Source organism: Scleropages formosus, chromosome 4, assembly GCF_900964775.1.
Source record: "Scleropages formosus chromosome 4, fSclFor1.1, whole genome shotgun sequence".
Taxonomy (NCBI): domain Eukaryota; kingdom Metazoa; phylum Chordata; class Actinopteri; order Osteoglossiformes; family Osteoglossidae; genus Scleropages; species Scleropages formosus.
The window spans coordinates 29,792,580-29,843,718 of NC_041809.1; the positions used below are offsets into that span (position 1 = coordinate 29,792,580).

Sequence of the window (51,139 nt, forward strand, 5' to 3'; positions counted from 1 at the left end):
GTATAAAACACTGAAGAACTGTCTCATATGCTGAGTCAGTGAAAAAAAAGTGCTGCGATTGTGTGACTGAATGCTTGGCCTTGGACGCCTTGAGATGCGTCTGCGTGCAGCGCGGGGTCGTAGCGCAGGAATGGAGACGCGTGAAACAGACACGGAAGCTGCGGAGCAACGGTAACTGGCTTGGTGATGAGGGCTCTGTTCCTGAAAGTGTGCACAAACTGGGAAGCTTTCCGAATTAACTGGCTTTGACTGCCAAAACAGAATAGGAAGTGCACCTAAAACAAAGTACTGCTGAAAAAAGTAAACGTGAGCAGCCTGGTAGCTAAACGGGTTGCCCTGGTGCCTGCATTGATACATGGGTTTGAATACGTGTGGAGTTCATCCTGTGTTTAAGTAAGTTTCCTCCGGATTCTCCAATTTCCTCCCAAAATCCAAAAACATGAGTTTCAGATAAATTAGTGTGTCCAGCATTGCGAGTTGCCTTTGTTCAAGGTATCTCTCTTTGCATTATGTAGCCTGGTAGCACAAAGCCGCTTTTGCTCATGTGATCAAGGTAAGGGTGTCAACTCCATTTCCATTCTTAAAGCCGCCACCCTCTGTTCATTGCTCCATCATGAGTCCTCCACTGATGATGGAATTAGTGTCAGGTATCTGCTTTTTTGCAGGTTCCTGGTATGGTCTAAGGCCGGTGATGGTCCAGACCCTGAAGGCCCACTCAGGGTTCCCTCAACATTACAACTGAATTGCAGTAATTCATGACATCCATTCAGCTTCTGATCTGGACAGTAGATAGACTGCAAAACCGTGCTCTTTTCTTTAGACTCGTGTTTCCAAGACTAGGGTTCCTTTTACGTCAAAACTTTTGCAGGTTTATACACACACACACTGTCCGAACCGCTTGTCTCATATGGGGTCACGGGGAGCCGGAGCCCAACCCAGCAACACAGGGACACACACACACACACACACACCCAGGACGGGATGCCAGTCCATCGCAACGCACCCCAAGCGGGACTCGAACCCCAGACCCACCAGAGAGCAGGACCTGGTCCCATCCACTGCACCACCACACCCCCTACAGGTTTCCAAATTTTTTCATTTCTTATGAGGGTGGCACAACGGGACAGTAAGTAATACTGATGTCTCACAGCTCTTTGACTGTGCCTTGGGTTTGCATCTAGCTCTGCTAACATGGAATTTGCATGTTCTCCTGGTATTTGCATAGATCTTTCCTCCCTACTAAACCGTACACCTGAACTGTCTAAAATTCTCGGGTCATATCAGACACATACGCTAAAAACTATAACCCATAACCTCGAAGGTATGGGTTTTTCAGTTAATTTCAACGGTTTGTGCGTAAAAGGATTTCAAGTTAGCAGAATTTTTTTTGTTGACTATATCTAAAGATCTGTTTTTGAGTTCTGAGCCCTTCATGATACATTTAAATACTAATAGTTGAGTTTGCTGCAATTATCACAGTCTCACAGGAGACACTTGCTGAGATCCCCGTTCCAACCAATTTCTGAAAGTTGATGGGAGGGTAAGAGGACAAGCAGGCTCACCATGTGAATGCCTTTATGAGAGCAATTTCGCCACAGGCTCCTATAGACACTGTAAGATCACCTCCATTGTACTTGTTATCCTGCAGAGCAGATTCAGTTTTGATCAAGCCCCGTATAGCTAATGAGTTAATAAATGCACTTCCTCTGAAGCAAAAGCAACAGACTTTTCGTTACAAATTGCATTGACTGTAAATAACCGTGGAGAAAATAATATCACATCAGACAAAATTCTTAGATTTTAACCAAGATGTCGGTTGAAAAATGTTTGTTTTCAATGTAGTTCACTGAAAAGCTGCAAGAGTGTAATGCAGAAAGTTGTTAGGGATATATATTATAATCGGACTCTGAATTTCTCAGTAGATTTTTTTGTAGATGTGTTATTCATAACTTTGCAGCTGAAATTTTGACTTAAACAGAACCTAGCTGCCTTGTATCTTGTGGAGCAGTGTCATTATCAAAACTGTTATGAGCTATCATCGCTGCTGTTTATAACTTTTAATAATGTTATACTATAAATGTGTGTTCATTGATTATGCACCCTTAGGCATTTTAAACATCCGGAAGCCAAGTGAGAGGTTGCAGACATTTAAAATGTAGAGCCACAGATCGCATTAATATACCGATGACAGAATCATAGTGTTCTGGAATGCCTGGGGGCAAAGTGCTATAGTGCACTTTGTAGTTTTTTCTTTTTTTTTTTAAATTGAGGACAGCTGGTAATGTAGTAGTTAGAGCTACTGCCTTTCTACCCAACGGTTGCAGGTTCAAAGCACACCTCCAGCTGTAGTAGCCTTGGGTGAGGTACTTACTCTAAATTGCTCCAGTAGAATTACCCAGGTGTACAAATGGGTATATACTTGTGTTAACTGAATGAACATCATTCAAAGTTGTGCTCTTTATATTTATTTAGGAGACACTTCTCTCCAAAGCAACTGCCAATGGATACTATGCAGTGTTATCAGCCCACACACCTTATTTACTGCGGTGACTTACACTGCTAGATACACCACTTACAATGGGTCACTCATCCATGCATCAGTGGAACACACTCTCTCTGTCACTCATACACTATGGGTGAACCTGAAGAGAAGGTCTTTAGACTGTGGGAGGAAACCAGTGCACCCAAAGGAAACCCACACAGACACAGGGAGAACATGAAAACTCCAAACAGACTGAGCAGGGATTGAACCCATATCCTCTCACACCACCCAAATCCTATGAGGTAGCAGCCCTACTTACTGTGCCACCATACCACCATACTGCCATATCACATTCAGTTGCAGGTTGTGCTGTTCTGTTGTATTCACACTGTTGTCTCTCAGGATTGTTCTCTTACTGGGCCTTCAAAATTTTAATGAACAGCAAATATAGATTCTTGTTTGGTATATAGCAGTCCTTTTGGATTATCAGATAAAAATAAATTTCAGGCTATGATACTGGGTATGTTTTAGTGTCCCACCTATGTTTTTTAGAGTGGCATAAAAAGAAGGAGAAAGGGCAGGTACAGCTGAAATGAATCTTTAAAGCCCCATAAATTTTATTATGGTTAATAACTCTCCCTGGATCTCTGTGATTTCAGGAGAAGACAAGAGTATATGTGTCATTAAATAGATGGGTCAGGGACCTGCGAGCGCTTCATACAAAGAGCAGTGGAGGAACAGGCTATCCAGAGACAGGATGTTTTTTTTAAGCATTTTTGCTGGTTCTCCGGGTGAACCTGTCTGATGAAGAGCTACAGCAGCTGGTACAATTCCAAACCATTCTTTTGAGGTTCTGGCCATGAATTTAGTGTTGCTGGTTGAAGGGTTTTGCTTGTTTGTTTTCCCCACATGTTGGCACAGTTCGGGCAAAAATATTAAGAATGAATTCCAATCAAAATATTTAATTTCTGTAATAAATTTCAACGGTTTATTAAGCTTTGACACCACCTGATACGTATCAAGTGAAATAGAAAAGTAGGGCATCGGATTTTGAGTTTGGTGACCAGGGAAAATGTTACTTTGTATTGGGCTGAAGTCTTTGTTTTGTCAGTTTAAATCCATGTTTGGTTTCCACACTGAATTTTCAGCAGTGCAAATGTCATTGCAACCTTCTGAGAGGACTGTTCCATGGGAAGCCCCCTCATGTTTAACAGATTCCGCTCAGTCGTAGCCAGAGGTAGATGGGAGACTTGAGAGCACGCCTCTGAGGAATGTCATCACACACCTGAAGTGCAGACCAAGGTGTACATAATGACAAATAATAGTAAATAATGATGCACTTTTACAAAACAGGACTAATCCTCACTCAAGGAGGATGAAGGAAACATCATATCTACTTGGAGAGAGAAAAATGATTTATTAAAGGGTATTGACATGCACGAAAGTTTCAGCCCTCAACTCTTAATCATCATTTAAGCCATGACAGAATCTCGATGGAAACAGAACAAGGTGACAAATCTTGGGCAGGTTCTTTTAAGAGGATATTTGGTTTTCACTGTGCTTCCAGTCAAGAGGGTCAGGAAGTCGTCTTTAAATCACATTCCTCCTGGACTCAACCTGTCACGTATGTCCCATTTGATACGTCTCATGGAGACATTACAAAACTTCAATGTGGAAGTAGTATATCCTTTTTATTATAAATCATCTTTCCAACCACACAAAGATGATTGCCCTGCTGGAAAGCAGTGAAAAATAGAATTAATATTTTGTGAGGTGCTGAGTTATGAGGATGTATGATTCATGTTTTTCTGTATGAAGCTGAGTGATAGTATCTGTATGCAATGACATAAAAAGGCTTTTGACTGATGTTTCTGGTAGGCTGGTTATTGCTGCTGTAACATCCAGTTGCATTCTTGGGTTCAAAAATTCAGTCTTACTCTGGAAGAGTCATGTTGAATGTAAATGATCTCATATATAGCTAGGATATAGATATTTATAGGCATACACACACACACATTGTCTGAACTGCTTCTCCCATACAGGGTCACGGCAAGCTGGAGCCTAACCCAGCAACAAAGGACATAAGGCTGGAGGGGGAGGGGACACACCCAGGATAGGACACCAGTCCATCACAAGGCACCCCAAGTGGGACTTGAACCCCAGACCCACCAGAGAACAGGACCTGGTCCAAAGAATTGCACCACCATACCACTGCATCCCCCTGTAGGCATACATTTTGCTGCAATGAGTAATGAAACCTGTATATTATTGGTTTTACAAAACATTTTCTCCAGGCTCTAATTTTAATGAAAAATACATTTGCAGACAACAATTAAACTGAGATATCTAAGCCTGATGAAGCTTAACAAAATTTTTTCTTGAGGGGGCCTGATAAGCAGTTGTATTATTCTTGCATCATATCAAAATTAAAGTGCATTGAAAACGTTTCTATAGCAATTTCATTCAATTACGAAAAATCCACCCGAGTGAATCTGAGCATACATCTTAAAAGCTAGGAGTTATAAGTTTTTACATGAACTGTATGAAATATTCCATAATATTCTAACCACACTTCCATTTTAATAGCACATTTAATTTGGTGCCTCTCTTTGAAACAGCAGGATAACATCTTGAGCAGCTTTAATTTCCACAGTTCCCCTCCCTACAAGTCTCACTTTGGAAGTATTTTTATGCATTCATAAACACACTTGAATTACTAAAGGCATTGTATGAATTTGTATGTTTCTGTCACTACTATATATGCTGTAATCAGAAGAGTTACAGACAGGGATTCTGAAAAGTCCTTCAGGAATTTAGCCCAATTATTAAAACACATTTTTCTTCGCTTTTTTCTAATGAAAAATTGGGAGACAGTAGAATTCAGGTTTCTTCTCATCTGTCTCTTCTGCAGAATGTGACTGCAAATCATTGCTTCCAAATCATTGTGCTTCATTAGCTTGTTTCCGCTGGTCCTATAATGAATGATGCAGTATGTGAGGACATCTGTGTCTTTCTGTACTCTCACTGGAAGCAACGTAATATTGACAGCGGGACCCTGACATTCATTCAAATATTTTAACAAAAGCTTTGCACATGTGATTGACAATCCGATATGTTCACAGACACTTTTATACAAAATTCAAATATTTCCGTTGAATGTTGACCAGAACGAGTGCTTCTTTGCTGATGTTACCGTAGCCTGAGAACAGAGGCTGCAAGGTTTTGAAGCTGAATAATAACATGCTTTCCTGGATATCATAAATCACGTCTGTTCTCATATTGCGAGAAGATTTTCCGGAATTCTTGTTCTGGGCCTTAGAGAAGAAAACGTCGATTTTGTTTTTGTTTTTTTTTTTTGGCTTCAGTCATAGTGAGCATAGAGTTAACGTTTTTGAAGTAACAAAAGTGTCAGAACAGATAAGGAGATAATAATACACACTGAAGATTCTGTAAGTGCTTCTCAATGCAAATTTTATACCATCCCAGCAAGCTGGAGAGCAGCGGATTGATGTTGCGTGAGTTAACATATAGTTGTGGATTTAGTGGGATCACAACATATCCTTGTTGTGTAGGCAACAGCTCCCCTCCCCACCCCACACCTCATAAGAGTTTAATGAGGATTACAATTTACTTGGATATTTTCCTGCGCGCGCACCGTTTTCCGCAATGGCATTTATCACCGGGAAGAGTTTATTCTGCGGCTGTACGGAAGGCCCGATGCCGTTTTTTTCATGCCAATAAAAACATTAACAAAACCTTATTGAAATTCCACTGGGTGCAGAGCTTTCCCATGGCGTCTAGCAAAAGGCAAAACTATTAGATTGCGGTTTCTATTTCAGTTGTTTTCCTGTCCACACCCAAGATAGAACTGAATTGCTGCAGCAATAGAGCCTTTTTTTGCCGGAGTTTTGCAGACACGGAGTATACAATTTATAACACTTACCGGACAGTTAATATAACTGCATACAGTATTCAGAAAGACCGGTATGTCATCTTGGCAAAGACCTTTTGTTTTGAAGGGCTGATGACATGGAATGAGTATTGCACATTCCGTTCAGATTTGTTGTTAAAGTTGCATTTGCTCATTTAGCTGATGCTCTTCCCCAAAGCACCTTAGTTATGTTTTGAATGAATGAGCTTTATTGCCAACTATGTTTACACATACAAGGAATTTGTCTTGGTGACAGACACTTCCACAGCACAGACAGAGTGACAGTGACAAGACACAGATAATAAAAGTCACACACACACACACACACACACACACACACACACACACACACACACACACACACACACACACACACACACACACACACACACACACACACACACACACACACACACACACACACACACACACACACACACACACACACACACACACACACACACACACACCGCTTGTCCCTTACGGGGTCACGGGGAACCGGAGCCTACCCGGCAACACAGGGCGTAAGGCCAGAGGGGGAAGGGGACACACCCAGGACGGGACGCCAGTCCGTCGCAAGGCACCCCAAGCGGGACTCGAACCCCAGACCCACCGGAGAGTAGGACTGCGGTCCAACCCACTGCGCCACCGCACCCCCTAATAAAAGTTAAAGTGAGCTAATAAAAGATAAACATAAATATATAGAGTATAAAGTACACAATATACAAAACAGACGCTAGACATTATATCTTTGTACAGGTATGTTATATGTTCAGGTATTTACAATTATTTACCCATTTATATAGCTGGCTAACTTTACTGGAGCAATTCAGGTTAAATACCTTGCTCAAGGAGGCGCGGTGGCGCAGTGGGTTGGACCGGGTCCTGCTCTTCTGTGGGTCTGCGGTTCGAGTCCCGCTTGGGGTGCCTTGCGACGGACTGGCGTCCCGTCCTGGGTGTGTCCCCTCTCCCTCTGGCCTTACGCCCTGTGTTACCGGGTTAGGCTCCGGTTCCCCGTGACCCCGTATGGGACAAGCGGTTCTGAAAATGTGTGTGTGTGTGTGTACCTTGCTCAAGGGTACTACAGCTGGAAGTGGGAATCAAACCTGTGACCTTTGGGTCTAAAGACAGCAACTTGAAACTCTGTGTTACCGGCTTCCCCAAGTTGCACTGCTTCACACTGTCCATTTTAATCTATTATTGTGCTTTACATAAACACCATTGCAGCTCCGTCACCCTAATGCACCACTGTAATCCCACATTCAATGTCCATTATTTCCTCTAAAAAACATCTACCCTTCAGGAGCCTTCAAGGGGTTCCGCTCCTGCAGTCATTTATCTTTGTTTGCAGACGTTTCGGTTCCAGCATCCGTCTGTCCTAATAAAAACTTTGTCCAAATTTTATCTTGTGTTTCTCAATATTCTGTTTAGAAAATTCATCTGAACTGAATGATTAAATGCAGATATTCTGTATAATAACTGTGTGCCTTCCTGCGTTTGGATCTTTCTTGTAGCTGTGCTCAGGAATAATTCAAACTCAGTAGGGGGCTTGTCAGGAACATCTCTCCTTGTACTACTGACATGAATTTCTTCTTTTCACTAAAATTTAATTCTGACACTCACTTGATACAGTATATAGACCTGTAACAGAGAATCAGGCTTATAAGTATGGAAATTGTACAATATCGCTGAAGCTCTTCGTGGCAACCATCTGTGTTCCATCAGCTACGTCAGTCAAAGGAAGTAATTCGCTCATACATTGTCTGAAACGGCTTGTCCCAAGCTGGGGTCGCGACAAGCTGAAGCCTAACCCGGCAACACAGGGCGTAAGGCTGGAGGGGAAGGGGACACACGGGACACCAGTTCATCACAAGGCACCTCAAGCGGGACTCGAACCCCAGACCCATTAGAGAGCAGGCCCTGGCCAAACCCACTGTGCCCCCTTGAATTAGTTCTTTTGGAAATATTCTATTTTTCACTAGTGGATCTTCTACCTTCCAGCTCACACAATGAGAGTATGTTCCCCCAAAAAAATTCTTTTGTTGGAATCTATTGCAGTACGTAGATCTGTGCTATAATGTACATGCTCCTTTAACATGAACGGTTTTGGGACGATAAGGCCAGGGGGCTGTGAGATATAGCCATTCGGCTCTAAAAGTGTCCGATAGAAAGGCCATCTAAAGCCTTAGGAAAGGCGCCATGTTTCACTGGCTGGATCTTGAAACAATGCGTTAAACCCAAGTCTCCTCTCTCCTTTAGCTGAGTGATACCAATCCTCCCTAATAAAGTGGTTTAGGGGCCTTAACACAGGTTTAGCATACTAATGCGTGTGGAAACTGATCTGAGCGTATGGAGGGAATAGTTTATGAGGTGATAATTAGGCCAGAAATATTGAACTAATTCCACGGCTTCCCTCACTGGCTCCAGTAGCGAGGAATTGGACTGAAAAGATGCACGTCTTATCTGTAGCATTCAGCAGGGAGCTCAGAGGCATGTTAAAAGATTAATAACTCTATATCTGTGCCCCTTCCTGTAACGATTGTCCTCGCGGTGAAGACCTTCAGGTTCTGTGATCTTCTCTCGAAAACTTTCCACTGCTTTTTGATGTAAAATGAGAGAAAGCGCTGCGAACTTTCATAAACCGCCCGGTCAGCATTTATTCGCACGCAGGGCGTTATCTTTATCCAACCATCACACGGCATGTTCAAGGACTCTCTGACTCGTCAATTTATTGAAGGCAGCCGAAGGAGAAGGACCGGAATGAATAGCTTGTACGTTTTTATACGGGTCTACCGGAATGTTAATGCACCAGAGAGGCTGGAGAAACAGCGAGAGCGACTCTGAAAAGCACTTTTCTATATTCTGCACCTCCTGGGGGAACCAGTGATGTGAAGCACCTTGCTACATGGGAGAGGAGCAGCCCATTCTCAACATGCTGCCATTAAAATAATAATAAGTGCCATGTGAAACAACCCTCCTCAGCCACTGGTCTGAGCTTGAAAAACTGGATGAAGCTCTAAGGGGAGGAGAAGAAACGTGGTACAATTTTCCAGACACAAGTGTCCCTGCAGTAGATTGTGCTTGCAGTGTAATGTGTGTGTTTTTGGGACAGGTTTTTTGAAAGAAATACTACGCAGTGCCGACTTCGGGAGTGTTCAGTGTTGGAAATGTATGGCTGAGACAATAGACAAGGATGTACATATTGCAACGTTTGCTCCATGTGTTGTGTTTGAATAAAGAACTGTAATCATGTACTTAATTTTATTCATTTAAATGACACTTTTTCACAATCGACGTTCAACTAAATCAGAGAAAACAAAAGTACATTTCACCCACGGACGGAAGGACACACGTGCAATAATAACGGCTATTACTATTAATCAGAGTCATTAGGTATTTGTTCACGGTATTTACAGTCACTTTTGTGTACTTCTACAGAGGGAATAAATAGAGGGTTCGTGGTGAATTCTGAACCTCTGTAGGTCATTCAGAAAGAGTTTCTCCTGTGGCTTGTAATTATAGGGAGTTTGGGAGCCTTCAGTCTCTCTGTATTGTATTTAGTTTTAATACTCAGTCTGTCTACTGGAACATGGCTATGAAAAGCACAGCAAAGTGCAATTTAGCTTCTCCGCACTGTCCCTGCCACACAATGAGTCACCCTCTCGTTCTCGGAGCCTTCAGCTCCTGGGTGCCCAGCGAAAAGGAGAAATAGCCTGAAACACTGGGCCAAAGAGGCAAACGCAGCAGCCTTTGTAAATACACAAACACGGGACACAGACTTGGATATCGGTGGGTTCCAGTGATGAAGATTTGCCCAGCACACTCAGTGTCAAAACATACAGCACAGGCCTTTATTGAAATGTAATTAGCAGCTGAGAGGAATTTGCTGCTATATTTAATTTCCTCTCTCCATTACACAAATATGGAGACCGATAGAAAGGGCCTTGTGTCTGTCTCAGTTTTGCTGTTATTTGTTGTTGATGCATCTCCAGAAAAAAAAAAAAAAAGATTTTTTTTTTTTTTTATTTTTTTAAAATAATTCCTTGCTTTTACTTTTTTCTAATCCTCCGAAGTTCAGTCTTTATCGGACACTTCCTTCAACATCATGTTGCCTGAGGAGCGCTTTCATTTACACCGTTTAATCTCATATGCTTAATCTCTTATTTGCTACTGATCATTTTTGCTAAAGATGCCCTTCGGGAAAAGGAATTGCAGCTAATAATTCAAACAACATTCTCACCCTAATACATAGCAAAATTAATGTTGCAGTTTTCCTGATATCAGTAATCACCTCTTGTTATCCGGAAATGTACATTTACCAATCGGCTTTAACAGCAAACTTTAATATTACCATCTTTTGTCAGGAATGCTATGCACTAATGGTTTCAACATCTTAAAAATCACAGGGGTAAAATAAATTTAATTGATATTAGAAGCCTTGCTCATTCCCTGCATCAGGTCATCAGTTGTAATTAAGCAAATCATTCTGATTTGTACTGGTAGATTCATGGTTTGGGCTTCACAATAGAAAAACCAAAAAAGGATTTTTTTTCCCCTTTGCAGCTATCTTTTGCCCTGTCAGATACCTCTGTTACAGTAACAATCAAGATTATCTGAAAAAAGTCCAAAACCACCAAGTAATCATTCAAGTTCTGCTAGCTGACTAATACAGCTTTTGGGGATGCAGCTCACCAGGTAAACAGGCTAATGTGGTGGTCCTGATTGATCTCCATTGAGTTAATACGACCAGAAAATTGTCCATTTCTTTGAACAGAATTACAAAAGGAGAGGATTAATATACAATAATACACAATATTTCAGAGGGAAAAAGCGAGCAGTTTTTGTATTTCCTTAAATTTCAGTCTGAATGTTAATTACAAAGGTAATACATCTACGATTTTTATGTATCATGAATTACTAAATTTTTTTAGTAATAATAAATTAATAAAATATTAAGTGTACTGATACATTAAGGAAAATGGTGGCATGAAAAAGGGTGAGGAGCAAGATTTCTACACACACACATTTTCAGAACCGCTTGTCCCATACGGAGCCTACCCGGTAACACAGGGCATAAGGCTGGAGGGGAAGGGGACACACCCAGGATGGGACGCCAGTCCGTCGCAAGGCACCCCAAGCGGGACTCGAACCCCAGACCCACTGGAGAGCAGGACTGTGGTCCAACCCACTGCACCACCACACCCCTGCAAAATTTCATGCTGGGCCATTTTTTCAGGATTCAGAATTTTTCTGTTGGTCACTTGTGGTTTGCATTCTTGCATCTGAGCAAGGCTCTGCAATCAAAAATTAAGAAGAAAGTCAGAAGGAACAAGCCTTCGCAGCAGAATGACAGAGTACTTGCAGGACATTAAACCTTGTTAACACAAATCAGTGCAGATGTAATTGTTACCTTGGAGGCCTCTTTAGAGAAGACACTAGAACAGATTGCAGCCTTGGATAACACAGACTGTGAACAGATAAAAATAGTGCAGAACAAGATTAAACTTGCAGAACAATGAACACCAAAAGCAAATGATGTAACTATAGAGCTGCATGTATATTCTGAGCCCCAGAAACACTGAAGGTCTAAAAAATTGCACTGAGGGGCTACGGTCTTAAAATATATAGTCTTTAAAGGGTTTGGAATGTGTAAAACCTCAGCTGTCAGCTGTGTCTAGGCCTCTCAGTACCAGTTTTGTTTGCTTTGTTGCTGGATTTAAATTGCATTTTGCAAGTTTTGATGTTAAGCTGTTAAGCTATTAAGCGTACCTGTAGATACTTGTCAGCCAAGAAGAAGGGAACATAAAGTGGATTTAAGAAAAAAAAAATGTTCCGTATCCGTTTTAAAAACCAGCGGAGACATAATCTTTTTAGGGGATGTTGCCTAGCATCCCTGAAGCACTTATAACCATATTGAGCAAAAAAAAACTTGTCAGAAAGTGTTTAACCAATGTTTCTATGTTGATAATATAATCCCTTTGCTCATTTTTCTTCCTGCCACTTAATTAAGTCCTTTAAGTATTTACAGTGATGTGTGCAACCATGCAGTTATGTTTACGGGAGCTATCTGCTGAGCCTATGGTACTTAAATACATAAATTAATGTGCGCGGTCAATAACCTTAATAAAAGTTTGCTTTTGTGACGTTCTCCATGCTGTTGGGGTGGCACATCAATTAGTGCTGCTGTCTCACAGCAATTAGGTGGTGCGAGAGGGCATGGGTTCAATCCCTGCTCAGTCTGTGTGGGGTTTGTATGTTCTCCCCATGTCTGCGTTGGTTTCCTCTGGGTGCTCTGGTTTCCTCCCACATTCCACAGACATGATGTTCAGGTTCCCCATAGTGTGTGAGTGACTGAGAGAGTGTGTTCCACTGATGAATGGATGAGTGACCCATTGTAAGTAGTGTATCTACCAGTGTAAGTCACTGTGGTGAATAAGGTGTGTGGACTGATAACACTACATAGAGTTCATTGGAAGTTGCTTTGGAGAAAAAGCATCTACTAAATAAGTAAATGTAATTATACATTTTTACATTATAATTATTTTATCCTAAAATCTCAATAATGAAAGAAGACATTCAACTCATTGCCATTCTACAAACAGCCACGATTCTAAAACAGAGGTCTTTGTAGAAGAAACAGATCAAGTTGGAGTGCTGGGAGCTGCTGTCCATGGTACTGGTTTTGCTTGGTGGTGTTGAGCAATAACTCCCCGTCTCGCCTTGTTCAGCTCCCCTCACACTGCCACAAATAACTCCAAATTTCAAGCAGATACAGTGTTTCAGAAACCAGCAGCACAACTCATAAAATATTGATCTCCACTTGTATGTGAAGTAATATTTTGGCTTAGATGTATCTAGAAATGTCTTTGCTGAGTGAAGAACGTAAATGGCTATATAAGGAAATAGTTTATAAATTCCAGTTTATACGTTGATCTTATTGCAGATCTCTAGGGATTTTGAAATTCTCTAACATCTAAATCAAGAAGCATTATCGTATTGATCTGTAAATGTCTAGTTCCTTGCTACTGAGAAGGACGGCTGCACTCCGTAACTCATGCACGGTGACAGACTTGTGAGATTAACACCAAGGAGACACCAGCTAGTGTGCGGTGAGAGCGACTGCCTGCTCTGCTACCCTTGAGCATAGTACTTACCAGAAATTGCTCCAGCAAAGAACAGCTGTGTAAATGGATTAATCAATGCAAGCAGCATAATATGAGGAAAAATGTAAAATATTAGAAATTACCTACTTGAACGGGATCGGGATTTGTCTATCCTGTGTCTTATGCACCTACTCGAACGATGAACCTCGGTGCAGCAAGCGGTAGGGAACAAACTAGGTTTGCTTGAGACTTTCATGTCTGCAGCTATGTCTCCTTCTCTTAATGTAATGCATAAATTGTACTTTTGCTGAGATGTACATCGCTATGAATAAATGTAAATGTAAATGTAGAAAGGTATGTTATTTGAATAAACGTAAATGAAACCTTGGCAGATGTCAGTAAGAATGTGAGGTATGTTTGGTAGAAGCAGATTTTCAGCAACATAGTTATTTAAGTGATGTATAAATATTTAATACAGTGGACAGCATGGCGGCACAATGGACATCACCACTACCTCTGGCACCTGGGAACTGTGGGTGAAGGCTTGAATCTGGCTCGGTCTGTGTGAAGCTTGTGTGTTCTTCTTTGGTTTCTTCTTGCGCTCCAATGACATGCAGTTCATGTCAACTGGCAACAGTTTTCCCTATAGTGTGGAAATGAGTAGGTATCTGTAGGTTGGTAGGTAACCCCCTCAGCCTTGCATCCAGTGACTCCGAGATCAGTTCTGGATCATTGCTACCCCGACCAGGGCAAGCACACACACACATTTTTGGAACCGCTCGTCCCATACGGGGTCGCGGGGAACCGGAGCCTACCCGGCAACACAGGGCGTAAGGCCGGAGGGGGAGGGGACACACCCAGGACGGGACGCCAGTCCGTCGCAAGGCACCCCAAGCGGGACTCGAACCCCAGACCCACGGGAGAACAGGACCAGGTCCAACCCACTACGCCACCACACCCCCTATTACCCTAGGACAAGCAGTTAGCCAAAATGTGCGAGAAAGTGTCCAATACAGCACATAGGCTATACAATAAAACAAGATTTTTAAAAATGACGTTCCAAAATTATGACAGCAAACTATTAAAAGGGAATATTACTAAAAATAAGAACACCTTTCACTTTGTTATGTTTATTTATGTACACACTGCACCGTAGTGCCAACTAGCCAGGAGATCGGAGACACACAGCGAACTAATTTTCCGTCATCTTTAAAGTAAATTGCATTGAACTCATACCACCAAGTAGGTAATAGGCTGTCTGCCTTTGATGATTCCATTCTTGTCTCTGTGTCTCCTTTCCTCTTTTTCTCTATGGCAACACAGCTGGGCCTCGTACCCTTGTTGCTTTCATTAGCGAGAGGAAAACCAGCTGTAAAATCTGCTTGAGACCGGAAAGAGAGCAGAGCGAAAAAGCAGAAAAGCCAAATCATTACATAAACTCTCATGCCTTTCTGTACTGTTCAGGATGCCTGAATATAGGTGAATTTAAGAGCTTTGACAAGATATTCTACATTTAAAAACTAATCTTTGTATAACACACAATGACAGACATGTGGCAGAATACAAATTTTATTTAAATGCTAATGTGAGCAGTACAGATCTTCGAGCTGACTCAACTGATGGTTAATTTCTTTTAAATGACAGTAAATAGAAAAGCATGTTAGTCATTGAATCAGATTTTTCACCCTTGTCTTGGAAAGAGTTATGGTGATCAAAGCATGTAATATTAAGACAGACTGACAGACAGACAGACAGGCAGAGCTTTACTGATCCTGAGAGTAATTGCACAGGCAACATACATACAGTAAGGCGGAAACAGAGAATGCCAAAATAAATAAACACCATACTTTGACTAATTTATTTTGTTCTTGTGAATTATGCATTGATTCTACCTGGTCTGCTTTGTAAAATTCAAAAAGTGCATGTTTATGTCCTGGGTGGTCATGATGCTGACCCTTCCCCAGCCAGGTCTCTCAACTTGAGAGCAACAGCTGATGACCTCTTCTCGTTTTTCATGCAAGGACATAGAACAATTTATTCCTTAGAATAAGCAATGGGCTGTCTTTCTCTGTCCTTTATACAGACAGTACTTTGAAATTCAAATCATGCTATATGTGTGCGCTCGCTTGCTCTTTCCATAAAAGATTCACTAGCAAAATAACCATGCTTTATAAACAGTTTCAAACAGAGTATCCAGGAGGTCCCTCTCATGCGTTCTGTACATGACAAATAATTTCACGTAGTCTGTGTGTCGATACGTTTTCTTTCTGTTTCGGTTTTGTCGCGTTTCAAACTGTTCAGCTCTTTCCGCAGAGCGGACGGCACATGTGTTTCCCCTTTGTGAAATACTCAGTGTGCCTAATAATCTGACACACACCTTGAAATGATCACACACGTTAGTATCCACTTTTATTTTTCTTTTCATGTCTACACAGCTCCCACACCTTAGCCACCTGTTACGCTTGCAGTGCTGTTGAGAGCGAAGGCTGATTTTAAATCACACAACAATAGATATTCTCTATGCCTATGAAGTGCAGTATTCATAATTTCAACTCTTATTTCCTTTTGCCTTTTTTTTTTTACTCATTCATTGAAATTTTGTTTAGCTCCCTGGGTTTAGTAAACCAGTGTCAGTTTCCCAAAAGCACTGTAGCATTATGATGATCATTACATCACATATCATCTATTTCTTGTGTACCAGCCGAACATCATTGCCATGAAGTACTGCAAGTTCCTAAATGTTGCTTACTAGATGCATTCTTTCAAAGTCACTGCTGCATTTCTTCACCTTCCTCTATACACCCCACTATTGTACAGGCGTCAGAGAACTTTTTTAAGTGACAAAGAGCAGTCGTGGATGTAGAGGGTGAATAAAAATGTGGGCAATACTGTTCCCTGGGGGCACCAGTGCTACTCACCATCACATCAGAGACACAGTCTCAAAGCTCTCCCTCCAGATCTAAACGTTTCCTTTACCTTATTCAGGAGGCCCTTCAACTCTTGTGTGATTTGTGATTTACTATTGGGAGAGCATTGCAGACGAATGACTGACTACATGTACAGAATATTTCTAGAGGAGTACAGTCAAATGACTCATCTGGACTTCGTAATGTCCTACTCTGGTGAGAAAAACTAAGAGACTAAGACTAACCCTAAGGACTAAGCTCTCATGTGTTGAAAAATGCTAAATCACACTGAGGCAGGCTGGAGCATGGCAGCAACCCTACTCCCAGATGGCAGATGGCACCTGTAGACAGGTTGTTAGAGGGGAAAGGAGCATCTGGTTCAGCTACTTTCCTACTCAAAGCTCTTCTTTTAGGACGAGTCATTTTCTGTGTGTTTGATTTAACTACGAGGATTTTAGGTTGAGTTGTGTGGATTTGTTTTACAAAAACAGACTGGAAGTCTAGGTTTATGATATGAGTCCCCGTCAAAGCTCCTGAAGAACCTTCGATTAATAAATAGATATGCGGTACACACATCCCTGAGGGCTCCGGTTGATGGTCACAGTCTCTGTTTGAGTTCTATTTCGTTTCTGATGAAGGCTTTACTTAAAATAGGCACAACAGCACCAGCTTTGTCCTACCAGCCATCACAGCTGCAGCAGGTAATGCAGCTGTTGTAAATGCAGGCTGGTGACCTAAAAAATGCCTAAAAATTGCATCTTATTATGTATTTTTATTATTTTCATTGTTCAGATCTCAGGAGGAGTCTTTTCTGATACCCTGGAACACAGCTTTTGTATTAATATCCAGTTGCGATGAAAATCTGTCACTTTGGATGAAAAATATTTCATAATGACACATATACAATGTAATATAGCATTCATTCATGAATCATTTATTCATTCATTCATTCATTCATTCACTCACTCCATTATCATCCCATCAAGTGTTTGTACCAATGTATGTGTACATATACCAAATATTTCTACGATAAACTAATGGAATAAACTAGCAGTATGTCACAGTCATTCAGAAATACTTAAGACACAATGCAGGAGCACAGGTGTCAGAAAGCAGTGCTTGTAAAACACAGGACTAATGTTGAGAAATGTAGAGACGGTAACATGGTGTTCAGTTGGACCAGTATTTATAACATAAGATTGAATGACAAATGAAATCCAAGTGTAACGGCTATTTAGGCAAACTGGTTCCCTCGCAAAGGCCAGGCATTACAATATATTCCAGTACGCACAATGTATTCTAGCACATGGCAGTGCCCCGGCTTTCCAGTCATTGCGTGCCTTCACCAACCTTAGTGTCATTCTATGCAAAATCAGTTTTAGATTCCAAGACTGGAAACGAGTTTTTCTTTCAGCAGGACAATATTCTTTTTGAAATCCTAGAAAATTCACATTTATGAGAGCAGCAAAGGTTCACTTGGTAAGGGGAAGCCTTGGTCAGCAATGTTTGACCATGAAGACTTGCTCTCAGCAGAGGGTACATATGGCCCTCATGCCTGAATAACTAACAATTACACACACATCATCTGAACTGCTTTGTCCCATACAGGGTCACGGGGAGGTGACACACCCAGGACAGGATGCCAGTCCATCACAAGGCACCCCAAGCGGGATTTGAACCCCAGACCCACCGGAGAGCAGGACCAGGTCCAACCCATTGCACCACCACACCCCCTTAACTAACAATTACTCGGTTTACAAAGCACTCATGAGCCTGGATAAATAAGAGACTCTCTGAAAAAACAGATCAAGCAGATGAGAAGCCAGTGTGAATAACTAAGAGCCCAACTGTTTTCGTATTTTCCGTTGCTCTCAAGCACTTCATTTCTTCCCAGACTGACCTGTGAAGGGCACCGCATTGTGTAATGCAGTCATTACTGAACGGTCACCCTTCCCTGCTTTTTCCAGTCATTCCCGTCACTCTATTTGTTGCCAGTGCATGACGTATACAGCCACTGAGAAAAACCACAGTGCTAATAAACACCAGAAGCCTATCGAAGTCGAATGCACTCAAGGAAAACCTTAAAGCCTCCATTCACTTTAAGAGTGTGTTTCAAATGACCCTGAATGTTTTCTTAACGTGTGTTTCGATCCATCATGGCAAATATCACACATCACACTGTCTGAAATCAGAGCTTGACCTGGCAACACAGGGCGCAAGGCCGGAGGGGGAGGGGACGCACCCCGGACGGGACGCCAGTTTGTCACAAGGCACCCCAAGCAGGACTCGAACCCCAGACCCACCAGAGAGCAGGCACAGGCCAAAATCATGGCAAATATGACAAATAGAATTTCTAGCGGTGGTGCCACTGTAATAAGCTCCTGAAACCAAGCGTTTCTGACGGCTCACATCTCGCACACACAAGCCCCCTTGCTGTCACTGCTCAACCCACGCAACCCACAGACGTGTCTCTGACGTTCGAGCCTCAATGCCATGACATTGTACCAAAGAAGACACAGTTGTGCAACAGTGGGCAAGCAGCACAGGTCCCTAATGCTAATACCAGCTGTGTCTTGTGCCTCTTCTGCGGTCACTTGTCTCCAAATAGCATCAGCGTGCTTTGAAATCCTTCGCAAGGGTTTGGCTCTACTGCAGTTTGCAATCATTATGACCCTGCCGATCTTCTCATATGTGCGTCTGTGTTTTGTGCTGCTTCGACCAGAAATTTGATCTTAACTAATTCGCTTTATGTACTCTAAGGTTCAAAGAAAGGGAGAATGTTTTTGTTCATTTGCATTTTTGTTCGTAAGTTTCTGCGTCATAGGTAACTTCTACTCTATGCACTGCTATTGCTGGAACTCAAACTGAAAGTATTAACTGCATTGTGATTTGTAAGGCTCCAGGCTTTGTAGTGATGAGGTGGGCAATTTCTGATGATATATAAACAAAGACCATTAGTAAGTGAGTCTTTTTTTTTCTGCATAACAGTATCAGTAAGCTGTACAGTGAGGATTACATTTACATTTACATTATGTTTATTTACTTAGCAGACGCTTTTCTCCAAAGTGACTTCCAATGAACTCTATGTAGTGTTACCAGCCCACACACCTTATTGACCAAGGTGACTTACACTGCTAGATACCCTACTTACAATGGGTCACTCACCCATACATACTGTACATCAGTGGAACACACTCTCTCTGTGTCATTCACACACTAATACTTATTACTTATACTAATATTTCACACACAGATTACAAAATGCTAATCCGAAATAACAGTTAAGGATATTAATGTTATTAGTTCTGTTGGACACGCTGCTGCGGTAATTCAGAAGCAATCAGGATTTACTTCCACACCGGGCTGACTTCTCCCTCCCTCTTTTACAAATGTGGTCGACCATCTGAATATCGTTTCAGCTGTTCAACAAAAGGAAGCTTTATTGAGCGTTTTTTTAGTAGCCAATGCCAAGCTGAACAAGAAGCGCAAAAATACAGTAAGAATTCACAATTGCTTCTGAAAGGCTGGGCACAAACTTCAAGACAAGGTAATCACAGCATGAGACAGGCAGCTTGGAGAAAACAGCATTTTAACGCAGACAGAGAAGACATGCACAGTCTGACATTGGTGATGCCCGTTTGACGTGTGATTAGCTCAGCGGGACTGTCCATTTGCAACGGCTGCGCTGCCGCACATCCCCTCCAAGTGAAAGGTACAGACGCGTTTTTGAAAGTAGCTGACACAGAACGACTCGGAGAACTACGAGCACAAATATATTTAAAACTCAGCATGGCACGAAATGTCATTGTGTTTAATTCCATTTATTGTCAAAATTATACTTCACAGTCAAGGCTGAAGAATAAGCTCTTCTGGGGCTGACTGCATCCAGAATAAGACAGGAACGAGGAAACATATTAAGTTTCTCTATATCTCATAACCAGGTGTAGAGACTTTCAGAAATGGAAAAAACGTGAAACTGAGGTGCTATGGAATCCTGCATCACAACACTCCCAAACAGCGGAAAACACAGGAATACGTTACATAAAACCAGAAGCATAAAAGTGAGATAAAAGAAAAAAAAAAGCACAAACTAGCATGATACTTGGACTGTTCATCACAGTTTTTCATTGTACAGTTCAGTTGCTACTGTGCCTTTTTTAATCACTAACGCTTTTAAGATACAATAGAAATGACAAATACAAAGACAAACGATGCAATGAAAACAAAAACAAATAAAACTAAAATGCAAATGATTAGGAAACATATTAACAAAACATAGGAAACATATTAAGAAAATACAATTCATAACAACTGATGGAACCAGCACAGAAAATGTCAAATAAAATAAGCACTTGGGAGTTTTAACAACTGAACATGGCAGATGTAAGAAAAAAAAGACGAGGTCAATGATAGCACAGGTAAAACCAAACTTTAATAGCGTTAAAAGACTATGAGAAATCAGACATTTCAAGAAGACTTAGAAAACTCAAATGTTATGTTTGGTCAGTCTTCTTGCAAGGATGTGAATCATGGTTAGTAAAAAGAGAATGAAAAGAGAACATCCTCTTTTTGAATTGTGCTGCTATAAGGGTATTAAAACTATCATGGACTGAATGAGTCTGAAATGAGGAGGTAGTTAAAATAACAGATTTATTAAAAAAAAAAACAAAAAACAGCTTACTCAAGACACTAGAGGACAGAGAAAACAAGGACCGCGACCACATTATGAAGAAATCCGAAAATAACTCCTGCAAGGCAAGACAAAAGGAAAGAGAGACAGATGCAAGTTGAATATATCACTTGGACAAACTCTCACAGGAGGCACACTGCAGGGACCAAGAGAAACTTCTTCGCACCACGAAACATCCAAAGGCATGGAAGGCAATGATTTGACAACCTCGCATCCGAAGTCACCTGAACAGATGGGAGACTTTTAATCACTGCCTTTCAATGAAATAAACAGGTTAATTTAAGACATCTGTAATTCACAACTGTTGTTACTGTTTTTAAATAACAGTGTCACTACAGTACATCTTCTGAGATTTATAATGCATGACAAACATTTTATTGGAACCAGTTATAATTATAGTTTGGCCTTACAATTTATTTATTCACAGTCAAAGTCTGACATGAATATTTACAATGAATGACTTGCAATTATTAGCAGTTTATTTCACTGTTCATGCTGAAGAATGTAAATTACATCCTTATATTACGGTAACCTCTACTATACGTTTCATAATTTAACAGCTGTCATCGTTGTATTTTCACAAAGTAACAAAATCTTAAATGAAGTCCACAGGTGGTAAAGTTAGTATAGTACTCAATTAAAAAATATTATGATCACAGCAACATTTTAAAAGACATAGTCACATAAACATCTTGCTTAAGACTATCATAGAGTCATATGTAAAAATAAAAGCAGTTATTACCACACACTTGCCTCTTTCAACCTTTTTAACTGTGTAAAATTAAAATTTTCCAGATAAACTACCAAAACTGAAAGTTAAATGTAATATTTAGGGTACCTTTCAGTTATCTGATGTCAGAGCGTATCTAGTCGAAAACACATCATCCCTTCGAGCACAACCAAAGGTGCCCTGATAAACAAAATATATTTGTATTAATTTCCATTTAAAAATCCATGCAAAAGCAATCACACAGCACAAAAAAATAGGAATAAATAGGAATGACATTATATCATTCTTCTCTAGAACAGTGTTAGAATACATCACCTCAGAGAGGTCTGGACCCATATATGGCACACATTAATGCATGTAAAAATGATCTGTTGTACAGAAAAGCATAACCAGAAATTTTACGTAGTTGTCTAACTTCTCCCCAACCTACCATACCCTACGTATGTCAATCACTGCTCTGCTCTGACCTACGTATGTCAATCACTGCTCTGCAGACAAGACTGGAGAACATCATTAATTACACATGTATAGCAAGAATGTACATATGCTTGAAACCGTGCAGCCTTTTTAAAATCTGTTCTTTCCCAGTATACTCTTAGGTTGGACTGAGCTGACTTCAATCCCTTAAAAGCTCTCCACAGCTGGCAAAAAGGTACAAACATCTTACTCTCATGCAGCATATTCCCTTTACATCGAGTTTTTAGCAGCCAAGGATCTGCAGTGCAGCTTCAGCCAGAGCTGGAATACTTTCTCTTTCCTACTGTGAATGCATTAATATTAAAAAGCAGAAAAAAAGTCACAAGAACCCATCTGTTCCTGCTTCCGATTTGCCCTGCATCATGCAACTTATTTTTGTTTCTGCGATGTAGAAAAATCGTATCTACAGCGAACAAAGCTGACAAGTTTATGTCGAGTTTAATCCTGCTTCCAAATATTTGGTGCCATTAACTATAGTTTTCCAGTTTTGCTCAGTAATTTTTGTTTTCTAGCTTAGATTTGGACAACTTTAACACAGTTGCGTGAACAATTTGCTATGCATTGCCTGCATGGTTTGGGGTTTTATAACAGCGCTGACATTACAGAGCACCTGGTCCATTTTAACTACCGTATTATTTTTGGTGAAATGAACAGCAGTTCACAAAGTGGCGTAAAACACATGTACCAGATGCACGTTCAGAATAAAACTCTCACACAAGAGGACTTCCTTATTTGCTCTATTTGAATTTTTTTTCCACAATTTTTTTTTTTTTTAAATTCAAAAGTACTGATTAATTCCGTCCCTTTTTGTTGAACAGCTCTGTTGCCGGAGCTTTTTCAGACATACATCTCAGTTGCGGTGAATGCCACGTTCCACTCAGTTCACCAAAAGCAGCCTTTTCATGAGGCACCTGTTTTCTCTTCATCTTTGGATTACAGTTTTGCGCTCATCATAGCAGTACCCAAGTGCTTGGGTTCAAATGAAGAAATGTGTATGTGTATCTGTTTTTACTGTGATGATCTCTCTTTCTGAGGCTTGCCTCTCTAAATAAGGGGAATATGGTGGGAAAGTAGAACCATTATTAACTCTTAAGGTCTCCCCACAAGGTTGATAGTCCTCAATAATCCTTTTTCTAGTCCTGCCCATCGTGCAGAAACTACAGTGTTCTTTTTTTATTATACTGGCACTTCTGTTACATCATTCGTTCTGTTAGAAATTATATTGACACTAATTTTGTATTGTGCTCTACACTGTAAAGCACCACAATAGTAATTATACAGGCAAGGCCTGTTAAGAAATGCAGTTTGACATATTAAAGCCCTTAGAATTAAAAACAATATTCTGTTTTTGATTTGTGCTTCAGATAAATAAGTTTTAGAGTAAATAAAATAATAAAAATGTTTAGTTTCTTCTTCCCCAGCATTCAGTGTTCAGTAAAGAAATAGCAAAGGAAATGATATTGTAAAAGAAAGGAATGAACAGGCTATCCAACTGTCTTTTTTGACCTGTAATAAATATCTTACAGCTGTTCACTCATATTTGCTTATGCACTGAAATCACAAACAGATCAAAGAATGACCATTTTGTAAAGTAGAGATTTAAAATTGGGAGATCATATTTAATACAATTTTCTAACCTCTCACTCAAAGCACCTGTAGACAAAACCCTTCATGGTAATAATCATGCTGAAACCTCATAGAATCCAAGCTTCACAAATCTGTTTTTATGAACACATATAAATCTCATTAATTATAACACTTTGATTATGTAAACTCTCCCTGTGAGTTTAATCCTGTCCAGACAGGTATGTTCAAGGGCCAAAGACTACAGACAATAACTTCAATGTGCTTATTAATAATATGCTAAAGAACTGAAAGCTGTTGTACTGTATTCATCTCTTCCTAGGACAGTCGCTCTGAAAGGTATCCAGCAACATGCCCAGAAAAAGAAAGCTAGTAACATTTCATTTAAAACATTTATTCTTGAAAAACATTTGAATAAAATTCAGCCACTTTCTACATCGTCAGAAATAACACTAGTCAACACATTCTTCGACGAAGTCGACATGTTTGCTGATATTTTGCTGACACAAAGCAGGCAGGCATCTGGATGCTACAAATAAATTAATCATATGTTCAAATTTCTTCTGGTTCTGTTGCGTTTCAGTGGACTTGCAAATGAGGCTGCCTTCGACATTCAACATGTTTAAGCAGTGGTCATACATAGATTGACATATGATGATGCCACAGGAGACTTTCGCCACTGTTCTATGAGAAACAAACAGTACAGCACGAAAGTGGTGAAACCGTCTGTATGACCGCAAAACCAGTGTCACTGTGGTTGTCTTTAACAGGCAATGGGGGGCTGGAGCTGTTGATAAATACAAAGTTCTGTCTGCATTCATGGCTAATCCCAGAGAAGGTCGATTTGGGCGCATCTAGTTCTCCTTTGAGGAAAATAGCGGAGCAGGAATGGATGAAGCTCACTCACGGTAGAATACATACTCTGTGTAGTTGGTCCAAATCTTGTCATCTGTCTGGTCATGGGCAAAGGCGCAGGTTCCTGTTGAGTTGCAAGCAATCATGTTGAACCCAGCATCAGCCAGCCTGTCAAATGCCTGCTCCAGGAAGGTGAACTTTAGATAATATCGCGATGTATAACGTTCTGGTGGGCGATCTGGATCCCGACTCTCATTGAGAGTGTCACCAAACACCTCCTTCGCCAGTGAGGTCTTCCCACACACCATTATTCGTGCCACACGACGGAACTTGGCGTCTGTTTGACTGTCCCGACCCAGCGTATACGAGCCTCGATAGCCAATGGTGATGAAGCCGGAGCGCCGGCCATCGCTTCCCACACCCGGTCCCAGATTGCCACAGGTGACGGAGCTCCCACCAATACCGGCCAAATTACGAGCAGTATCAGTGATGGGGGAAGAGTCTTCTGGGTCACTCTGGCAACCTTCCTCTCCAAGGGAGTTCTGCTTGCTGATCTTGGGCTGCAGCATTTTCACCAGCTCAGGCAGATTGAAGAACTCTGCCTCCCGCTGTAGCCTTCCACGCTCTGGGAAGTGGTCTGGAAGCACCAGCTGCTGGTCTCGCATGTAGTCGAGTATGTAGCGAAAGAGAAAGCCATCGCGGTCCACAAAAAAGCGCCCTTTGGTGTCACGTGCAAGCCCCTTAGGGTTCTTCTGTGTGAACATCTCCCCGAGGAAGGAGTCTGGGAGGCTGGTGAGAGTTGAATAGCGAGTGATGTACACCTGCCCACCCACGTTGAGCTCCACTATCTCTGGGAAGGGAATTTCATCCCCAGGGACACAGGAAGAATGATCAGACAAAGCCATGGCCCGAGCTCTACTGAAAAAAAGACAAGTTTTTTTTTTTTTTGTTTTTTTTAATCAAAGTCAACAATAACAAGTCCAAGCGTTCAATTTTAGCAGTGCTTCTCACTGTCCTATATTTTCTTATACTGTGAACCTTGTTTCATATGCACTGTAATAGTTCACAGTGAATGGTGATATGCTTAGAATTAAATCCTGGAAATATGCTTGTTAAATCTGAGCACCTGCCCCAGATCCTTGCATGGAGCTCCTCTTAGTCCGTTTCCGACAGCAGTGGGCACTTGAGACTCATTCCCTCCTTTCTGCAGAATTCTTGTCAGCGCAGAACCGCCGCTGAAACCAGGAGCGCTGGAGAGAAGCGCAGCCATACAATCTTCCAGGGAAGAGCTCAGCTCTGGGCTAAATAGAGCGCTGTTTTATGATCTAACATCCGACTACAGCAGTACAAAAGAGACTAAAAGAAAATACCGAAAAGCTATAAGCATATATTTTAAAAGTTACCTTCTGCGGTGTCTACTTTCAAACACTCGGAAAAAATCTTATAATCCGGAGGATACCGTTCAGTAGGGGAATATCCATCATCAAGACGCAAAAAAACGCTCTGAAAATTTCAGCAGAAACAAAGAAACCGTTCGCTCAGCTCCCGCTGTCTCTGACAGCGCAGCGCTTCGCTCCTCTTCTCTCCTCTCGTCTCCGCTCCGCTCTGCTGACGCCCCCCCGCCGACCCCGCCCCCTCCGCGTGGACGCGCCGCCGCGCGCCTCGCAGCTGCGCCAGTGAGCTCGAGCCGCGTTCCGTGGGAAGTCGCGACAATAATTCGCCTCAGAAATAAGTGAAGTCATTAAAAAAAAATAAAAAAATCATAATGGCTGTGCAGTGCTTAGGAGCTATGACAACTGTAAGTTACGCCTTTCTGGTCTAGTCACTAGTGCTTGGTTAAAGTATTTGGCACATTCTAGTACAACGTAAACGCGGTCAACCCCTGACTGAATTCTCCGGAAAAAAAAAAAAAACAAAACACATCATTCAATCTCTGGCGAGCATTTTCTTCGTTTATATAAATTATTTTGTTTGTTTGTTTACTGCTTCATCCATCACACGTCACCTGGTTTGTGTTTTAGCTGCTGCATTTCTTCTTCCTTTCCCTGTGAAACCTGTAAGTTTGACTCCGTGAAGCGGTTGAAGAACAAGTGAGATTAATACTTCAAAAAAGCAACTGCATTTACACACTGGGACGTAGAAATTAAGATACGTGAAATAATGTAACAATTCACATGGCTGGGGGGGGTCAGTTTTATTCAGGGTGAGTACGTTGTTGAAGGGTAGGCCTACTACTGCAGGGTGTGGGATTCGAACCCGAGTCCTTCAGTTATAAGATTATATATATATATATATATATATATGCTATCTGTGTGCCTTAGCTTTCTACCCTCTGTCTGTGGGCTTTTACAGTTTATTCTGTATCTATTACTGACACACTGTAGCATTTTGCTGTGTATTGAGCTACAGTATGTGTAAAATTATCCACAGTATACATACCTGATAAAAAATGAAACGTTAAACATGCTGGGAACACTGGGTGTTCTGAATTAAACAGGCATAAATGTATGCAGGGTCATGGTGATCTGGAGCCTATCCCAGAATCATAGGGCACAAGGCTGAGTTGGGATACACCCTGGAAGGGACAGCAGTCCATCGCAGGGTAGCTTTTTATCTTCTTATAATTTCCTTGTATCCAGTACAGTTAATTTTTATTTGGAGCCCTTCTGCACATTTGCCTAAGAGCACTTAAAGTAATATAAGTTGTTGAGAGTACAGATGCATACACAAGTAATTAAAGATATTTTCTTAAATAGATGCATGAGGTAAAACCATGCATCTGAAATAAGACTACTACTAATGCTGGTCTAAAATTGATACAAGAGGGAAAAAAAAAAACTGTGTCACACAGATGAAATTCAGCCCAAGTACATTGGTGCCCAGGGGAATGGAAAAAGGAAAAAATAGAATGACTACAAACCACATTATAATGACAGTAACATAAAGCGATGCATAATCAGCATTTTAGTTGGATTAGTTACGGTAGTCTACAGTAGTTGGCCTCAAAGCATCATCTCATTGTTGCAGTTTCCAAACAAACTCTTTTTCTCAGGATAACTTCTCTTCCTAAAGAGTCATTCTCCCAAATTCTGAAATCCACAGGATGTTTTACCCCCTTTTCCTGGTCTCTGCGCAGACATACAGCTTCTCTGCTCAGCAGGCTTTGGGCAACAGGAAGAGCTAAGTAGCAGTTTCACTGTGGGAACTTTAACGTTCCACTGGAGGGCTGTGTTCTCATTGAACTCTCGGTCATTTTTTGTGTTCCCATGACAGCAACCTAAAGAAGTGACCTGCTGTGATTCACCTTGACACTGGTTTGGAAAGCATAATAATCAAAGGACTTAGAATAAATAATGTGTCTCTGCTGTTGATAATATAGGAAAGTAGGTCCTGTGGTGGTATAAAAAGTGGCAGCATGGTCAAAATATTTAAGAATCAAATTATGTCACTTTCATTACAAAGTAAGTTCTGTATGAACAGAAACTTACATTTAGCTGTACACTGCCATGAACTTACATTTTACATTTATTTAGCTGATGCTTTCCTCCAAAGTGACTTACAGTGTTAACATACTTTCAATTATTTACCCATTTATATAGCTGGATAAGTTTACCAGAGCAATTTAGTTTAAGTACCTTCTTCATGGATACTACAGCCAGGGGTGAGATTCACACCTGCAGCCTTTGGGGTCCAAAAGCAGCAGCTCTAACCACGATGCTACTAGTTGACAATATGAACATATATGTAGCTGTACACTACTATGAACTTATATGTAGCTGTATGCTACTATCAGTGTGGTTGCCTTCAAATCACACAGTTATTTTCTTCTCTCTGTTTGCACAGGAAAATCTGAATGTAAAATCAGCACGTTTCCATCTGTTATGAAGGGTTCTTTTTGAACAAATTTGCAATTCCAGTCCCAGCTGTGAATGTCTAAATTTGCGATGTGCATGCTTTTCTGAATTTATTTAAATATGATTCCCTCACTGTTGAAACATTTTTTTTTTTTACCCTTGCAACTGAGTGCTTCCTATAGCCTCATTTTTGATAGAGTACAGGACTAGTTTATCATAATTTAACTTTTCTCACAGGCTTAAGGTTACTGTAAGTGTTTAGGAAGATTTTATGCTCAGTGTTTGGAGTTGAAATAAGGTTAGCCTGGAGTGTGTGTTCCGAGTTGAGGTCAAACTCATTGTTAGTGACTGGCCTTAAGAGACCGAAGCTGGGTAAGGCACTGGGTTACAGATTAGGGTTAGGACTATGGATTGGATTAGGGTCAGTAATATTCTTCGGGTTGGACCTTAGTGGAGCTGGGAATCCTTTCTGTTCTATGCCTTGTGTAATGCTCGCACATGAAATGGACACAGAGCTATTTTACTGCTGTAACTCCCAAACACGGACGTAGGGTGCAATGATCTCAGTAGCAGAGTGTACAGTACATACAAGTGCACAGTGCAAAGCAGGAAATAAAGTGTAATGGTGACACAATGAACAGAGAACAAAGATATACAAAATGTTTTGAAAGTAAGTGAAATGAGGCAAATACACAGAGACAAGGTGTGGACGGAGATGGAAAATGGGATCTGGACGGAACCACAAAAGACAGGCGCAGACAGGACAAGAGCAAGCGGATTGAAACGGAGCTCTGGAAACAGGTCAGCGAACACAGATCACCAAGGAAATTGAAGTAAAGCACTGATCAGAAATCTACAAAGCAGGGACATGACTTCAGCCTTTTTGCAGGGGTGTGGGCTGGTCAGTTGGGGCCAGGTGTGTTGATGCAATTAGACTGATGTAATGCAATGCATCTGGTGGACATCAGGGATTTTGCCCTTGGGATTGTGACAACTTGATTAATTTGGAGGATCTTTGACTCTGATGCTTACTGAATGTGTTTGTGACACTTGGGTTGTGGCTTCCGTCCACTTTAATGGTGAGAGACCCCACAGGGGGCCAGTGTGATAGCGTAGAATGCCCAGAAGGTGAGCACAGCCACTGGTACTAAGACCCCTACAGGTTAATTTTACTCTAAAATACATGAGAAGCAAATCCTTTGTTTCTCTTTTCTTTAGTTGCCACTAATGTCCCACTGTTGACTTTGGTTACTTTGTCTTTTGTGTTATTTTTATGTTAACCATATGGATTGTCACATTCAGTACTCCACACTATCTTGTGTAGAAGAAGGCTATACAAAAATAAATCAAATGCAAATTGAAATTCCAGGGTCAGGGTAGAACTAAGGATATTATGAGGAGTAAGTTCAGAGTATTCTAACCATAAATCCCTTTTTCGCATTTCCAAATGCAGAGAGAAACTATAAAAACCTAGATGTATTGGCAGGGTCATAGTTAAATGAAGCTGCAAATAGGCAATAACTGAAATATTTATGATAACTGTAATCATTAACAGGAAAACTAAACAGCTGAAGTGATGCACTTTCGAACAGAACATAAAAGTGAATATATTGCCATCTATGATGCTGAGTGATCTTTATATTTACATAGACAAATTGACTTTTTTAATTAATGTTTTATGTTAAATTTTCCCCAGTGCTGTAATTATAGTTCCTCCTTAGATTCACTGCTGAACATTGTGTCTATGGCTGTTTCTTACACGCTCACGCATCCTTTCTGTTATTGCACAACTGTTTACTCTTTGTCCTTATGAGCTGGACATGTGACTCTTAGAGTACATTAAAAAACGTCATTCATGAAGTCCACAGCCGTACAGGTTTACAACTGGGCAATAAATTCATAAGGTTTTCAGTGAAGGAATTAAAGTTTTTGCTTTGCTTAAGAAAACTCCACAGTTGTGGGTCAGCAACCATTATGTCTGAAATCACTGTAAACACCTTATATAGTTTGGCAGTAAAGAATAGAGGTATTTTTTTAAAGAACACCAACTTAAAGACTTAAACAACGTTATTTATTGGAGGGGCGCGGTGGAACGGCAGGGTTGGCTGGGTCCTGCTCTCCGGTGGGTCTGGGGTTCAAGTCCCGCTTGGGGTACCTTGTGACAGATTGATGTCCTGTCCTGGGTGTGTCCCCTCCCCCTCCAGCCTTACGCCCTGTGTTACTGGGTTAGGCTCCGGTTTGCCGCAACCCCCGCTTGGGACAAGCGGTTTTAGCAAGTCTATGTGTGCGTGCATACCATCTAATATGCATATCATTTATGGTATTTAAATATCTTGTGTTTTTTAAAAGCAGCCCGAGTAAACTTCGTAAATGCAGATTTACACAAATTTAAGGTTAAGCTAATATAGTTTTATAGCAGAAAATTACTTGATGACCATTTTGAAATTCAGGAGCACACACATTCCAAAGTAATAAATGTAGTTCAGTTAAACACCTTACACACGTTATTTTTATTTATTGTTATTGTTTGTTATGTTTTTATATCAAAGAAAATACTGACAGTACCATTGAATTACATAAAAAAAAAAACATTCTAAACATTCTAATTATTTACAGATGTAGCTACTATCTGGTTTTCTACAAATATGGAGAACAATGAGGCATTATGTTTCTGTGGTTACGTGATCTTTTAAAAATTGACAATGCAATGGCACTAACTTTGTAGAACGTCTGTAACCAACGCAGTGTCTAAGGAACATTTTATGGCATGAATTTGAGTTCAGAGAATAAAACAACCTTTCAGTGAACAAAGTCCTTCAGAAGTACTCATTTATCTTGCTAGATTACTGTGCTATAAAATAATTTCATGTCCCCTGAAGATTTTCTTCACTGGTAAGACTAATACTTTGTTTCAAAATCTCTAAAAAGAGAAAAGCTGAAAATCCAAAAATTATTTTCTTGTATATACTTATATCAGTAATGAGATTAGGAGTCTGTATACTGTACTTCTTCAATAACTAGTTATATATTTCATCCAATATTTTGTGCAACAAAAGAATCAGCAAATGGTTTATTATTTTGTCCATAACAGTGCAAGAGCTAATCAGATCCCATGAGGAACATGTTCAGAATTCAATTCAAAGATGTCATCAGTAATTCATTCCCAGCCACAGCGCAGTAAAACTGCACAACACTGATAAAGTGAGTGTTAATTTCCCAGAAGTCTCAATATGCCCTTTGCACCCCAATGAATTGTGAGGTTTTTATTAATGGACTCAACAGGTACACGAAGGTCTCTCTTTAAACAAAGCAGAAATTTGATGTGGATTCTACAAGTTCGGCACTTCTACATGATTTGAACACACGTTCCACTTTAATAAGTCAACTCAAAAATTTCTCAAAAACATGTTATTTTGCAATAATGCAATCGTCATACCTGGTACTGGAAGTGTAACATGTACATCATGCTCATGAGCTGCTGACGTGAGACAAGGTCGTATTTCCGTACTCTTCGGAGTCTCTGTGGTTACCTTTTCAGAAAAGTACGTCAGCTTGTGTAAAAATGGACACGCAGTGTATGGCACACTTGCATTACATATACAGTGGACTATCTGAAAAATATTTCAGTTTGTTCTGTATGACCAATGGACATGAATAATTCATTTGATTATTAAGATTATATTATAAGAGGTTCGAATCCCGCTTGGGGTGCCTTGCGACGGACTGGCGTCCCGTCCTGGGTGTGTCCCCTCCCCCTCCGGCCTTACGCCCTGTGTTGCCGGGTTGGGCTCCGGTTCCCCGCGACCCCGTATGGGACAAGCGGTTCTGAAAATGTGTGTGTGTGTGTGTGAGTTTAATTTCAGTGAAAGGCGACATTGTCTAACGCTTGACATTGTTTTCTGTCATAAAAATAAGAACATTTTCCTCAATTTTCTACCAAGAACTTAGTGAATTTTACTGAACATTTTTAATTACATCTAAATGTATTTCTAGAATGTTAAAAATTATATAAAACAAATGTACATTTTCCTTTATCATTGCTGAAATAATAATTATACTTTGATCCTTTTTAGGTAAATGGGGAAATTGGTATTAACAAGCAATAAACTTCTACTTTAAATAAAAGTTTGAAGCATATTTTCTGCAGTTATAGAAATATTGTGTGTGCTTTCCTTAAGGGTGGTAAAAGTCAGTGTGTGCAGGTACGTGTGCCATATAAATACCGGAGTAGTGCTGTTCTCCGCTCACACACGGAGCAGACTGTGTGCAGGGCAGCAGGTCACAATGAAACTTTGGATCATACTGGTATTTTCCCTGCTTTTCATCACCGCTGCTTGTTCTGCTCTTACAGCGAGCAACTTACCTTTGTCTTCTGTGCAAGAGGATATTTTGCTTTATGTGAATAACCTGAATGAAGAAAGACTTAATGACGTTGCTCCTGAAATAATAACTGGATCTATGACTTCTGGAACGCAGACTGGAGATGTATCATCACAAACAGTGATACCTTCATCATCAAGTTCACAGTCAACATCATTGACTACAAGCACAGCCCCTGAGGACACAACTACTTCTAACGGTATTTTCATATTTATTTTTGTGATTCTTTCTGGTTAGTACTGATGTGTTTAATTTCACAAGAGTTTTTCAAGTAAAATGTCAAATGGTATTGGCAGTATTTTCTTCCACACTGTTAGACTTGTATAAATAGCTTTTCCTGTGGTTCATGTTATGCCATGTTATATCTTTGCTACCCCCGAGGAATCATAATGATTTGATTGCTAGTAAAATCAAGATTTTCAGTATATGCGGTGACCAATTTAAGAAAGAGATAAACGTCTCAAACAAAATTTCCTCCTGAGCTTGATAACTGTCTCTGGGTCTTGGACAGAGGTCCTTTCGCTGCTCGCTCGGGTATACGTTCAGACCATCCTCAATGTGAGTAAAGGTTTCATATTCTCGGTGTGTGTACCCCAAAGACATGTATGGAAGAAGGAAATAGTAAACCACTTTTGTACCCTTCTTTACCATGAAAACCAGGAAAGTGGTAGCCAGGAATCAAATTCAATTCGACAGCACCTGTCTTATTATTATTACTCAACACAATATCTTAAGTAGAAATAAAACCTTAATAAACTCTCAGAATAATCCCACTTTAGCATATTACATAAATGTTGAACATAACACTGATTCTTAATAACCTGAACATATTGTAGTATGTAGCACTTTGTTTTAATAGATATCTGTGTGGAGTTTGCATGCTGTGTGGAGTTTGCGTGTTCTCCCTGTGTCTGCGTGGGTTTCCTCCGGGCGCTCCGGTTTCCTCCCACAGTCCAAAGACATGCTGTTCAGGTTCACCCATAGTGTGTGAGTGACAGAGAGTGTGTGTGTTCCACTGATGTATGGATGAGTGGTCCATTGTAAGTAGTGTATCTAGCAGTGTAAGTCACCTTGGTGACTAAGGTGTGTGGGCTCGTAACACTACATAGAGTTCGTTGGAAGTCGCTTTGGAGAAAAGCGTCTGCTAAATAAATAAATGTAAAATCACACAACATTTTTTTGAACATAATTTTTTTTGTCTTTACAGTGTACTGTGGTGATATAAATGACTTCGAACCATGCAGAACATCAGGTTATAACTGCGCATTTGGAAGGTGCTACTGTAAGGGGAAAGAACCATTTTGCAGGTAACATCTAACTTCATTTTCCCTTATTAGAGTACTATTCAGGGTGAGTTTGCAGAAAATTATAGGTAAACAAAATGAAAATCCAGCATAAAGAGTACGATTGCACACCATCAATGCAGTGTCAGAAGAATTCAAATATTTACCTCTGTAGCAATGAGCGAATGAGCAGAAAAGAAATTTTATTACTGGTATGACAGTTTTTAGGATTCATTTTTTTATTGAATAAAGATTTCAATCATCAGAAATGATGAAAGGAGACATTTTTACCTGTCGAGTTGGACAATGTGTGGAACCAGACACCCTTGGTGGGCTGGTGATCTATTCTGATCCATAGAGAGAGAAAAAAAAAAAATCTTGAGAAAGGTGCATGCCCCGGTAAAAATTTATATGTAGGTAAATAATTCTAAGCTGCTATGGAGAAAAGTGTCAGATAAATTTAAATGTAAGGGACAAGGAAATGGCTAATTGGTCTGTCCGTATTACTCTCATGAGCTCTGCAGATGTCCCCTCCAGTATTTCTGTATAACTCTACTAAGTAAAGTTGTTAATATTTTTGCCCCCCGCCCCATAAAGCTGATGCTCCAGCCTGAAGGTGCATCCCCCCACTGGTCTCCAGTTGCAGTCAGTTCATCTCACAATTGCTGAGCACAGATTTGTATTACCAAAAGCTGCTCATGTGATTGTTGCCTCATAATTTGTAGGCACACGTAGTCTGAAGCCGCTTGTTGCGAGCGGGCTCGCAGCAAACCGGAACCTAACCCGGGAACACGGTGTAAGGCTGGAGGGGGGATGCACCCAGGATGGGACACCAGTCCCTCACAAGGCACCCCAAGCAGGATTTGAACCCCAGACCCACCAGAGAGTAGGACCCCACCCAGCCTGCTGCGCCACCGCATCTCCCTTACTTGGTATACATTACACCCAAAAAAACCTCACCTTTTTTTTTGGCCTGTATCCATAATTAAGACAAATGTCCACTGAGTTTTCACGTCATGCTTCAGCTTCCTAAATGTACTGCAATACCTCTGCAAAACATTTGGATTTTTTTATATTTCACACATCTAAAGTCCATGCTTGTGATGTAATAAAAATATGTAACAGCATCTGCATAGCTGAAAAAAAATGTTGTGCCTTTTTTTATCTGTATAAACATGAGAAGGCTGAAATAGCTGATGAATTGAAAGTGTTATAAGCAAGAAATGGTGCAGACTGATTTGTTCTGCAAAACTCCATTTAAATTTAAAAAATATATACACACACACACGTGTAAAAAATATATATAAATATATAATTACCACTGATTTGCTTTTTCTAATTTGTATACTATGAAGATGAATTTTTCCAGAATATTTAGTTTTAGGGAAAAAAAAAAAAAACATTTTCAGCCATTGAGGTATATGATCATTTTGATCACTGGGCACATCTGGTGGTGGAGTGGTTAGAGCTACTGCCTTTGGACTCAAAAGTCACTGGTTTCATTCCGATCTCTGGCTATAGTACCCCTGAGCAAGGTACTTATTCTAAAATTGCTTCAGTATCATTACCCAGTTCTATAAATGGGTAAAAAAATTGTAAGTAGACTAATGTTGTAAGTCACTTTGAAGAACAATGTCAGATAAATGTAAAATTTTTCCACAGATGCAACAACTTCAACAATGAATGGTTCTTAGGCAATGACTGCAGCCAGAAATGGTCCTTGGTCCAGTTCGCCCTGGTGGCCTCGCTGCCAGGACTGGGCCTTGCTGTGATTGTGGGCGTCATCGTATACCTTGTGCATTTCTTCAGGAAGCCAAAGGGTCATGCAGATGTGGAAAGGTAAGTGGTAACAACTGGGGGCAGCAGCAGCTGTATGGAACTGAAACAGCCATTGGCTGCAGTTGCAATGTGAATCTTCGCTCATTTGTGTTTTTCCACTTGCTTTTCAGTCCCAAGACAGCAAGACAGACCCCAAGCACAAGCTTCGGACACAGCAGACCCGGGAATATGTATGCAAACCCAGTGTTTGCTTCTGACGTGGCGGTAAGTGACTTTTCACTTCATTAACAACAGCTGTTTGGAATTTTTTCACATCACTGAAATCTAAATTCACCAGAATAAAGCAATCAGATGTGCATTTACTGGCAGCGTGAACCATTCCCTCAACTATTTCACAAGGCAGTGGCTGTAATTCCAAAATTTTTCACTCAGAGCAGATATAGGACTTATCCAAGGTAATGCAACAAAAACAAAAATTAATCCAAAGTATGATATGGCAATTGAAAAAGTGGCAATAGAAAATGTGATATACCTAATGTTTCAAAATAAACAAATGGGTACAAATGGAGGAACTTCAGTCATTCCAGAAAACTACCAATAACAAGGGTAAAAAATAAAGTGCTGATATAGATGCATAAATAACTGTTAATTTTGTGCTGCCTCTGCTCTATTTCTGTTCTTTTCTTTGGGTTTTAGAACAACAGGAGGTCTGAGTCACCCAAAACAGCACAAGAGGATATTTCTATGATGAGTCGGCCATTTAGGTAAGACATTTTAGTGACGTTACTTCTGACTCAGGGAATAATCAACTTCAGAGAAGATATAGGTCTTTCCTTCCATCTAGCCACCGATTGCAACAGGCTGAATAGAACAGAGCAAATCCCTAAGAGTCTCCAGGCCAACCCTAAGACATATCTGCAGCGTTCCATTCCATCTGCCCCAGAGTCTCCTCCAAGTGGTGCATGCCTGCTAGACCACACACATGTGAAATGGGGCGGAATTCTGTCTAGATGCCCAGACCACTTAACTGAGGACTCAACTCTTGATTCACTACTGCATTTCTGTTAACCATTTGCAAGCCTGCCATCAAAAAAACCTAGATGTTGTTAAATCACTCAAGCTGGGGAAGCTCCATGCAGCAGTCTTACCCTTGTTGCAAACCATCACCATCCCTTCATCCCAGCTGCATCACACTCGGCTGCACACCGCTGTAGTGCATACTGAGCATCACATTTGAGCGAGGCAAACAGGTCAGCATCATTCACAAACAGCAATGAGGAAGCCTTGCAACTCCCATCCTGAATATTCTCCAAGGGCTGACTGCACTTTGATTATCTTGTCCATGAATGCCACAAATAGAAGATAAGACACACCCTTGGCAGAGCCCTGTTCCTACATTCACTGAGTTCTTAATACCAAAAATGCAAAAGCACATCTTGCTAATTCTCAAATGTTCAGTCAAACCCACATAAGGCGGTGGTGGGAGGGGATATCTTTTGGATTCCTGGAGATCTTGTCTCCTGTATTCTGGCTGGTTAAACAGATTTCCTATTGTTTCCCTCGGCTTCTTAGTTAGTCTATGGTGTCCTCAGTCTAGTGCTGATTGTGGGCTTTTGTTTCAGCTATTCTAGCCAGCCTTCAGCAACTAGCCAGACCTACAACAATCCATATGCCAAGGTGACCAGGAATCCATATGAGGAAGCAAATGGATTTAGTGACAACAGAAGATCTACACAAAATGGCATTACGGTAATCTGTCATCTGCACTACACTGTCAGCCTTATGCCCACCCATCCAACTGGGATGTGTGTTTCATATAGATCACATGCTGGAGGTGTTCTTTCCCCTCAAGACTTGTGTTGAAATTAAGAACGTGTTACTTGTAGCAAGGTTACTAGTTATGTTCCCACCTCACAGCTATTGTAATACTACTGAGCAAAGTACTTAAACTTTCAACTGACATATATACTAAGCAATGGATTAATAATTACTTTTTCCAGAGAGGGTTTCAACAGGCAAGTTTGAGTTCTCCGTCATACTCAGCCCCAGACTACGACACCAGGTCTCAGCTTCCTCGTGCCCAGATGGGAAGACACTACTGAGAGGAGCTCCTGGAGGGGAAGAATTAACAGCCCACTACAAAGTTTGATTCCCTGCCTTTGGAAATCATAGGGCAAGGCTAGGAAATGCCTAATTTCTTTCTACTACCTCCTTACATTAACACAGTCACCTTTGAGCACTTACTCAGAGTAAAATGCCATGTAACGTAACCCATATATTTAACTGTATTCACATTTTCAAATGAATTTCATGTGCCACAACTTTGCTTCAAGCTAAAAATCTACAGTAATCTGAAGATGTTTCAGCCAAAAAAGTTGCATTATATTCAAGATGGTTTTTTAATGTACTCCCACATAATTGCATCTGACCACTAAAGGAACTTTTTGTCATAAGTATTTGTCATGGGGTCAGAAATGTGACACTTTTAATATATCCTATGTAGTCAGTTTACATTCAAAATCATGAAAACATCTGCATTACATTCTGTCACAAGACTGCACAATGCATTTGTCAACCATTGTTTCCACAGCTGGTCATAATTCATTCTTGTCTTGTACTATGACCTGCGAAGGCCCTGTGGAAGTAGTTGAAAACTCGCTGTTAAAACTGTGCCACCTAGTGAACAGGTTTTGTAAAAGATGCAGAAAATTGCCTTTAAGGATCCAAGTGCTCTAAGCCCATGGAAACTGCTGCAGTTGACAAACCCGTAACCTTTAAGCTGCAAAGGAACAGTCCAACCACTGAACTTTACGGACTCCCCCCCCCACCAGTACACAATACTTAAAATGTTTAAAAATATTTAAAATCAATTAATTCTTTTAAAAAGATGGTCTGTAGTAATTTTTACACATTAAAAAAAATGGTCTGTCTTATGTGTATAATGCATTTACATACACTGCCCACCTCTTCATACAACTCAAATCTGAAATGCAGGAAGGTATGAGAAAAATATGGAGAAACATGGCATTGTATTTTCTTGGATATTTTTCACCTAACTCAGTCATATCATGTTTACCAGCGATAGTCTATCCCATCCTCTTAACACAAAAGAAAGTTCTAAACAAATCAATAGTAGTCACTGCTTATATTTCTACGCATGGACAGGAAGTACCTTTCTTAAAACAAAAAGATACATTTATTTAGGTTCCCCCAACAGGAAACTAACCAAGAAACAAAAACATTTTGAACAACATGAAATATTAATATTGTATAAATGTGGTCATCTATAACTTACCATAAAACAAAAAATGATTAAGTCAATGAGTCAACAGATCAACTTGACTGGCCAGTGCCACAAATACATTGTCTGTACTTTTGTAGAAATTAAAGGTTCAGAACAAGGGACAAAAAGGGAGCTTTTTCTCACAAATGGTGGATTTGTGGTTCATACTCCAGGGGTTCAAGCTGAAGGTTTACACATTTTTCCCCATATACCACAATGCTTACTAAGGAGACAAGGAAGAGACAGCAGGAACATTCTTGAGTCAGTCCACTTAAAACAAAAAAGCTGCATAATGCTGAAGACAGACACACAGGTACATATATTTTACAGGTGTAGGCAGCAAAGCAATAGATATGAGCTGAGCAGCATTATCCTGTCAGATTTTGAACGGTTGCACGTGGAACTGGAGATAACACGATAAGGGTATTATATCCCAAAGGAGGGAGAACCCTACACTGATATACAGATCACTATGGGGAGGAAATCAGTGAAAAAAATCTAAACTGAGCCACGTATCCTTTTTTGGTCACTTACCACACCTCCTGGTTATGCAATTCTGAATAGTACATCTATTGCAGATCTGCATTAAAAGCAACCTGAAATTTCTATTCACAAAGCTCAGAACATAATTTACTAACACATCACAATCAAGATTAACCCAGAAAGGAGTACCTCATTATCATTTACCAAATATAATGCATTTAGAAACTACATGTGAGTTGTGATCTTAAAACATATGTATGCCAATAAGCAAAAGTGGGTCTCGGTAGCAGTAGGTTACATGTACCGATACCAAATGGAGACTTAATATGAAGGACGTTCCATATGACTCAAGGTTATCAGTGTAATCTCTTCAAGCCTGGATGTTCTAAGGGATATAGAGACTCCACGACCCCGAACTCTGCAAGATCGGTTGATTCTGCTCAGAGGTGAAAACGTCAGAACTTGTTAATGAACTTAAAAGATGGGTCTCTTTGGGTTGCAGCCTGAATACATCCAGTTGTCATGTTTTTCTCAGGGATACTTTTTAATCAATTAATGTTTGATTTTGATATTAATATCAAAACTGACTTTAAAGTAAATAATGAGGTAAAGATGCTAGTGAAGACCAAATCACTTTTTTTTGACAGAGGACAGCAAAAGCAGCAAACAAATTTGACATTAACAAACACTGATTCAGTATTTCAATTAAAAAAAAAAGCCTTTAACCACAATTCTCAACATAGAGAAGATATCAGTGGTATACAGATTATTCTTCAGAAGATGGTATATTATTAAAAAATAAACTGAACCCCGAATTCTTGACAAGTGATTCTTATAGAGCCAATTGATACAAATGAGTGAAACACTGAAGTATGATTAAAACTGGACCACTCCCTTTTATTTTATGAACCTGTTCCCTTCCAACAACAAATGCCCCACAAACTCTGCCCAAGTCTGTTGCTATTCTTTAAGACCTGTTTTTATGACAACTTGAACATGGTGTCAATCATGACTGATAAGGGAAAGTAATTACAATTATCATTTAACATATAAATACATGTTCCCCCCCCCCCCCCCCCCCGCCCGACTCAGTTCACTTTAGAGTGGGGAAGGGGATGCCTAACATTACATTAACACGTCTTTGTGGTGCCGCATTATATGCTGGTTTTTTTCAGAGGGCCTGCGGAAGCCCTTCTTGCAATAGTCACACCGATGGGGATAGTCTTTGGTGTGAATTGATATGACATGCCGCTTAAACCCAGAGGCGTCCGTAGTGTTGTACTCGCAGTACTGGCACTGGTAGACCTTACGGCCGCTGTGTGTTTTCATGTGCTTCTTCAGTTCGTTCTGGTGGCGGAAGCCCCGCTTGCAGCGCTTGCACTTGAAGGGCAAGTCCTTGGTGTGCACTGACAGGATGTGTCGGCTGAGTGTGAACGGATCGGAGATCTTGAAGTCGCAATGCCGACATTGGTGCACCTTGCTACCCTTATGAATCTCTGAGTGTTTCTTGAGCTCAGAGGGCCGGTGGAACCCTTTGTCACACACTTCACACTTGTGCGGGAAGTCCTTGGTGTGTACTGAAATGATGTGCCTCTTTAGGTCACTGGAATTAGTGCTCTTGTGGTCACAGTGCGGACACTGGTGTGCCTTGTGCCCCTGGAAGATCTCATTGTGCCTCTGTAACTCCTTGTCGTCAGCAAAGGCCTGAGGGCACTGGCCGCACTTATAAGGGAGTTCAGTGCCATGCTTGCTCTTGATGTGAGTCTTTAGGTTGGACTGGTCTGCACAACGGAATTCACAGTGTGGACACTGATAGGGTTTCTCACCTGTGTGGGTCCGCATGTGCTTCTTGAGCTCCGATGGGTGCCGGAAACCTTTGGCGCACTCTACGCACACATGAGCAAAGTTCTTACTGTGCACAGCTAGCAGGTGCCGGTTGAGCAAACCCTGCTCAGCTGTCTCGTAATCACAGTACTTGCACTTGTGCAGCTTGGGCTCCTTGTCACGCAGAATGAGCTTGTTGGAGCTTAGGGGACTGGCCTCACAATATCGTCGAGTGTATTCTGTATACTCTGGAACCTTTTCGCTCTTAATGATTAATTTGTGACTCTCAAGGTGGTTGTGGAAGCTGACTTTCTTGTTGGTGGTAAAGTCACAGTCTGTGCACTGATATTTCTTCTTAAACATGTGGTCAGGATGGTTCTTCATGTGGCGCTTTAGGAAACCCCGTGACTTGAACTTCTTCCCACAGATGTGACAGGGGTATACTGTCAGGGGTTGTCCATCTGGACCGATGATCACAGCTAGGGGGAAAAAAAATACATGGGATGTTGGAGACTCATGTAAAGTTGAGTAACTATCAATGACCCTAGCTCATTGCTTTCTGAGCTGCAACTAAAACTCTTTAACTCATTAAATTTAAAATTCAGGACACCCAAAGAGCTGAAATTATTCTTCTACCCCATGTCTTGCTTCTAAAAACACACCAAGGAGCACAAATGACCTCCTTAAATATCATTAAAAAATGAGTGGTGAGCTGGGGGCAGGTTCTGCTGGCAATGACAAGAAGTAGCTGAAAATTGAGATCAGTAAGGAATCAGTAAGAACTTTTTAGTAGCTGGTGTAATGACCAAAGCAAGATTTTTTTGGAGAGTACAGCCAAAAAGTCTGAGGGCTTCTATGGAGCTATCCAACGTAACTAGCGATTTCCTTCAACTAAACCTTTAAAGGAAAGGTACACTACAACCCCACACCTGTTTGGCATTGCCGTGTTTCTCCTTTCCTCTTTTTCTTGACCCTCTGCTTGAGAGCTCTGCTGGTGCTGAGGCTGTCACTGATCTGTAGATATTGGGTGGCTGCTCCATTCTTGTTCTCCAGCCTTGTTTCTAAGTTATTACCTGGGGGGGGACCAAAGTGACCTTTGAAACAAACCAATTTTGTGTTGCTTTCATATTAAACAACAAAAATGAAAAGCCCATGACATAACAATTCTAAGCTCCTTTTAAACTGTGAAGTATAGCACTTCACACTCCATGACTTAAGTCAGAACATCTCTTTGAATCTTGGTACAATAAAAACTACAGCAATGTCTGATAAATGTTTTGTATTAAATTTACCATAGGCAGCAGCCCAGGCCACCGGGACAAAAGTTTTGTTGACAGCTGGCTCCTCTAACACCTCCTGGATGGCAGGGGCCTCGTCTTCCCCAACAATCACCTCCATGTACACCTCATCCGCAATCTCTGCACAATCTGGGCAAAGACATCTGCATCTCAAGGAGGGATAACTCTATTAAGTTCTATAATTGTTGATTATTTGGATAAACCTCTATGCAGCTACTTCTGTGATACACATTGGTTCATATGATGGAGAGTAACAAACCAGCTGTATACTTCAGAATTACGCATCTGTATCCAAGTCTCTCTGTTAATAATGCACGAATTTTATTTTCTGAGAGATGTATGTCACTTTGGAAAAAAGCATCCGCTAAATGAATAATTTTAAGTTTTGGTTTGGACTGATACACAATGCTTGGATTCTGGGGAAGTTAAAACATTACTAAAGCTCAATTAGTAAAAATCCAAGCACAGATGTACCAATGACTTCATAACTCAAATCTTCCTGTCTGTTGCGCCTGTGGATGCAAAACCCCAGTAAATTATATTTGAAGCATTGCGACGAATAAACGTGTGTTTGGGTGTTTTCTAATTAAGTCCATTTGTCCCAAACCAAAAAAAAAAAAAAAAAAAAAAAAAAAAAAACTATTCTTTAAAGTAAACTTGGTTTTCATTCTGTTTTTGAAAACCAGAACAGCTGGTCAGCTCCAGTTTTGCAGTGGTTAGAGCAGTCACTTTCAACTTGAAAGACCAAGGTTCATATTCCACGTCCTCCTGTAGCACACCAGGGCAAGGTACTTACTCAGAATTGCGCCAATAAAAACTACCGAGCTATACAAATGCAAAAATAAGTGTAAGCAGCTTAACATAAGTCACTTTGTAGAAAACATCAGCTGAATGAATAAATACATTAACCGATTTTATAAGAGTGAATTTTTCTCCTACATGAACCTTGAAATCAAAAAGCCAGTTGCTGGGATGTTGTCGTTTTGTGTTAGCTGGCCAATTTAAAAATAATGGGACAGCTGGTAGCGTAGTGGTTAGAGCTTCTGCCTTTCGACCCAAAGGCTGCAGGTTCGATCCCCACCCCTGACTGTAGTACCCATGAGCAATGTACCTAGCCTAAATTGCTCCAGTAAAATTACCAAGCTGTATAAATGGGTAAATGATTGTAAGCATGTAATAATTGTGACCTTAACATTGTAAGTCACTTTGGAGAAAAGCGTCAGCTAAATGAATAAATGTAATTCCATAGATGATTTTTCCTTTCTTCATTATGTTTTCTCCACATTCCTGATTTGCATAATAAAGTTCCAATGGAGGGACAGGATGATAGGCACAGTGCATAAAATACAGTAATCATTACTTACTACAAAAAAGTGAAATTTGAAGGTACTGCAGTGTTACCAGTTCTCAGGTTTGTGCATTATCTCCAACGGTGGCCAATGAACACGCGACACTGTCTGTGCAACTACTATGCTACTTTGCTTTTCTTTTACTATCTCTTGGAACACAAGAATTCTTCCTTCCTCAAAACTAAATACAAAATGAAAAAAAAACCTGAGTGCTTCAAACAACCCCTTCTAAAACCAATTGCATTTTAGGGACTGAGCATCCCATGTTTCAGACACTGACTTTCATTGGCATAGCCATATATTCCTCCATTGAGCACAAGTTTCAATTTTTGTAATGCAATTCTACCCCAATTGCTCTCTCAAAACTTTGTGTTATGTAAATTGTGATCCATTTTCTCATTGTTTGTATCTAAATCATGCAAATGTATTATAGCGCCACTAATTATACACTGCTTTCCTGTATTAATTGCAGTGGACCTAAATTGTTCTTCACTCTTATGGTATTTAGAAATCCAAAATATTGGCTAATGAGCTCCTTAAAACATTTGCCTGAGTACCAAATAATTATAGACAATGTTTTCAGGAAATATTTAAAATTTTTGTAGAGTTTTTCATCGCAATACTTCATCTGATAAAAGCAAATGCTTGTTTTTATTTTGGATGAAATTAACAAACAATCTATTTGGACCAGCTGAATAGTACAGCTCCTGTTTACAATATTAACTGTACGATAATGATGTAACCATCCTGCTGGAAATTTAGGTCGAAGACAAAGCAAACCTTGCAATCCTGAAACATGCTCAGCAGGAGTTCAATTATAGTTTTCAATTAATGATAATTAACTGGCCTAGACAAATGTGCCAAAATCATACATATATGAGCTCAAGAAAGAGTGCGTTTCAGTTCAGTGACTATGAAACATGCATAAATCTAAAATATGCAAGGATCCACAAGCAACAAAGAAAGCAATTCCACAAGATTAAGAAAAGGAGGTTCATTTAAGTATTTCATGTATAATTTTAGGAAAAAACTTTTACTCTTTAAAATTGTCAAAATTAGAATTGCACAAGTGCAATTTTTCATATGTGAAACAGAACCACAAGTGGAACTGTGTTTTGACAATGGCATATGCCCAGTTACTAGTAAGATTTTTAAACTTCAAATTTAAAATAAATAAATAAAACCCCTAAACAATAATGAAATCAGTTACCTCAAACTAGAGTTATTTTTGTGTGCCCATAGTCTCATTTCTCTATTGCAGGTGGATTACAAAATCAAATGTAACCATGGGTACTACACTCACCAAATACGGTCGCATCGCTGCGGCACTGGGAGACGACATGGGAGGCACCCGGAAATAATTACCCTGAAGGAGGCGAGCCCTAACTGGCTCTGTTCAAACTGTCTACTCATTTTCACTGGCTGAGTAAGTATAAACAAAGAAAGTGGCTATTAGAGAGCTGAGAATGTTCTGCCTCTAAACTTGACTAACATTGTGGATTTTATTCTAGTCTAATAGTGGTATAACAAAAGAGCACTGTACAGGGTAGGAAAACACCTGTACTTTTTTTAGATTTGTATTTATCTTTCAGCTGCCTCTGTTTGGCAGATATTAAATTGTAGCGAGGAGATTTAAATGATAAGCTGCAATTTAAGTGACAGAACTTGAGAAACAAGACTCACTCATGTCCTCAGCTCCTTGGGAAGAGTCCTTAACTGCCATGTAGACCATCTTCTCCCTTGATAGTCTACCAACAGGCCCTTGCTCCAAAACCGCATGACCATTGGGAAAGTCACTCTCTGTCACTACCTCTGTACCACCTGCACAGTTTTTACAAACAGGCAGAAGACAAGTACTTAATATGTGGAACTTCTTCAGAATAGAAGTGTAATACACAGGATGACAGAAACCAGTCTAAGAATAATCTATTTTTCAATAAATATTTTAAATGTTTTGAACAAAAAAAGCACATCTATCATTAACTACTAATATAGAGTATGTTCTACTGAATACTGCAATACACCAAAATTATTTCATTTTAAAATCATGTTCAGTTTAAAATACAGGGAATTTCTAAAAAAAAAAAAAAAAAACCTGCACTTCTGTAAGTAAAATGCTTAGTTGTGAGAACATACATGCCTATGACAACTGTTGCACCTCTTAATTAAGGGTTGAGATCACAATGGATTAGAAGTATATAGGCCAGGTCCAGCTAGCAGTCTTCTTGCAAATACTGTACAATTTAGAGGCATGCTATATTTATACATACACAATTCATGCATCTATCCAAATATTTCACTATGCAATTCAAAAGGACATAAAATTAACACAGTAAAAAGGATAAAAAAAAATTTTAACAGAAGTTGCGAAATGACTTGTGTACAGTAACTGCTTACCAATTTCAACGTCGTCGTCAGCTTCGGCTTTAAAGATGTACACCTTGATGACCTCAGAGCCGAAGTCACCTTCTTTGGGGCCTTCATCTTGTGCCACCTCAGTGCTTATCTTCAGAGGAGTGTTCCCAATATCAAGTTTTTCCCCAACCTCATCCACTGTGGAAGAGATAATCAACAGGTCTTCATCAGACATAAATTTCAGATTTTCTGAGGACACAGTTGTTATGATTCCTTAAATGTTATTTTAAAAATGTGCACATGGGAACCAGCAATCTAAAACAAGGACGGAAACTCACAGGAGATCATTAGATAGTCTTCTGAGGTGCTCTTGCCATCTTCATCATCGTCTGTCTTGAGAGTGACTGTAGAGGCTGGCATGGCCTCGTGAGATTGGATGACTGTCTCAGAGTCACAGTTGGAGACCATCACCTCCTCAGACACCATCTCAAAGACTTGGTCAGGAACACGCACTGACTCGTCAATCAGGTCAGCAGTTAGCATGTGGTGGTCAGAATCCAAAGCTTCCTCAATGGCTACCTCTGCTCCAAGAGCAGACTCAGAAACGATTACACCTTCTGTTGTCACCATGTCATCGGAGACAATGTCCGCCCCATCGACTACCTCTGCCTCCAGACCATGCTCCAGAGTAATGCCTTCATCGGTCACCACATCTGACACAAGCACTGCCTCAGGTACTGACACAACGATGTGGTCTCCGTCGATATGGGCCATGCCCCCCATGCCAGCCACTGTCAAAATAAATAATATATTAACAATATAACAGCAAGCAGCACAATTACATAATATTTACATTAGGCATACGATCTCTAAACTGGCAAATTTTTTTTTTTCTGGTACATCATTTGCAATTTTATGTATAGGTTTTAAAATTATTCCAGCTAAAAAGATGTTTTTAAATGATTTTCTGATAATTATCCCCATGTATTTGCCTTTGACAACAGTACTTACCAAAGTCCTGCATTATCATTGTATGAGGCATTTTAGAATCTTGCAGCTGAAACTCCAATACCCCTCCACATTGGTCCATTTTGTTTTCCTTCCTGGAAGCTATAGAGAATAAAAAACATCTTCACAAGTGATATACTTTTAAATCTATAATCCATCTGAAACCAAAAAAAAAAAACTGAACTCAAATGTGAACAATCCAAGATAACTGATTATTACTGCATAGGCCACTGTATAAGTTGTATACAGGACTGAAAAGTACAGGTAACTAGTAAAATATATAGCATTTTGTTGCACAGTGAATATTTTTCAACTCATTATTATGCAACAGTAAAGCTGATCATAAAATAAGATACAAAAGCTAACAAACCTTCACATTTGATGCAAAGTCCTCAAACAAACCCAGACCACACAGAGTTCCTCTTTAAGTTCCATCAAGGAGGATAGTAACCTAAAAGGGTGGGAGTATTTGTGTTAAAATTTTAATTAAATTCTTTAAGTCTTGCAGCCCACTGTATGTCTTCAGGCATTAGTTTCGGCATCCCATTTCCATCTGACAGCAGTAGTTCTGTCTTTGGCTTTGTTGTGGTTTTTTATACACTTTTAACTGATGGTCATTACTGCTGTTACTATAATGCTACTTGTTGCATGTTTTTCAGTTTCTTGCACATGATGAGTGCTCTTCTGTGAAGAGTACTATACAAAAACTGAAATTAATTGTTAGTCAGTGACTACAGATCCTATTCAGTAACAAGTAAAACTGGTTGCAAAACTGCAGACTTATCAGTTAGTCCAGGAAAAACAAAAACTTCAGTTTCATCCTCCTTCCACATTCATACCTAGGAAAAACTTCCACTCATACAAATGTGCTGAACTTGAAAAATTTACTCAGAATTTTAGCATTTAAATGTAGGTAACCTGTAGTATAGATTTAACACTAAGCTGTCATGCACAAATGTAGAGGTATAACTTGCCAGGTTTTGGCAGGACCAAGACATATTAGCAATAGTACTCAGTGAAGTTGTAATCATTCACTCATTTATTCAGTTATTCAGTACAAATGCAAATGTGGAGCAGACAAAACTGAAAATTGGGGGGGGGGGGGGGGGGGGGTAAGAGTCACACCCCCAAAAGTGTCAGATATAATCTGGATACACACACACTTTCGGAGCCTAATCAGGATAATTATCTCAAAATAAGCAGCAGACAGTATAGCAGTGAAAGACACAAGCCAGTAAACTGAAATTGGAAATGTATAAAAGGATTATTTTCTAAGTGGGCTTGGGTATAGTATTATCAAAGCAACGACATAAAACACTGTAAATGTTTTCCCGTGTTACAAACCTAGAGATCTGATCATTACGATTAAGGTGAAGATGACACGTCCAACTTTTGAGCGGAGAAATGTTACCTCCATTTGCTAATACACCTGGAAGTCGCAACAGAAACACTGACAGTTTAACCTGACAGTTACACAAGGGATGGTCGCGACACAGGTGTTGCAAGGTTGGAAAGTCCTTCAACATGCAGGTGTGCATTCAAAATACCCAGATTTTACACAAGCATGATCTTAAACTAAACAACGTGCATAGTACAACCGTCAGCACTGTCAGGTAACGGAACAACTCAATTTCATTTCCTGCGTTCCCTCTAGTACTTAGGCTGCAAAGTGTATAAATGAGCTTAAGTACATGCAAAATACCACATGTGGACCTTGCTTGGCAATCAATGCACTATGCTGCATTTTTAAATTTAGAAGGAGAAACTGTCCTTCTGATGTTTATAAGCTGGGGCTTCCTCAATCACTGCACTGTTAGAAGTGACTTGTCAAAATGGGTAGCGTTACGGTGTTGGTGTGTACGTGTATTGTGACAGTGTCACTCTCCCACGCACCAGGCCCCTCCGTGGCCGCTCAACACTCAGCCAAGATGGCCGCTTCCCTCCTTTCCCGGCCGCAGAATCCGCGTCTGCAGCGCAGCAACATCCCACGGCACACTAGACGCGGGGTGCCGCGCAACCAACGGCGCTCCTTCAGCAAAACAGCCCATTAATTCCGACATAAAACCGGCCGTAAAGATACAAGACGTTAACATGAACTGGGAGACAGGGATTTCCATGCATGCAGACAAAGCTACAAACACTGCGACAGACGCAGCCGACATCTTGTCTTCCGCCATTTTGTACATACCTTTTTTTTTTTTTTTTAAAAAAAAAAAAAAAAAACATTTCTGCAGTTATAATTGGATTGCATCTTATTTCCAGGACTCCCTAGATCCAGTTCCGTGCATATATTATACATTTCCCCCATCAACCAGGCTTCAAAATATTGTTTTAAAATAAAGTACTGGAAGATACGTACACAAAGGCCAAATTTCTTCCTTTGTCGTGTTTACGAGGAGCTATGATAAGGCCCCAGGCCCAGCGAACTGGGCCCTTGTTTTCTACGCAGCCGTTTTTGGGTCAAATTCTTACCGAGTCGGGTGACTTTTGTAGCCGCCGAAAATCCCGTCTCTGCCTCGGGAAAGGCTTTACCCTATCTTGCTTTCAATAGTCTTCTTTTGCTATTTTTTTCTCACACCGCAGACACCGCGGCCTGCACATTCTGGATCGCGAGCGCTCCTTTCCCAGGCCCGGACCAATCAGGCGCCTCGCTCACTGCTTCAGCGAGGGCGGGAGGAGAAGGGGGAGAGCGAGCGCACGCGGCCTCCTCCGTTACCGAGCTCTCGCTTTACGTCACTCGAGTGGAGCGCTCCGCCACCCGAGCGCTCTGTCTGGGTTAGATGCTGCAGGGCAGCACACAGCGGCTAGAGCGTTGCGCCTTGTCGAAGCAAACGATTTAATTCCCCGTTTAAACTAATTAACTTACCTGGGTGATACCCTGTTTTGACGACGCTTTACTTTCGCTTAGCTAGCAGTGCTTTTGTGGCTAAATAGTCTTATTTTAAGCGAGCTACGCGGTGGATGGTACTCCGCAGCTAGAGACGGTAGACCGGTAACTTGAGGCACACGAAATATTAGCCACACTGCTAAATAAACCTCACTGATCGACAGCAATATTTAGCGAAGTAACTGTTAGCTGTCATCGATATCTTTCTGGGATTGTGAGCGTAACAGATACTTGATGTAGCATACCGCACATCCTTCTAGGTTCGGTTTAGACATAGCTAGCATACTAGCTAAGCAGCATACTGTTACTGTTAGACTGCTACGTCCTGAACTGGATATATTATTAAACACATGTTGGAACCATATTCGTTGCGTAAAAATTGATGTTTTTGATTTTTCCTTAGTGTCTTGCGTCTGCATTTCGTAAATTATTTGTAATTGTAACCCGAGTAGAGACATTTAAAATGTTAACAAAAATGGAGGTTTAACGATTTGCAAAATGAGATTTAATATGTGTGTTACATGTATTGGTTGTCCTGTGGAAGGTGGTCTGTAGAGGTAACACACTGTGAAGAAGCCACTGGGTTTGTTCTCCTGTC

At 40.5% G+C, this 51,139-nt stretch overlaps 2 protein-coding genes across 3 annotated transcripts; both read right to left on the reverse strand.

Moving 5' to 3' along the window:
- Positions 1 to 24,618: 24,618 nt before the first annotated feature.
- Positions 24,619 to 25,897, reverse strand: LOC108934278 (BTB/POZ domain-containing protein KCTD12-like). The gene is made up of 2 exons (XM_018751866.1): positions 25,885 to 25,897; positions 24,619 to 25,673 (listed from the first exon to the last, which is right to left on the reverse strand). The coding sequence occupies exon 2, from the start codon at positions 25,661 to 25,663 to the stop codon at positions 24,803 to 24,805; it is 861 nt and encodes a 286-aa protein (XP_018607382.1). The 5' UTR covers positions 25,664 to 25,673; positions 25,885 to 25,897; the 3' UTR covers positions 24,619 to 24,802.
- Positions 25,898 to 40,634: 14,737 nt separating this feature from the next.
- LOC108934467 (zinc finger protein 711-like) lies at positions 40,635 to 50,329 on the reverse strand. Of its 2 annotated transcripts, none has more exons than XM_018752335.2 (9): positions 50,127 to 50,329; positions 48,025 to 48,105; positions 47,658 to 47,756; positions 46,985 to 47,437; positions 46,689 to 46,844; positions 45,975 to 46,112; positions 42,937 to 43,071; positions 42,574 to 42,717; positions 40,635 to 42,123 (listed from the first exon to the last, which is right to left on the reverse strand). In XM_018752335.2, the coding sequence occupies exons 3-9, from the start codon at positions 47,734 to 47,736 to the stop codon at positions 40,946 to 40,948; spliced, it is 2,283 nt and encodes a 760-aa protein (XP_018607851.1). In that variant the 5' UTR covers positions 47,737 to 47,756; positions 48,025 to 48,105; positions 50,127 to 50,329; the 3' UTR covers positions 40,635 to 40,945. The 2 variants fall into 2 exon arrangements, with proteins under 2 accessions (XP_018607851.1, XP_018607852.1); XM_018752336.2 differs by lacking the exon at positions 50,127 to 50,329 and adding an exon at positions 49,548 to 49,814.
- Positions 50,330 to 51,139: the final 810 nt, after the last annotated feature.

Excerpts from the sequence above, each read along its gene's own strand:
- LOC108934278 (XM_018751866.1), bottom strand. The coding sequence starts at position 25,663 with ATGGCTTTGTCTGATCATTCTTCCTGTGTCCCTGGGGATGAAATTCCC.
- LOC108934467 (XM_018752335.2), bottom strand. The coding sequence starts at position 47,736 with ATGGACCAATGTGGAGGGGTATTGGAGTTTCAGCTGCAAGATTCTAAA. Across the intron at positions 47,438-47,657 it reads AATGATAATGCAGGACTTTG|TGGCTGGCATGGGGGGCATG; the intron begins GTAAGTACTGTT and ends TTATTTTGACAG. Across the intron at positions 42,718-42,936 it reads GGCCTGGGCTGCTGCCTATG|GTAATAACTTAGAAACAAGG; the intron begins GTAAATTTAATA and ends GTCCCCCCCCAG.